General features: G+C 47.2%; 1 protein-coding gene across 1 annotated transcript; it reads left to right on the forward strand.

The window, feature by feature from the left end:
• The first annotated feature begins 15,232 nt into the window (after positions 1-15,232).
• Positions 15,233-57,764, forward strand: LOC147113785 (matrix metalloproteinase-21-like). The gene is made up of 7 exons (XM_085995112.1): positions 15,233-15,445; positions 19,040-19,730; positions 27,399-27,538; positions 31,609-31,750; positions 43,876-44,151; positions 51,324-51,496; positions 52,426-57,764. Exons 1-7 carry the CDS (start codon positions 15,287-15,289, stop codon positions 52,732-52,734), a joined length of 1,890 nt encoding a protein of 629 aa, XP_085851238.1. The 5' UTR covers positions 15,233-15,286; the 3' UTR covers positions 52,735-57,764.
• The last annotated feature ends 14,325 nt before the right edge of the window (positions 57,765-72,089 follow it).

The raw sequence follows: 72,089 nt of genomic DNA on the forward strand, positions 1-72,089 counted from the left end.
CTCCCACGGGGCAGCACTGCAGTATGCGGAGCAATCTGCTGAAGCACAGACTGCTGGCCTGCTGCGGCGCGGCGAGGGCCCCGGCGATTCGTGCCCGATCCAGTGAGGGTGGCAGCAGTCAGTGCTTGTGTGGCCTCAATCTGCGTCTGCATGAGACCAGCCACTAACTGCATTGCAGCACTAAGCACTTGCGTGGCAGCCGCCTGTGCTGCACCGACGTCCTTGACACTCCTTGCCAGTGACGCGCCGAAGTCCTAGACACTCCTTGCCAGTGACTCTATGGATTCGGGCATCCTTGCCACCGCAGCCATGAACTCAGTGTGCCTGTGCTCCGCCTGGGCGCTCATTTCAGCGAGGAGCCGCACCTCCTCTGCGCTCACTGTAGCAGGACTCGCGGCCAGACTCTCCCTCTGGGGAGAAGGCCGCCGAGCTTCCCTACCCCCCCGCGTTGCTGCAGCCCGCTGGGCCCCAGAGCTTCACCCTCCTCCAGGGAAGACGTGTCCCCATTATGGCCATGGGCTGCCTCGGCTGAGGGTGGCACTGATGGTCCGGCTTCCTCCTCCTCGTCGCCTTCAGAGTCACTCACAGTGGCAGCTTGAGGGCCTGCCTCCTCACCTGGCGAATCAGCATCTGAAAGCAGGGAGGTACAAGAGTGGCTTTAGCATGAGGACAGGGTGGCAGCGAGGGAGGCATGAGTGCTGAAATGTACTGTATTGGTTCAATCGTGGCAAAGGATGCTGGTGTGAGGCACAAGTGGAAGGAGAGAGGTCAAAAAGGTGATGACCTTACCATTGCTGTCCAGAACGGGGTCGGCATCTCCAGTGGCGACGGGGCCAATCATCCGGCCTGCCATAATCCGCTGGACTCATTGCTCCAGATCGGTGAGGGCTTGCAGGTGAGGCCGGCCTCCCCCGGTCTGTTGCTGCTGCCCTGCAAGAGAAAGGATGGGCTCTGAGTACAGTGTGAAGCCCTGATCTTGGCTGCACTGCCTCCCATGGTGGAATAGCCCTTACAGTGTGAAGCCCTGATCTTGGCTGCACTGCCTCCCATGGTTGATTAGCCCTTACAGTGTGTAAAGTGCTGAATGTGCGTGTGAGTTTCATGAAAGGCCCATAGGTGTTGGATGAGGGCTGGGCATTGGGGCTTTCAGGACCCTTTGGCCATAAAGTGAGGTGGACATGCAGGGATGAAGAGGTTTCTGAAAAGGGTACTCACCCTGACGACCTGAGTGAGGTCGCTGAACTTCTTCCTGCATTGCACAGGGGTCCTAGGCACCATGCTGCTGGAGGTCACTCTGTGAGCCACCTCCCTCCAAGCTTTGCGATAGTCGTTGGGCAGAGGCCTCCTGCCGCTGTCCGGGAACAGGATAGATCGCCTGCACTCCACCGCGCCAACCAGAACCTGCAAGGCCCCTTCGCTGAATCGCTGTGCTCGCTCCCTGGCCCTCTCCATGGTCCTAGGCGTAAGAATGTGGCAGCAGGTCTGTCCAGGCCAAGAATCAGGGCTTCGATGCGCTGGGTGTGGCTGCAATCCAAGATGGAACCTCCCCTTTAAGAGCTGACTGGCGCCAGCGTGTCTGCGTCCAATCGCTAACTGGCCGCACCTGCGCTGCGCCCGCCCTCGGTGGTAGTGCCTTGCTTCTCAGGCTTAGCGCCTTAAGACAGTCGTGCAGCGCCTGTTTTAGCGCTCCAAGCACCTCCTGGGGCGAAGCAGGTCAATTTAGCAGTAGGTGCCGATAATTTGCGCCGGGCGCAAAATTTCGCGCCCGCTCGATACTTACGCCCCAAACGGGGCGATACTGAATTTCTCCCCCTATATGTATTAAAAAGAGAAAGAAAACAAGCCATATCCTGCTGTTTTTTTGCTGACTTGGATTTAAAACAGCTGCCAATCTTCAGAGAAACAATGACCCTCTTGTTGATCTCAGGATGAACCCAATTACAGTAATTAGACCTTAAAGGACTAGGCCAAATCAAAACAGCTCCACCTTCACAGTAGAATAATACATTGCATTTTACAGTGTCCATGTCCTGATAAAACAATGTCAACCAACTGACTGGGAGCAAAGCCATAGGGGATCTGACATTGCTGGGGTTTTTTAAGTTTTCTTTATAAATAATGTTTAGAGAAAACATGAGCATGCTGTAAAATACCAATACAGTTCAGCTCATAGAAGGACAAGTATGGATAAAGGCTATTTAGTATCCATTGTATTCCAAGGTGTCAGCCTTGGTTCAGTGGTAGCATCTCACTTCTGAGTGAGAAAGTTGTGGGCTCAAGTCCCACTTCCAGAGAGAGACTTCAGAACATAAACTAAGTTGACACTCCAGTGCTGTACTGAGTCAGTGCTGCACTGTCGGAGGTGCTGTCTTTCGGATGAGACGTTAGCCCTCTCAGGTGCACGTAAAAGATCCCATGGCACTATTTGCAGAAGAGCAGTTGATTTCTCCGCGGTGGTCCTGACCAACATTTATCCCTCAACCGACATCAGTAAACAGATGATCGAGTCTGTTTGTGGGAGCTTGCTGTGCGCAAATTGGCGCTTTTGTTTCCTGCATTACAACAGTGACTACACTTCAAAAGTACTTCATTGGTTGCAAAGTGCTTTGGGACATCCTGAGGTCATGAAAGGTTGCTTTAGAAATGCAAGTTCTTTCTTTCATTAGAGTATCCTTACAGCACAGCACCATCTAGAGACTGTGTGCATTACTGATCTTAACTTTGTACTCTGGTGAATAAAAATATAAATGTAAAATTGATTTCTTTTTTTTTACATTGCGGGATTAGCATGTAAGTGGGACAGAGGGAGTCATATAGTAGAGGGAATTTATATTTCATAATCTTACCTCACACTGTTATCCAAGGACCTCGCAATATGGCTCCCTCCGTTGTCCCACATTGTAAACTGAAATAAAAAGCTGAGTAATAACTGCTTTGTTTTTAAATATTAATTAATTAAAAGGAACTAGATTACATTCACGAGGAGTCTTGAAAAATAAGAATTAGTTTTCATGTATTGATATTCTGATATATGGCGTGGAAGCATGCAGGTTATGCTTCCAATCTGGTTGAGTTAATGATCTTAGTCACACTGTGTGGACCTCACCGAAGCAGATGGCAGAATTTGTCGCGTCAGCACGGCCCCATCAGTCAGACTTTTGCTTGTGGGTTAAAAAGTCTAGACCTTGAACACTCCGATGTGGTGCTGAGAGAGCATTGCATGGTGGGATGCACCATCTTTTTGATGACATTTTAAAATAAGGCCCGTCTACCTCTGTCACCACATGGCCGAAGACAAAGGACAATGCTTTGTTTACAAAGCAATTGAATGCTATTAGCATTTGTTTGCATATCGAGTGGATACATCTAAACTGCAGAAGAGACTTTTGTACCTTGAATGGGAAACGTTTAACAATTGAATGGGTTTTAAATCACCCAGCACTGAACAATAGGGCTGTTGCATTCTTTTGTTTCAGCCCAGGGAGCTCCGGAAGACACATTAACCCAGTCTAACCACTTTGAGTTAGCCAATCACAGCTTTCTCTTGTGTATTGGACCCTTTGGGTGGGGAATTTTGCACACAGCCCTTGCAGGGCAGAACAGCAGGGGGGAGGGGGGGCTCACCATATATAAGAGCTGCTGAGAAGCTATCTCTCTCTTGACTTCCTGGGACCACAGGTGAGCTCTCTCTCTCTCTCTCTCTCACTTCGCTGGACCAAAGGTGAGCAGAGTTTCTGACTCCTCAGCAAAGCAACCTAGCAGGAGTTTGGGGGATGGTAATTTAAGGGGATATTGCTAAGATTGTTTAACCAACATTGTAGTCACTTACCCCTCATTTTTGCCGTCTGCCTTACCCCATTTTAAGCAATTTTACTGTGTTCGTGTGGGATAGTTTGATAATAGTTTCTTTTAGTTAATAAAACTTGATTTTTTCTCTCATCCAAACCACGTGTCTGTTTTAATATCAATAATTATAAGCCCTGCAGTCAGAACTAAAGGAGGGGTAGCGATTCGAAACCACTGTTTTAAAATTGGTTTTATTGGAATTGGTCTGAGTGCAGGCAAAGGCTGCAAGACCAGAAAAATTACTTTAAACCAGTTTAAAGAAGCCCCAGCCTTACAAAACTATTCAATCAAATTTATTATGTGATAGAAATATATACAGAAGCGATTTATATATATATATACACATAAGAAACATATACAGTGGCTGAAAGGAAACTTGGAGAGCTGGGGGGTCAGGCCATTGGCCTCAGGACCTTCTATCTGCTGCTGGACACTAGCAGCCAGAAGGCCTCCAAGCCCAAAGGGCTGTAGGGAGGCTGTGAGAAAGTGAGCCCTATCTTTTGCGGCCTCCCTTGCCTTGCTTCTCCCCTCCCCTCCCTCTCCTTTCCTGCCCCAACCACAAGGCCCTGCCGAAACCCTTTCCCAGCCACTTCTCTGGGTGCCAGGGACTGTTCCTTCGGCCAGCTGCCACTGTCCCTCGGGGTCGTCCTCAGCCCCGATACCTCTGTCTGTCACTCATGATGGTGTGATTGACAGACACGCCAGGACCAGTGTCAGTGCCTTGTTATTACTTCCTAAAAGCCACCAGCGCCTGCTTGATTTCCTGTTGAGAATTAGAGCTCCCCATGTGGCTGTGTGTCAAATCTCCGGTGTCAATTTTTGTCTGATTTGATCCCTGTGAAGCACCTTGGGATGTTTTAATATGTTAAAGGCACTGTACAAATACAAGTTGTTGTTGTTGCTGTTGTTTGAACTGAGAACTGCCATTAAGCAATACCGGGGGTGAAAATTCTCAGACTGTTATGATGTAAACACAGGAGAAAAACAGGGGGGAATTCCTGACTTCTGCAGTCTGGGATAAAATAGTATTTTCAAAATATTATGTCCGTGTGTAATTGAGACACGGACTGCAGGAGTTGGTTATAACAGGTCTTTACTGAGTGGAGACAAACTGGAACTAACTATGCAAAGTTACTACACAGGCTTATATACAGGGGTGGTCACTACTGGTACTGCAGTATACAGGGGCTGCAGAATATAGTTCCTTCTGCAAAGTACATACACTACAATTCCTCCCCTTTTTGCTAAACAGTACATAACATTCGATTAATAATTAAATAACATATTTACAATTACAGTTGTCATATACATTAGCTGAAGTTAAGCAATTATAAGTTCAGTCTTTGAGGAGGCTTCCTGATTCTGTCTGGATAACGCCTCTTTGGGGTATCAGGTTCTTCTGGCAGAGTTGATTCGGAATCAACGTCATTGTTGGGTTCGTCTGCTTCCAATATTCCCGATTCTGAGGTAGATGCAATTGGTACTTCGGTTTCATCACCAGGTGTATCGGATCGTGGTGTGTAATTGATGTTTTCCAGTGACTCTAGAATCTGGTCAGCATGGCGTCTTACAATGCTCTCTCCAACGTCCACGGTATACATTAGAGGTCCTTGCCGTGTACAGATCGTTCCTGGCTGCCATTTCTCTGTGCGGTAGTCCCGGGCCAAAACTGGTTGGCCTATATTAAAACTCCTGGTCGGCCTTTCATTCATATTCTGAAACTGCCTGTTCTCCACATCTCTTCTGATGTTTGGCTTAACCAAATCCAAGCGGCATCGTAGTCTTCGATTGAAGAACATCATGGCTGGAGTTTGGTTGGTAACCGCATGTGTCGCATTCCGGTAGGCAAACAAGAAGTTATCCACCTTGTGTTGTAGGGGTATGTCTTCATTACACATTGCCTTGATAGCCTTCTTGAATGTTTGAACGAACCTCTCAGCCAATCCATTGGTGGCTGGATGATATGGGGCGGATGTGTAATGCTTAACACCATTGTTCTTTAAGAATCTCCGGAACTCTTCAGACACAAACTGTGTCCATTGTCGGAGCAAATCTGTTCAGGCAGCCCATTTCTGGTGAATATGGTTCGTAAGACTGTGATAGTTTTTTCTGTGGTGGTTGAGGACATTTTTATTACCTCTGGCCACTTTGAATGTGCATCCACCGCAATTAAAAACATCGAGTCCATAAATGGACCAGCAAAATCAATGTGCACCCTTTGCCATGGAGATGAGGGCCACTTCCATGGATGTAGAGGGGCTTGTGGTGGGGCGTTTTGGACCTTCTGGCATCCTATACAGCTCTTGGTCATCTCTTCGATTTCTCTATCGATCCCTGGCCACCACACAAACGCTCTGGCTAAGTTCTTCATTTTTACCCCTCCCAGATGACCCTCATGAAGCTCATTGAGCACTCTATCCTTCAATTTGGGTGGAATTACTACTCTGGATCCACACATCAAGGTTCCTCTGCACACTGACAGCTGTTCTCTTCTCGGCAAAAATGCTGGCAACAGTGGTTCACCATGTGCTGGCCATCCCTTCACCGTTAAATCATAGACCCAGGAGAGTGTCGGGTCATTTCGTGTTTCCTTTTCTATGTTTGCATTCATCACAGGTAGACATTCGACTATGGTCGAGTGGAATATCTCCACTGGATCCACTGCAGGTGCTTCTTCCACCGTCGGCAATGGTAGGCACGACAATCCATCAGCATTCCCATGCTGTTTAGTTCCTTTTTGTACTCGATGTCATATTGGTGTGCCCCTAGGAAAAGGGACCACCTCTGTAGCTGTTGTGCTGTCATTATCGGGACGCCGTTCTGAGGGTTTAAAATGGAGACAAGAGGTTGATGATCAGTTAGTAGAGTAAATTTCTGACCGTGCAGGTAGTGATTGAACTTCTTCACCCCCCACACCAGGCTGAGGGCCTCTCTGTCAATCTGGGCGTAGTTACGCTCGGCTGAAGTTAACGAGCGTGACGCAAAAGCTATCGGCCTCTCTGAACCATCAAGGAATTTATGTGACAGTACCGCTCCAATGCCATAGGGAGACGCATCACACACCAGTCTTATCGGTAGTGATGGGTTGTAGTGAGCCAATACTTCTCTTGAAGTGATTAGGTCTTTACTCTTCTGAAAGGCCCGCTTACATTCATTGCTCCATTTCCATGCTACTCCAGTTTGTAGTAGGGCGTTCAGTGGGTGCAGAATTGTGGATAAATTCGGCAAAAACTTATGGTAGTAATTCACCAATCCGAGGAATGACCTCAGTTGCGACACATTTTCAGGCGCTGGAGCCTTAACTACCGCTTCAATTTTGTCAGGGGACTTATGTAACCCCTCTTCATCAATCACGTGGCCACAATACGATATCTGTTTCTTAAAAAACTCGCACTTGGGGCAGTTGGCTCGTAGCCCATGTTCTCTTAGTCTAGTGAGCACCTGCTCTAGGTTGGCAAGGTGTTCACTGTCATCTTCACCTGTCACTAGGATGTCGTCCAAGTAACACTGAGTCCCCGGAATCCCTTGCAGGACTTGTTCCATCGCTCTTTGCCATATCGCCAGAGCTGATGCTACTCCAAATACCAGTCGATTATACTGGTAATGACCTTTGTGAGTGTTTATCGTGAGATACTTCCTAGAGGATTCTTCAACCTCCATCTGCAAATATGCTTGTGCTAGGTCAATTTTTGTAAAACGCTTCCCTCCAGATAGTGAGGCGAAAATATCTTCTATCCTCAGGAGAGGATATTGTACTGTGTGAAGGACTGGGTTCACCATCACCTTGAAGTCCCCACAGATGCGAACCTTCCTTGGCTCCTCAGACTTATTGTTTAACGTTTTCTTCATGACAGGAACGATGGGTGTCGCCCACTCGCTCCAGTCTACCTTAGATAACACGCCTGCATTCTCCAGATTCTCCAGCTCTGCCTCGACGGCTGGGCGAATTGCATATGGTACCAGTCTTGCTTTGAAAAACTTGGGAATTGCATTCTCTTCTATTTTTATCGAGGCGGTTACGCCTTTAAGAGTTCCCAGTTCTTGTTGAAATACCTCTTTGGCGTTAGCTAAGATTTTCGACAATCGTCCAGGTGTGACGTCATCATCCCTTTTACCAGCCACCGTCAGTGCCTGAATGGAGTGCCAGTCTAAACTTATCTTTCTGATCCATTCACGTCCCAATAACGGTGGTCCACCATCCTGCAGTATGTGCAGATACAATTTCTGTATTTCCTTGCCGTTGTATTCGACAGGCACCCTTATTTTCCCTCTGGGTTATACTTTTTGCCCCGTATACATCTTCAAGACAATGGATGTCTCTTTCAAGGGTATGTGTGAGAATAGCCACTCGTAGTCTCGTCGATTCATGACGGTCAGGGCTGATCCTGTATCCAATTCCATTTTGACTTGGGACCCTGCTATCGTGAGGGTGACCCAAATGGTTTGGTGATCCTCTTTTGCGATTACGTTGTGAAGTTTGAGACAGCTTAGTCTCTTGTTCCCGGATTCACTATCGCTCATCTGGTCTTCGGAACTACTGTCCGTCATCTTTTGTACTTTCCTGTACTGTTCCTTAGTAGCCTTTTTGTTGTCGTTAGTCTTGTTCCCAGACCTGCAAACTCATGCGATGTGTCCCATCTTTCCGCATTGCCTGCATATTTTGTCCTTGGACCAGCAGTCCTTCTGGTCATGGGTTGTTCTGCCGCAGCGATAACATTTTTCAAATCCCCGTGTCATTTTGTGGGTGCCATATTCCTGTGGCTTTTGCTGTATTTCCGCAGCTCCCCTTGCTGCTGCTTCATACGATACTGCCACGCTGAAGCCTTATCTAGCGTCAGCTCTTTCTCTGAGAGTAACCTCTTCTGGGTTCCTTCACTCAGGAGTCCACAGACAAATTTGTCCCGTTGGGTATCTGCCAGTCCTGCTCCGAACTGGCAGTGCTTTGATAGCTTGCGTAGTTCCATAAGGTAATCAGCATTGCTCTCATCTTTATGCTGATTTCTCCTGTGGAATTTAAATCTTTCTGCTATCAGCAGCGGTGTAGGATTTAGGTGTTCCTGTAGGATATCAACAATTTCGTTAAAACTCTTCGCCATCGGTTTGGCTGGAGTAATCAGGTTCCGCAATAGTCTGTACGTTCTTGCGCCCATTAAGTTTAGTAGTACCGATGCCTTTTTCTCATCGGCTACTTCGTTTGCCTCGCAATATACTTCGACTCTTTCCACATACGTGGTCCAGTCTTCTATTGCATTATCGAAGGCAGTGATATTGCCAGTCTTCGGCATCTTGGAAATCTAAGATGGCGCCTCCCTCGCTTTGCCTTCTTCCCCGATTTAACAAAATGGCGCCTCCCGTGCTTTGCCTTCTTCCCCGATTTAACAAAATGGCTCCTCCCGCGCTTTCCGTCTTCTCCGCTGCTGCTAGCGCTGTTGCTGGCATTTTATGCCTTGATGGCGATGCCCTATAGGCTTCGCGCACTTCCCCCCGCGCTGCTGCTAACGCCGCTCTCCGCGGTTCCCGTGGCAAATGGCAGCTCCTCGCGGCTTTCTGCGCTTCTAATTTCTTTTATTTCCCCGTCGTCGGAGCAACCCTGCGGGACACTTTCCTCCCTCTTCTCGGGTCTGTACGCTGCCTGGCTTCGTAGCACCAGCCGCGCCCTGTGTGCTCCACCCTCTCTCTCTCTCCTCTTCCTGACAATGCTGTCGGCCCCGTTGAAAAGCCACCCAATCGAGCTCTAGCCCGCCGCAGCCCAGGAAGGATCAGTGTACTACCTGCCACCAGCCCGATTAGCTGGAACACCATCGACAGGATAACCAAGACCCGCTCTCGACAGCCTCTCCTGCAAATCTTTCACTCCGATGAATCAGAGGAGGTTGCCCACGGTCGACGCCCGTTTCTTCTGATCGTTTTTTTTTCTTTCTTTCTTCTGGCCTCGGCCTCTGACAACTTCGCTTCAGGGATGGATCCCCATGAGGTGGTGCAGACTGTAGGTAAGTTCGGATCTGCTCGTCGCCAGTATTATGTCCGTGTGTAATTGAGACACGGACTGCAGGAGTTGGTTATAACAGGTCTTTACTGAGTGGAGACAAACTGGAACTAACTATGCAAAGTTACTACACAGGCTTATATACAGGGGTGGTCACTACTGGTACTGCAGTATACAGGGGCTGTAGAATATAGTTCCTTCTGCAAAGTACATACACTACACAAAACACCATCCATGCTCCTTTGAGAGACTTTAATAGCTCCCTGTACATTTGATTATTTTCCCTAGTGGAATTAATGATTTGAGCAATGCAAAATTTCTGACTGGTTCAATAGAATTGTTTTCTGGTTACAAAGTAAGATTCAATGCAACATTATTTTTACATTTATGATATAAGTATCGCTACTATGTATAATTTCAAACTACATTATTAGTTTTCGTTCAATATTAAGAAAGAACTTGCATTTATGTAGCGCCTTTTACAATCTGAAGATGTCTTAAATGTGCTTCACAGCCAATGAAGTACTTTTGAAGCGTAGTCACAGTTGTAACACATAAAACACAGCAGCCCATTTGCACACAGCAAGGTCCCACAAACAGCAGATAATCTATTTTTCTTTTTGGCAGTGTTGGTTGTGAGGTAAATGGTGACCAGTTCACTAACGCAGTTTAGGTTAAGGGATAACTGTTGGCTAGGACACTAAGAGAACTCCCCTGCTCTTGTTTGAACAGTGCCATGAGATCTTTTACATCCTCCTGAATGGGCAGATGGGGCCTCAGTTTAACGTCTCATCCGAAAGTGCAGCACTCCTTCAGTACCACACTGGAGTGTCAACCTGGATTATATGCTCAAATCTCTGGAGTGGGGCTTGAACCCATGACCTTCGGACTCAGAGGTGAGAGAACTACCAACTGGGCCAAGGCTGACACCTTAAGAGCAAGATGTAGTAGAAGGTATATTATTAGTTAGATTTCCTGTTCAGTTACACCCGATAATGGAGCATGCAAAGGGGGGCAGAGAGCCATTAAGTTGGATTTTCATCCATTTAGCAACCCGTCGAATTTTCCCACAGGATTTTTGGAATGCTGTAAGAAACATCTGCCAGGTTGCCACGGGATGTATGCAAATGACCTCACTTGGAAAGTCTAACCCTAAATTTTAAACAAAAATAAATGCTGTCGGATGAGCCTCTATGTGAAAACTAATCAAATCGGCTGAGCAGCGAGCAGATGAAAAGCCATTTTACTCAAAATCATGTGAGGGTGTCATATTTTAATATTGTGAATCCAGTATGTGTACGGATAAATATCAGTAGATATACGTAGAGTGCAAAAAGCATAAGAGAAACTCAACAAATCTCGTCGACCTGGTATTCTACCGAGCCCAGCCTGGATTTCAATGCTCTGAATGTCTGCATTTCTACTTCCCCATACCGATAAAAAGTAAAAGAAAACTTCAAATGCAGGGAATCTGAAATAGAAACAGGGATGAGTGGAACTACACAGCATGTCGGTGGGATGCTGAATGATCTGCTGTTGTATCTCCAGCAGTGTTTGTCTTTAAGTCTCTGCTTCCCAGCTTGGCAGATTACTTCAAGCATCCGTCCCCCTTCTGTCTAAAGGAGTTCCGTCTGAAATCTGATCTACATTTATTTTACACCAATGGTTTCTGCGTGTGTTTGTGCCTCTGTGTCTCTCTGTTTGGGGGTTGACGCGATCCCGGGGCAACCTCCACAAATCAGGATATGCTTCCAGGGACTCTGCAGAAATTGGTCGGGAATTTTCTCGGGCCTTCTCTTGTTCCACCGCCATAACTTTGCCGAAAGTACAGCAGTTGATTTCACTTTCTATTAATAATCAATTGGGCAGAATTTGCTGAAAAAATAATGGCGTGTGACCGATGCTCGCCATTATTAATGTGCAAATTGGCAGCAACATGTGGCGAAGAAGAGATGCCCGTGAATTGCTAATCTCCACAAGGTGTTTGGACAATTTGCGCCGCTCCTGTTAGCGCCGCAAAAAATGGCATCTCGCATTTATCCTCCCCGTGAGATTCATGAAGTTGCTGTATTTGCACATTAATTGCCCATTAAACTCACCACAGAAAGTTAATTCTCGTAATTACAGTGAAAGTATCCTTTTAAAGATGTGTTAATTGTTAATGACTGCCAATCAACCTCCCCGGACTAGAAAATGAACAATTAAAAGTGTGGAGTCTCATTCCTTCATGTAGTGAATTATTGTTAGAGATTTTAAAAATGTAAAATGTTAAATTTGGGGGGAAAAATCCCTTTCTGGCTCTTTTTTTTTCTCTCTTAATCCAATCTTTTTTCCCCCTCACTTCATTTCTCTTCCTGTACTTGATTTAACATTGAATTCACCCACTTCAATTCAAACTCCTTCTCAGTCATTCCTCTCTTTATTTCTCAATCATTTCATCTCATTGAATAAGGAGATAGATTATTGGTCCCATTGTTCACTGAAGTCCCAGCTGCCCTGTTGCCCCCGTTATCAGCTCGCACTTCCAGCAAGTTACAGGGCAAAACAGGTTTGACCTGAAGGGTGCAGGAAACAGTCTAACTAACCGGGCGGGCCGCAAGATGTCCTGCTCCAACAAATTCTGGCCCATTGAGTATTAAATGACTTTGCTTTCAAAGAATGTCAATCTTTATTTGTGTAATTCTCTGATGTAACCTTGGAGTCACATTCCAAAGATTAAAACATAATCTGCACAAAATTTAACACTCCCGTTCCACGTAAACCTGCAACCGCAGTGTTAGACACAAATTGAGATTCATAGGGCTGGATTTTCATTGGGCCGTGGAGTCGGGATTGGAGGCGTGTGGGGGTTTAAAATCCCGAAATCGGGGGTCCCGACCCCATCCCGCCTCCATGCCAGTTTCAAAGGAGGCGGGTACCCACCCCGCACTGGGACCCACCTCCCCGAGGCGGGAAGGGGATTAGTGCCAATTAACTGCCTGTTAACAGGCAGTTTTTAGCCGAATTCCTATTTTTATTCTTGAAATGTGGGATTCCCGACGGCTCCAAACCACGCCAAGTTAGCGAGGCGGGCCGTCGGGCTGAAGGGCTTGGAGGGGTCGAGATGTCCAGTGTTCAGGTGAGTGATGGGTGCATGAGTGCAGAGGTAAGTGTGTCTGGTCTGCGTAAAGTGTTTAAAGAAGTTCTACTAACCTTTACTTACCTTTACAGCCTTCCTTCCTTCAGGTCTTGGGAGTTCCTCATCTCACCGGCACAGAAAGCAGAATGGCCGCCAGCTGTCAAAATCTGCAGCATTCAGCGTTCTGTTCCGGAGTGATCTCTAAATCATCCTGAGAGGAAGGAATTAACTTGAGTACAGATTGTCAATGTTTGACAGCTTCAAACAGCTGTCGAACGTATCTTCCCCTCCCCTCCCCTTTCAGCATTCCGTAGGGACCGCTCCCTCCGAAACACCCTAGTCCACTCCTCTATCACCCCTAACAGCCCTTCCCCTTTGCCTGGCACCTTCCCGTGCAAGCGGAGGAGATGTAACACCTGCCCCTATACCTCCCCCTTCCCACTGTCCAGGGCCCCAAACACCCCTTCCAGGTGAAACAGCGATTTACTTGTACTTCTCGCAATCTAGTATACTGTATTCGCTGCTCACGATGCGGTCTCCTCTACATTGGGGAGACCAAACGCAGATTGGGTGACCGCTTTGTGGAACACCTCCGTTCAGTCCGTAAGGGGGACCCCGAGCTTCCGGTCGCCTGTCATTTTAATTCACCGTTCCATTCCCACTTGGACCTCACCGTCCTTGGCCTCTTGTATTATTCCACGGAAGCTCAACGTAAACTCGAGGAACAGCACCTCATCTTCCGATTAGGTACTTTACAGCCTTCCGGACTCAGTATCGAGTTCAACAATTTCAGATCATAACCTCGGCCCCTATTACATTTTTTCTTGTAATTTTTCCACTCCTTTTCACCCCCCCCTTTCCTTTTGTTTCTCTCTCACACCTGGCAGCTATCTCTTGACCTGCCAGTACACTTCGCACCTAATCTCAGCCTATTACCATCTCGTCTAGCTTCGAATACCTTTTATTGTCTCTTTTACTTCTTTTGTTTCTTTTAATTCTTTTGTCCGATCGCAGCCCTGCCTTCGATCTATTTTCTTTTCTTTCCAGTTTTGAAGAAGGGTTCGACCCGAAACGTCAACTCAAATTTCTCTCCATGGATGTTGCCTGACCTGCTGAGTTTTTCCAGCATTTTCTGTTGTTATTTTGTCAAAAGCTCTTGACAGATGAAATTTCAATCTGTGACATCACCTGTTGCCAGGTGGTCCTTAATTGGCCTGCTGAGCCCGCTAGGCGGGCTCAACAAGGTCAATCAAGTCAAAATCGCGTGGGTTGGCCACAACTCGATGGAGGCGGGACTGCAACCCCAAAAGTTGTAGTCCCGCCTCCTACCCGACTCCTCAATGAAAATCCAGCCCATAGTGTTGCTTAGAACTAAACATCGTTATTTAATTTTTAAAACTGTCACTATTTTAAAGGCGGGAAGGGGTTGACTCCAATTCATGCAGAATACCAACACTGCTACCCAATACCGCAGCAAGTCCCAGTCACCGGTCAGGCTTGTCATTCCCGGTCTCGCCAACTCCTCGCCAGTCAACGCATTGATTCGAAATCCTTCTCATCTTCAAATCCCTGCACATCCTCACTGCTCCTTACTTTTGCAACCTCTCCTCCAGTCCTATGTCTCAGCTTATTCTCTTCTGGACATCTGTGCATTCCCCCTCCTCCAACTCTCGCACCTCTTCTGCCCCACCAATGATGGGCGCGATCTTCAGCAACCCCAACCCACGTCCTCCCCACCTCCTCACACTCTGGTGGTCTCTTCCTAAACCCCTCTACTTTACTACATCTAACTTAAAACCTACTTTCTTCTTTTGATTGTTCCTTCAGCAACCTGCTTTAACTCCTCTCCCTACTCCTGTTCAGCTCCAGCCCCTCCCCCACCTCTGAAGCCCCCTCCCAGCCATTCACTAGTTTAAAGGTTCTATACAAGTGCAGTTATTGTGGTTGTTGCTGGGTATTTAGTTACGCCATCTTGTGGCGTTAGCCAACGAGTGTTTGTAACTTATATATCATTTAAAAAATATCCAATGGCAATTTGCTGGATTTTATCAGAAAGAATTAAACCAAAAAACAGCCCCTGGCAATAAATGGGTATTGTGTTTCTTCTCTGAAGAAAGGAATAGGAAGGGTTCCCTTTAATGGATTTTTTTCAGCCTATAAGTTTTAATCATCCCTGATTCTGTCAGTCCAGGGCTGTGGGCGTTCTCTGACTGAACGTCACTGGGAGGGAGTGAAGGAGGGAGGGTGAAATCATTCTTGAAAAGTCAGCCTGCAGACCAGCTGCCAGCAGAAAGTCTCTACCAGTCGCAGGCACGGAGACTGCCAGAGCCAGAAGGATGCAGCTGCCCATTTTCTTGACGTTCGCGGCCGCCTTGTTTAGCTCCACTGCGCTGATCCCTGGCAGAGGGGAGCCGGTCTTCAAGAAAAGGGATCACTCCGACTCGCAGCATAACAGCCACCATGCTCCCCGCATCCTCACCACCCAAACAGCAGAGGTGAGAGAGCAGAGACCACTCCTCCCAACCCTGATTTATAAGGGAAGTGACTAGGACAGGAGGAATCTGGGCTCTGATCGTCCGTTGTATTGTCAGCTTTGCAGCTGAGGCTGCAAGGCTAGGAGTTTGTCCGTTTAAATTTTATTTTGCTGTCGTTACTTGCTGCCATCCTGTTTTGACTGAGTTAGCAAGGTGTTGGTCGGGAAATGCATCAACCCATTTCCAGCGTTGCCATATGTAGATTTTTTAAAATTTAGTTACAGGACGCTGGGGTTGTAAGCAACTGGTACCGGGGCTGAAGTTATACTGCACTTGATGCAAAGTCAAAACAGTGAGCCCTGTGAGGCATCTGGTTGCAATCTGTTCATAACGATTGCCGCATTGCAGGAGATGCTCCTGCCATGTTTACGGTGTTGTTGACCCTTTGTGACTCTTACGCCGCAGTTTATTTTTGATCTTGTACACTCTCGGGGTGAAATGTATTTGTTTCAGGAGTAACAATCACTTTCATTTAAAAGGACGTTAAACTTTACTGCAAGTTCCGCGCCCCCCTGCCACCACCCCGCCCCCCCACCCCGCCCCCTCCCCATTCGTCAGTCAGTTTTCTTCTCCAAGGACATTGAGTCCTGCCTGGGTGCGGTTCCATAGACACCGGCATCCCTCAAGTCCCTTGCCAAATTGGCCATTGGAAAAACCCAATTCTGTCTTCACCCAACGTCCGTGGGTGCATAATTTCGGCTCGGAATCACCAGCTAGCAACCAGGAGCATGGACCCCAGCTGATCTTTCCCTCCCTCCCGTCCAATGGTGGCTCGTCTATGCCTTCCGGCTGAGAGCGGCTAATTAAGAGTAAACTGGCAATCAATCCTTCCAAGGATGGATCAGCTATGCGCTTGCTTACCAGCTGAGCCAATGAGGGAGCTTAGCCGCTGTGTGCCCATTCTGTATCTAACGTTTATTTGTTCTGACTCAACCAACTCATGTCCCCACATCAGGGCAAGTAGTTTCTCTGTATCTACCCTACTGAATCCTTTTAACATTTTAAACACCTCGATTACATTACCTCTCAATCTTCTATACTCAGGGGAATACAAGTCAACTTTATGCAACCTGTCCTCATAATTTAACCCTCTAAGTCCCGGTATCATTCTGATGAATCTGTGCTCTACCTCCTGCAAGGTCGATATACCCTTCCTGAGGTACAGTGCCCAGAACTGAACAAAGTACTCCAGGCGGGGTCTCATTAAGGCTCTATCAGGCAACAGATCAGGTAAACTGGGATCTTCCTGAGTTGTATGGCTCGGTACCACCCCAGGTGAGGCAGTTATCCCAATAAATCAATGATGGAACCCAAGGATTGCTCTTTGAAGCTATGAAATAGCTTCAGTGGCATTGACATGTCATAGAACTATTCAAAGATGAAAACAGGAGTTAACAGTATTACATAGTTACTAGATGTTATGCTGCTTTTTGAGTAAAGTTTTATACTTGTCAAGTTGAAGGATATTAGTGATGGGGAATTGAATATCTCCACCACCACCACCACAACAGTGACAGAATTAAGCTCATAAATGTTAGGTATAAAGTTAGCTGTAGAGTAAAGCCTCCTCTGTTCTGCTGTATTGCCTCTGATCAATTGTTGCTCATTCACTTTCAGATAAAGTTTTGGTTTGGAATGGGACTGGAGGTTAAAGGGCTATGGAAGGGCTGTGATGTCCATGGAACACAATGGCTCCTGTGCAGCTGGGATTGGGGGTCGGGATGGTAGAGGGAGAGATGTCCTATGAGGGGGGTAGAAATCTGGAATTCTATCCTCCAAAAGGCTGTGAATGCTGGGACAATTGAAGCTTTTAAGGTTGAGATTGATAGACTTTTATTGGGTAAAGGGTATCAGGGGATATGGAGCTAAGGCGGGTAAATGGAGTTGAGGTATGGATCAGCCACAATCTAATTGAATGGCGGAGCAGGTTTGAGTGACTGAATGGTCAACTCCTGCTTCTATGAGGGCACCAGGCATGTTGGACATGTTGAGGATAGATAAATGTTTTAGAATTTTACTTGATAACCTTTGAGAATCAGGGAGTTTATTGCAGCAGTTTGCGCAGGAGATTAAATGGACTATGTAGAGGCCATGAAAGGCAGGTTGTACATGATCTATGAAAGGTTTGGGCTTGATAGGCACTCTATGGCAGTGAGGTCTGGGGACCACTAACACAACAAGATTTTGCAAAATGGGACAAACACCCAATTGAGATCCTACATGCGGAATTCTGTAAAAGTATCCTCCGGACTCAAAGGAAAACAGTAAACAACGCATGCAGGGCGGAACTAGGCCAATACCCATTAATAATCACTATCCAAAAAAGAGCCACCAAATTTTGGAATCACCTACAAATGAGCAACCCCCAATGCTATCACTACGACGCCCTGAAATGCCAAGAGCTGACCATAAAGAAGAATACCCTCAGTCAACTAGTCCTGGGACTCAATAAAGTAACTAATAACAATACTAACAATAACCAGCCCCAGGACAGTGACAGGGTAACACAAAGAATTCGACCCAACACAATCGTCGCTAAGCAAAAGGAAAAATATCTGTCATATTGGGCAGAAACAACAAAAACCCAAAGCAAACTCAATTGCTACTTGGCCCTAAACAGACAATACAACATAGCTGATTACCTGACCATGGTAAAGGATAACAAACTGAGAAGAACCTTGACAAGGTACAGACTTAGCGAACATAGCCTAGCGATCGAAAAAGGCAGACACAGGCAGACCAGGCTGCCAAGAGAAGACAGGATATGCTCTCACTGCAGTCAGGGAGTAGTTGAGACAGAGATGCACTTCCTCACAGCCTGTGGAAAATATCAGGGCATCAGAGAGAATTTCTATCAAAAATTCTCACAAATATGCCCTGAATTCAGAAATCTGACTGACAACCAAAAACTCCCATTCCTACTGGGGGAGGAGAGAAGCTGTGTAGCACTGGCGGCACACTATGTTACAGCTTGCCATGAACAGAGGGACAACCAGTAAACTAAGACAAGAGTATATATAAACAAGGCGAAAATATATTTATAAACTCAGGGATATACCTGTTTATACACTGTATGAATGGAACCGCGTTTATGTGTTCAACCATAAATGTATTTTGATGCTTTGGCAACATAAGATGTACCTTATCATGCCAATAAAGCGATTTGTATTGTATTGTATTGATAGGAAGCTTGGCCCTTTCTTACGTACTCAACATGTAACCTCTTCCATTTGCCACAGTAAAAGAAAGCAAAGAGCTTGCAATTAAATAGAGCCTTGTCACATATCTCAGAAACGTCCCAGTAGTGATTCATGGGGATTTAGCGCCCTGGCACTGAGCTTCACATGACTGGAGCACATGCCGTGAATTCGAGTGCGAAGGTCAACGTGCCCACGCAACGCGGGATAGGATGCCGGCAGCAGAATTCTGGTTGAGTTTATTTTAGAAATGCGTTCATCGTCATTTCCATTAGTCTTTAAGGAAATTTATTTTAAAATAGCAAACTACCATCTAAAGCGAGCCAAGGATCATTTATTGTTAAAATATTCCCCACAGGAATATTTGAAAAAATTTGGATGGGGCGAGCCCATCGATTGGGAACATCAAGTGTCTGGGAAGGACTCAGCTCCGCAAGAGGAAAACCCAGCTCCGAGAGAGGTGCCTCAGATCATGGCTGAAGAACTTTCCGAAGACTCAGTCACAAAGGATAATCCGAAGGAACCCATGAACAACCCTTCTTATCTTCAGAACCTCAAGGAGTTCCAGAAAGCCAACGGGTTGAGTCCCACTGGAGTCCTTGACAACGCCACCCTCAGCATAATGAACCGGCCTCGTTGCGGCGTGCCCGATAAGACGCTGCTTGGTAATGGCTCCCTCTCCAACGTGACATCACGCAACGAGTCAGACAGCACGGCCACCGATGGTGGCTTGAACTCCACCCAGTCTACCACAGAGCCAAAATCCGTCAGGAAGAAGCGCTTCCTTGCCAGTCTGGTGGAGCACGCCAGAAAGAAGCGAAACAGCTTGGATGCCCTAGGAGGAGCCGTCAGCAGCCTGGGCTTCTCGAAGAGCAAGCTGAAGTGGCGCCTGATGGATGAAGGCTTCACCATCCAAATGAGTGTCGAGCAGCAGAAGAATATCCTGAGGCTGGCCTTCCGGATGTGGTGTGAGGTGACCCCGCTGGAGTTCGAGGAGGACTTGGTTTCTCTTCCTGCTGACATTGACATCAAGCTGGGCTTTGGAACAGGTAAAACTAAACGTGCACACACTGGCATGCATGCGCTTGTAAATTATAAAGTGTGTCCCGGATTGAACCTCTCATCGGAGTTCGCTGCTCGATGCCAGAGCAGTTACATTGGAGCTGCAAGTGATGTCAGCATCCTTGGGCTATTGCAAGAGAGGGGGGTGAAATCAGCCAGGATCTTCCCTCCTCCACACTACACCTCAACCCTTGCTGAAGAGTGAGTGTGTGCGGGCATTCATTGTGTAAAGGAAAGGGTTGGGCCGTGAGGATTGTACATCCTGCCCACTGGCCCTCACCGCCTGGGCTCCTGTGTGAGCAATGCCCACTTGGGCACGGTACTGGAGGGCCGTGGGCACTCATGGTATTTGCATCCTAGTCTGAATTACTATCAGGAGAGGATAGTGAGATGGTGCAAGAACAAGAGAATACCCCTCACTGTACAACTTAACCCAATCGTAATGTCCCATAAATGAAGCCACTGATCTACAGTGACTGAATAAGTCACATTTATTATGTCTCCATTAGACAGAATTCCAGGATTTTTTCCAGTGTTTTATGGACTGCATTCTTCAATGCTGTCCATTTTTCCATGGCAACCGAAATCAAATGGATTTTCCCATAAATAGTGCCCGTGTCTTATATGCAAGAAGAACAAAGAGAGCTAAAGGCTCCTGCCTGCAGGAACTCTTGCCAGCTTATCATAAAAGTATTCCTTCAAGGAGGTAAGTGACAATTACATAGAATGTACAGCACAGAAACAGGCCATTCGGCCCAACTGGTCTATGCCAGTGTTTATGCTTCACATGAGCCTCCACCCTCTTCATCTAACCCTATCAGCATAACCTTCTATTACTTTTTCCCTCATGTGCTTATCTAGCTTCCCCTTAAATGCTTCTATGCTATTCACCTCAACTACTCCTTGTGGTAGCAAGTTCCACATTCTCACCACTCTCTGGGTGAAGAAGTTTCCCCTGAATTCCCTATTGGATTTATTAGTGGCTATCTTATATTTATGGCCCCTAGCTTTAGTCTCCCCCACAAGTGGAAACATCTTCTCTACGTTTACCCTATCAAACCCTTTCATAATCTTAAAGACCTTGGCTGTGAAGACCCAGCATAGAAAAGTCACTATTAAACAGAGGCACATTATTAATAAATGATAAGCTTTGAGTTTCCTATTGAGCCCCTGGTGCCACCACTTTACTGTACTAACAGGGCTGTGTTTTTCGCACTTGTTAGTGGTGAGGATGTCAGTCGTGGGGAATGGGACATTTCCTATTAACGTGCATGGAGTTAGAAGCAAGGTAAAGCTCCATTTAATCTGCCGCAACAACAGAAGAGCACTACCACCGACTGGGGCTTCAACATTTCCCGCATCAGCCATCCTGTAGCCTCCCTGAGAAGCATCAAATTAGTGCTAAATGTGGGGCATTTTCTGTGCTGTCAGCTCATGCCCTCTAGGAACTGTTTGAAGCTGCCGTTAACTCACTAGACGTAGGACCCTTACTGGTAGAGGAGACTGTCATCCCATCAATTTGGGCTAGATTCCAACTCAAGTTCTAGAGGTGTAAAGCTGGTCTCTAATCCATTGCCCCACCCAGTGCTTGTAATTTGGCACATGATGAGTACTTGTTCCCTGGCACGCTCCCAAAATATAATGGCGGTGTAAAAGTGCAATGGTTTTAGTCAAATAAAGATATAAATAGCCATTGAAACAACCTTTCTATGCTGCATAATAATAATTGTGCTTTGTTAATGGTCTTGCGTCTAACGTTTGCCCATCAGACACCAGATATCACACTTTGTTGCAATTGTTATAAAAAAGACCAGGGCATTTCATCTTGGACCCGCAGCTGAAATTTACAAGCAAATCACTGACCTGTAATTGATCTCAGGGATTTACAACCAGCTACAATTAGTTGAATCCCCATAGGAAGCATTCGAACAGTGCTCTTAAAGGGAGAGCCTAGATTAACAGTTAAACATTACAAGCATGCCCCATGTCCGACATCAGAGGTAATTAACTTTCACATTAAGTTGTGCCTTTTATGTTGGAAAGGCTTAAGATGCCTCAAGCAATGAATTACTCCTGACTACTGTTGTGAAGGTGAATTTCTAATACCAGAATGAACATTATTAGCTGGAATAGCAATATATTGTCCCTCAGTGCATGTCATGAATAACCTCCCATTAAAGGGTGCCTCTCTAAAAAGGAGCCATTGGAAAATATCATCTTATCATCTTATAGATCACCAAGTCATAAAGAAACTTGCACATGAGTCTGAGTGTCCTGGTCAAGATTTATCCCTCAAACATGCCTTGATACTCACCAAATGGTTCACAATAAGTGGTGTGATACTGAACCACGTAAAAGAAAGAAAGGACTTGTATTTATATCGGGTCTTTCACTACCTTGGGACCAAAGCGTTTTACAGCCAATGACGTGCTTTTGAAGTGTAGTCACTGTTGTAATGTAGGAAGCGCAGCAGCCAATTTGCGCACAGCAAGGTCCCGCAAACAGCAATAAGATAAATAACAAGATAATCTGTTTTTAACGCTGTTGATGGAGGGATAAATATTGGCCAGGACACCCTGGCAAACTCCCCTGCTCTTCTTTGAATAGTGCCATGGGATCTTTTACATTCACCTGAGAGCAGATGGGGCCTCGGTTTAATGTCTCATCCGAAAGACGGCACCTCCGAGAGTGCAGGGCTCCCTCAGTCCTGCAGTGGAGTGTTGGCCTGGATTTAGGGAAAGTCACAGGCTGCAGGTGTACAGACTGCTGACACTGCATGCAAGCTGCCACCTTTCATCTGTGCCAGTGAGCCTCATTAAAAGCTTGTTTTACAGTTTGAACGGCTGGAGGTGACGTGAAAGGATAAAAGGGAAAAACAAAGAAAGAAAGAAGGAAATATGAGAGATAATTACCTAGCACCACTTTTAGAATGTGTTGACTCCACCTTGCTGTCCTTTTGAGGCATAGAGTTCTCAAAGTACTTTATATTACATGACTGATAGTCCCTGACAATTCTTGTAAGCCTATATTATTGAAGTATATAGGCCAGGTTAACTCCTTCACTGCCACAGCCTTATACGGGTTGCCTCCTGTATGGTGCTAACCTTTTTTACCAATACCCGCATATCTTCTGAACATAATTAAAAAGGGCACTGGCATCCACTCCAGATTTAAAGTGGTCAAAGGTAAACTTCCCTGAAAGGCTGCATATCGGCAAAGGGTTCGATGAATAGACTGTGGGAATGCGCTGTTTTCCATGTCAGCCATGGAGGAAAGGCTTGTTCTTAAAGGAGACTGTTAATCTGGCCGGCTTCCTTTGGGCTGAGATGGGACAGGCATCCTCCTCTGCCAGGTACACTCTGACTCCGACGCAACAAGAGGATTAGATGGTTCAGTACTGGATCCCAGCCAGACTGGGAAGGATGCCAGCCCCCTGTCAACTCCGGTGGCTGCTGGCCAGAGATGGACCTGACAAACATGCCATCGGAGCAGGTTTTATCCATCTGGAAGAGATGACACGATTGGTCCCCACGAGGCTGCCAGATCTGAGAATACTCCGCCCAGATAAGAAATATGTTAGCTGCATCTACAGTAGGCTTTCAGTTCAGGCCCACATCTGTGAGTCAGCTCCTGGTGTTTATGCTGTTAAAAGTCTGTTCCCTAACCGAGAGCAGAGACTCTGGGAGCTTGGCCCACTGATGCAAGGCATCCTGAAATCTGAACTTAAAAAGTGTAAAAAAAGCTTTTAAATGATTTAGTTTTCCTACCAAGTCTTTCTTCACAGTGAAGGTACTTACCTTCTCTCCACAATTTAACACCCCTCTCGAATGATCCCTAAATGGTTTCAGGCTAAATAGTTGATGTGGGAGCGCAACAGTGGAGTGAACAATCAAAAAAAAGAGCAGGACTTTTATGGCAAAGCTTGCTTTTTCTAGAACTGAACTTGCTCCACACCTCCCCTTTATCACAAGCCAAATTTGACCTGTAATGCGCTGCTCATGATCCTAAAACCGAGTTTCTTTCACTTCAACATCGCATAACTGATGAGGTACAATGGAGAGACGTAGAACAAAAAAGGTTGGCATTCAAAGAGAAAGAAGGGCACATTCAAGGCACACAGGCTTGTTTGTCACACCTGCAGCGAACAGGCGTGTGGTAATCAATCTACCCTGCACAGGTGTCGACCCCTAAAATTCCATTAGCACCTCAAAGAGATTAGAATTATGTACTGAGTTTCTTCTTAAATCACAATCAAGAGTTTACGACTGAATTGGAATCTTACTGTGTTGAATAGCAAAAACAAATTTCATTTATATTAAGTCTTCAATGTAAACATATAACAGGGCTGCCTGTTATACGCAACGCCCGATATTCAGTTCCATTGATGGAACTGAACACTAGGTGCTACGTATAACGGGCAGCCGATCCGATATCGCCCGTTTTTCACCATCACTCCAGACGAATTTCTAGGCCAAAATATTTTGCTAAATCTCCAGTTCTTAAGGCTGGCTTATAGTTTACCCACCCAATAAGTGTCAGTCATAGCTCACTGCTAGCACTCTCGCCTCTGGCTCACAATGGTTTTGGGTTCACATCCCACTCCAGAGATTTAACAGATAATCCAGGCTGATGGTCCAGTACAGTGCTGTCGGAGGTGCTGTCTTTCAGAAGAGACGTTAAACCAAGGCCTCGTGGATGGAAAAGATCCCATGGTACTATTTTGAGGAACTGCAGGGGAGTTCTCCCTGGTGTCCTGGCCAATATTTATATTGAAATATTTACTGTAGAAACTAGTATGAAGATTCTTTCTCTTGTTTTAAACTTTGGACATTTTAAAGTGTGACAGATGCTGTCAAAACTTCTATGTAACAATAGCACCGCTCACAGTAAGTCAGAGAGTGGGATGTTTTATAAAGACAGGAACATGATATATTATTCTTTTGCTAAAGTATATGTGAGTGGCCTTCTAAGGATAAATTGCTGTTAAGTAAACTCTAAATTCGTCCGCAATGCATCCGTTATTCGGCCGCTAACTGGTCTACTGAGCCCCCAAAATGGCAGGCAGGAAGCGCCCACACGTTTGCGGCCAGAAGTGCGACACCCACCATATTGTGAAAGAAAAAATAGGCGTCCTTTACAGATATATGAAACTGCCATTAAGCTCTTTGCATATACAAATAAGGGACCTAACACCTGCTTGAGATCCTCTCTCCACGATTGGTTTGCCCTGAGGAAGCCAGCGCCATTGCAGGCTTCACTCAGGGGAAACCAGCCTTTGGGATCGCCTGACAACCAAGAAAGTGAGTAACTTACCGGACTCTAGAGCCGGGAGAGCAGGAGTGCTCCTCCCAACCTCGCCTTCAAGTACCCGATCGCCACCGCTCACGACCCCGACCCTGACTGCACTCCCAATCGCCCCTGCTCATGGTCCGGGCCCATGACTCACAATCTCCACTGCTCCTGACCACTGACTCTCCCCCACGGCCTCCTCTGTCGATCCCTGATCCCATCCCCCAGCCTCCTCACCCGCCCTCCGCAATCACCTGCCCTCCGCAATCCCCGGACTCCCGATCCTGGTCTCGCCTGATCCCAGAACTGACCCCCGGACCTAATTACCCGAGGGTGGCCCGATATTACACAACTCTTCGCCGACGGGTTCCATTACAATGAGGCCCAAGGCTCAATATCTGGGACACCTCGGGCCTCACCATTCAGGCAGAGAACGGACCCTACACGCCCGATTTCTGGGCCTAGGTTTGTACAACGATTATCAAGATGCTGCTGATATTCTGTCTCAATTATTTTATATTCTCGGAGAATTCCTTGGTTTCAATATTTTTTTTTCTTGAAGTGTGATGGACAACTGAAGTGTGACAGATAGTACGTATGAGAATGGCTTTCCAGGCGGTTCCGGTGGACTTCTGCCGTAGCTCCAGCTGGCGACCAGCCTAAACTTTGTCTGGTCTTGGCAGGAGTTCCCAAGGAGCTTGGCAAAGACAGAACCTCCGTCTGCCCCTTAACTGGGCACTCGCGCTATTGGGGCAGGGACCGACTGAATACTCCCAATGCTAGAAGTTTCTGCATCCTCGGCCTACAGGGAATATCTCACAACATCGGGGGCTAGTATGCTCAAGGGGAAGAAGCCTTCATCCCAATGCAAGTGAGCATGAGAGTACTGCACTGTCGGAGGTGCCGTCTTTCAGATGAGGCTCCCTCTGCTCTCTCAGCTGGACGTAAAAGGTCCCATGACACTATTTGGAATTCTCTTCCCCAGAGAGCTGTGGAGGCTGGGTCATTGAATATATTTAAGGTGGAGATAGACAGATATTTGAGCTACAAGGGAGTCAAGGGTTATGGGGAGCTGGCAGGGAAGTGGAGTTGAGGCCAAGATCAGATCAGCCATGATCTTATCGAATGGCGGACCAGGCTCGAGGGGCCAAATGACCTACTCCTGCTCCTACGTCTTATGTTCTTAAGAGAAGGCGAGTTCTCCCCAGTGTCCTGGCCAATATTTATCCCTCCACCAATATCACTAAAACAGATTATTTGGTCATTATCTCATTGCTGTTTCTGGGATCTTGCTCTGGCCAAATTGGCTGGCACATTTTCTACATTACAATTATTCTTCAAAAGTCACTGTTGCTGAATTGTCAAAATTATTAGTGGGATATGATTTCCACAGGCAAACCCTGTGAAGTCCCACAAAGTTGTAGCCCTCCATACCCCTGGTGGCCTGGCCAACATTTATCCCTCAACCAATACCTCAGATAGACTATCTGGTCATTTAACTCATTGCTCCTTGTGGGAGCTTGCTGTGTGCAAATTGGCTGCCGCGTTTCCTACATTACAACAATGACTACACTTTAAAAAGTACTTCATTGGCTGTAAAACGCTTTGGAACGTCCTAGGGTCCTGAATGGTGCTATATAAATGCAAGTCTTTCAGAAGAAGAAAGCAGGGAATGAGAGAAGGTCATTTGGTCAAATTAGATGGTAATTTCTCTACATCCCATATTGTTTATTCTCAGTATGAGATTCCCAAGGACCCTGCAGTTCAGGATACATAAACCTTCCAGACAACAATCTCTCCAATAATCTCTCTGTACTTAACCTTACAATCCTCAGTCACTTTCCAAACTAGATTTTCAATTATCTCTTTTCTTTCTGACCATCACATTAACATCTTCAGTTGGTAATCCTTTCCCATTTGCACTAATGCTGAGTGGTGAGCAGGGTGTCCCAGGGAACAGTGTGGAGACCATTACTCTTTCTTAATTGATCTCAATAACTTAGATTCAGAAGCTCTATGCAGTTTGGTTACATTCGCAGATGATACAAAACCAGGAGGGGGTAGCTGATTCTGTTGAGGCAGCTCAGAAAATACAAATGAGTTGGACAATGTTGGATAGATCTTTCTGCCCCACTTGGCATTGCACTGGGGTTTCCTGTCCTGGGCTGTTAATGTGGCAAGCCCCATTTCTGTTGCTGTGCACTAATTAAAGAAAACAAAATTCTGCAATGTTCTTACTGTTTTCCTTTGACTTTCAGAACTTAGAACTGGAGTATATGAATATTTTTCAGGAGCAGTAGGAGTTCCGTACATGGAAAAGTTTGGAAACCATGTTCTAATCAGATAGGTTTGTGCTTGTGTTCTAGGACAACACCTTGGCTGTTCTCAGGACTTTGATGGGACGGGACAGGTCTTCGCCCATGCCTGGTACTTGGCCGATATCCATTTTGACGATGCTGAACATTTTGTTGTTGCCAACAACGGTCAGGGCATTAGTCTCCTTACGGTATTTCATGTCTTTTTTTTACACTGCGATTCTGTCTCTCTCTCTTTCTCTACATATCAAAGCAGCAATATCATAGGGGGTTATTTTGGCCAAAGGGTGAAAACAGGCACCAAATAGTTGCTGTGCTAATAAGACACACCTGTTTGAAAGTCTGGATTTAGCACACAATTTTAGTCCTAGTTGTTGATTACCATAATTTGAACTTGCCTGAAGGAGCTAAACCAGACACCTGCAGGTTTAGCAGTCAAGTGCTGATTAGATGCAATTTTCGTGGAACAGTATACGTGGGCTCCTCACATCCACTCCCACTGAAGGTTTGGAGTGTGCTGGCTGGCACACTGCTGCAAGTTGCTGGATAGCTCAGGGACCGAGGGAGAGGGCGCACAGAATCTCGGACAAGGCACTGGAGGTCCTGGTGGAGGAGGTCCAGAGGAGGAGGGATGTCCTGTACATGCAAGGGGGTGGGGGAAGGAGTCCACCTCGCCCTCCTGTCCTTCTCTCCTGCAGCAGCTGGTGCTGCTCTGCCTGGCCTCAAGTCCTCCTCCCATTCCACATCCAGACCAAGGGGGACCCCTAGCAAGATGCCCTTGGCCAAGCACACCCGTTCTCCTGGTGATTCCTATAAGGTGTCCAATAAGGTAAAGTAGCACAGCACTTACTCTTTTTAGGCGAAGTCCTCAGAGAATTTGTGGAATAAATGTTCGAGTGTTGGTGAAGTCTTGACAAAGTGTCCCAGAAAGTCTCCCGATGTGTTTCAGAGATCCTTTTCACAGCTCTGGCAGCAAGTGAACATGATATGGTGAGTATCCCTTTAAGTAGCGCGTGAAATGCACATCAACGCCTTGTTTACTCCCAAACAGCTGGTCTGTTAGGAGAGGTCATTAGGACAAACACTAGCCACCAAAATTCCATGCAGCCTCCTTAATGAATGCTAGCAGGCATTTTAAGTGGCAATCTGCCCCTTTACGAGCCTCCAGGTGGCTGTTCCTAGCGCAGGCTTTCACTCCTTGGCCTGCTCAGGGGTCTTGAGCCTTGAGCGTTAAACTGGCATTTCAGCTACAGTCCCCAGCTTGGCCACATCGGAGGCTCTTTGGCGCCTGAACGCACGGCCGAAAATCGCCCCTCTAGAATCTTACAGCACAGAAGGAGGCCACTCAGCTCATCGTGCCTGTGCTGGCTCTTTAAAAGAGTTATCCAATTAGTCCCACTCCCCTGCTCTTTCCCCATAGGCATCAAAATCTTTCCTTTTCAATTATATATCCAATTCCCCTTTGAAAGTTACTATTGTGGTGGGGTATTGTTGCCTTAATACAAAATTGGTGATGGAGTCATCAATTGCAAATTCTATTTTTGATCATGGTGGGTGGGGCTTACAGCCCTCACACGACATCCATTATACGCCGGGAATTTCCTTGGAGCTGCTCCCGCACTGCTGCCGTAACTTCGGTGGATGTTCCAGCTAACTCCACCGCACCTCCGGCTAACTCCACCGCACCTCCGGGTAATTATTCCACACCTCTGGCTAAGTCCGCCGCACATCCGGCTAACTCCGCCGCACCTCCGGCTAACTTCGCCTCACCTCCGGCTAACTCCGCCGCACCTCCGGCTAACTTCGCCTCACCTCCGGCTAACTTCGCCTCACCTCCAGCTAATTCCACCGCACCTCCGGCTAACTCCGCCGCACCTCCGACTAATTCCGCCGCACCTCCGGCCAACTCCGCCGCACCTCCGGCCAACTCCGCCGCACCTCCGGCCAACTCCGCCGCACCTCCAGCTAACTCCATGGCACCTCTGGCTAAGTTATAGCGGCACAGTGGGAGCAGCAATGAGGAGATTGCCAACCGTAAACTTTCCATAAGAAGTCATTGCAAAGCAGCCAGGAGTTGAATCCTTGGATGAATTACTTTCATCCCTCTCTATCCCAGGGCTGTTAGTGGCAGTTATAGCATCTTTACTGCTAAATGTGGCCTCGTCTCACACCCACAGACGCTCACCATGAAGGAATTCCCTGATAAGCAATCGGGTATGGGAACCCTTGCTAACTTCCCCCCCCCCCTTCCTAGTTAAAGCATACCAAGGATATTTATAGTCCCTCACCAATTCTCCCCTCCGCCCCCATTGTCTCCCCAGCTGAGAGACGTTCAGTTGGCACAAGCAAGGAACTGAATGTGGGACCTTCCTGGTTTATATGGCATTGTTCTGTATTGGTGAACAAAGTTATCATTTGAGCCGTCGGGAGAGAAGGGTTTCAATATAGCTTCCCATATCTAAAACTACGTATTGGAATTAACATACAGTGGCCTCCATGCTCAGTACAGACATGCCGAGGGTGTCCCGCTTTCTGACTCTCTTAAGAAGACCTGCAGGTGACAGGTGCAATGAACTCTCTGTCACGAATAATCCAAACGCCCCTAACACTGCAAAGAAATTAATGTGCACCCATCGATTACCTTGTGGTGGGTAGAAGCACCAATGTCCTGACCCCGAATTTCCACAGGGTTTTCCCAATCTCCTGCTGTTAACTTTGGTTGGAGATCAGCGAAACTGGAGTTGCCATCTCTGGCTGGGCATATTCCTGGAGATTTTATCACATGACTGCCTGCCTCCAACTGCCCCGCCCCCTTCCCATGTCAATTAGAAAGTAAACAGACACGACAGGATGATTCTTGACTGTCAGTCAAACTGGCTATTCCCCACCTGCAATACTGCTACAACTAATAACCAAAATTAATTAATGAAATTACAATTTTCATTCATGTCCCGACGGTTTTTCTCCCCGGGTGTTGCTCGCAGCGGTGCCCTGGAGATTAATCTTCCATTCCTGGAGACTCCAGGGCAATCCTGGAGGGTTGGCAACCCTTGGCGGAACACACGGAGCTGTGGCCCCCTTTTCAGCCATTTATGCCAATTCGCGGGGGAGGAGCAGTTGTTAGGTTCTGTCAATCTCCTGCCGGAGGAATTTCTTACGGAGATTACAGGCGCCACGTTCATTTATTTCTCACTTTGTACAGCACGAACCCATCCCAGGCAGGACAGTGGGTCGGCAGCCGACAGTTATCTCTCTGGAACAACAACAGAAAAGGCTGGAAACACACAGCAGGTCAGGCAGCATCTGTGGAGAGGGAAACAAAGTCAACGTTTCAGATCGATGACCCTTCGTCAGAACTGGAAAAAGTTGGAGAAGTGACAGATTTTTAAGCAAGTGTAGGGGCAGGGAAAGGGGGGAGGGGAGGAAAGAACAAAAGGGAAGGTCTGTGATAGGCTGGAAGGCAGGAGAGATTAAAAGACAAAAGGGATGATGGTGCGAGGCAAAAGGAGATGGTAATGGGACAAGTTAAGAAACAAAAGATGACTCCAGATGAGGTGAAGTTATCTCTCTGGGTTAGGGAGAGAGAGAGAGAGAGAGAGATAAAGAGTATCAGCCAGCGCTCCTGATCGCTGTCCACTAAGCCCCCGCTGGAATGTGCATGTGTAGATATCAGGCGAGAGGAGGATTTGACTCGGCCCCACTGCCCTCTATGGTTGAATAGCCTACTGATTAGACTCAGCACCTTCAGTTTAGGGGAAGAGGGAGAAAATTGCCAAACCATTAAAATAAAGCGGTACAACAGAGACAAAACAGTCTTTGAAGCTGTAATGTAATATTTGGAGTCAGGTGACAGCTCAAAAATGCTTGAGCTTCGCTCTCATGGTATCCCCTGGACCCCTTGATCATCTGTAATTGTTCACATGAATGCAGTAATCTCTGTTTGCTCAAAATCAGCAAAGAGAAATCCTGATGTTCTAGGAAATTTCTTTGGTACGAATTAAGAACAGATTAGTTTAATAAAAAAGTTACAATCAAACAGCCAGGATTAGATAAATGCAGCAGTTCATGAAAGGGATAATGTGCCTTCACTTTGTTAAACATCTCAATGAACCTCCACAAAAGCTGGAGGAAAAGGGATACTGCACCTTTAAGTAAACCTCATTGTGCTACCTTACTCCTTTTAAGTAACCTAACCCAAGAAAATGATCTCCTTGCTGTGCCTTGGGTTTACAGACTACTTCCTTGCATTCTTCTCTTTCAGGTTGCTGTCCATGAAATTGGCCATGCCCTTGGTTTGTCCCATCTCTACCGAACAGGCTCTGTCATGCACCCAAATTACAACACACAAGGTGAAAACTTGGAACTGAACTGGTTGGACAGAAAGGCTATACAGGGCTTATATGGTAAGTACAGGCACTGGAAGCATGGGTCCTGTTGAGATGTAAGGGGACTATTCCATTTAACAAAGAGGAAAAATGGAAGGGTTGCACTTCTTACTGAAGTTGCCTACATCCTTCCTTTTCATTTAAATAGAAAAAAAAAATCTCTTCCCAGGTTTATTTACATTTTTTTTGTCTCCGGAAGACTTTGGAATGGGATCTTCCTCAGTCCTAGGCCGCTCCAGTGATATCACGTACAGGGAACGCCCCATACCTCTCAGAGCAGCTCCATCACAAGCAATGGGAGCCTGCAGCTTTGGGAGAGCCAGATCTAGCCGGCCTCTGGGAAATCTGCAGCCCCAAGCCATTCTGAAGTCATGCCCACCCTGCCCACGCAATTTAAAATGGGCCCCCCTCCCCCACCCTGTAATCGACAACTCTGGAGCAGCCTAGAAAAGAGGGTCTTTAAGGTAGTGATAGCTTTTTGCTCCAGGTTCTTCAGCATGGTTGTCCCCACACTCACAGCCTAGTTATGGCTGCGGCACTCTATGCTGGTGAGATGCCCTTCCACTTTGGAGAGGGCATTTCACCGTGCCCTTACCCAGTCTAATATTCAGTCAGCATCTGAAAATCTGAGTTAGTGCCTTTTCCACTTTCAATAAGAAGAACATCAACTTGCATTTATATAGCGCCTTTAATGTAGGAAGCATCCCATGGTGCTTCGCAGGAGCGTAATAGACGATCATTGACACCAAGCCAAAGAAGGAACTGTTAGGGGATGTGACTAAAATCTTGGTCAGAGGTAGGTTTTAAGGAGGGCTTAAGGGAGGAGAGAGAGGCAGAGATGTTTAGGGAGGGAATTCCAGAGGTTAGGGCCTAGACAGCTGAAGGTCGCCAATGGTGGGGTGAAGGGAGTGCAGGATGCATAAGAGGTCAGAGTTGGCGGAGGATTGGAGGAGATTACAGAGATAGGGAGGGACGAGACCATGGAAGCATTTGAACACAAGGATGAGCAATTTAAATTCAAGGTGGACCGGGAGTCAATGTAGGCCAGCAAGCACAGGGGTGAAGGGTGAGCAGGACTCGGTGCGCATTAGGATACGGATAGCAGAGTCTTGAATGAACTGAAGCTTATGGAGGGTGAAAGATAGGAGACTGGCCAGAAGAACTTTGGAATAGTCGAGCCTAGAGGTAACAAAGGTATGGATGAGGGTTAGCAGATGGGCTGAGGCCGGGGCGGAGGCATGCAATGTTATAGAGGTGGAAGTAAGCGGTCTTGGTGATGGAGAGGATATGGAATCAGAAGCTCATCTCAGGATCACATAGGATGCGGTTGTGAACAGTCTGGTTCAGTCTCAGACAGTGGCCAGGGAAGGGGATGGAACGGAGTTTGTGGCAGGGCTGAAGATAATTTTTTTAAAAGACGTACATTTATACAGCAATTTTCGTGACCTTAGGATGTCCCAAACTGCTTTACAGCTATTGAGGTTGTTTTGAAGTGTTGTCACTATTGTAATGTAGGAAACCTGGCAGCCAATTTTGCACACAGCAAGCTCCCACAAACAGCAATGTGATAATGACCAGATAGTCTTTTTTTGGGATGTTGATTGAGGGATAAATATTGGTCAGGACACCGGGGATAACTCCCCCTGCTCTTCTTCGAAATAGTGCCATGGGATCTTTTACGTCCACCTGAGAGAGCAGATGGTGCCTCGGTTTAACGTCTCATCCGAAAGATGGCACCTCCGACAGTACAGTGCTCCCTCAGTGGAGCACTGGAGTGTTAGCCTAGATTTTTGTGCTCAAGTCTCTGGAGTGGGGCACCCACAACTATCTGACTCAGAGGAGAGAGTGCTACCAACTGAGCTATGGCTGACACACAATGAGGAATTTCTTCACTCAGAGGGTTGTGAATCTTTGGAATTCTCTGCTCCAAAGGGCTGTGGATGCTGAGTCTTTGAGCATATTCAAGGCTGAGATAGATAGATTTTTGGACTCTAGGGGAATCAAGGGATATGGGGATCGGGTGGGAAAGTGGAGTTGAGGTCGATGATCAGCTATGATCTAATTGAATGGCGGAGCAGGCTCAAGGGGCCGTATGGCCTACTCTTGCTCCTACTTCTTATGTTTTTACAATGGTTTTGGTCTTCCCAATAATTAAGTAGAGGAAATTGCGGCTCATCCAGGACTGGATGTCAGACAAGTAGTCTGATAACACAGGCAGTAGAGGGGTCGAGTTGGTGGTGGTGAGGTAGAGCTGGGTGTCGTCAGTGTACATGTGGAACCTGATGTTGTGTTTTTGAATGATGTCAACGAGGGGCAACGTGTAGATGAGCAATAGGAGGGGGCCAAGGATAGATCCTTGGGGGACTCCAGAGGTAATGGTGCGGGAGCAGAAAGAGTAATCGCTGCAGGAGATTCACTGGCGACAACTGAATAGGTAAGAGTAGGAGGTAATCCTCCATTTTGGCAAAAAATTGCACACACTACCACTAGATTGGCCCACTGTGCATTACTTATACGATTTAGGTACTTAGCAATTAAGCAACGAGTTAGATCCAGGCTGGAAAGTGAGTCAGTCTGCAAGAAGTGGTGAAAGTGGAGACAATCAATGTTTTCAAGGGGAGACTGGATAGGCACTTGAGGGAAATAAACTTGCTGGGCTAAAGGGATAGAGCAGAGGTGTGGGACTGACTGGATTGCTCTACAGAGAGCCGGCGCGGACTCGATGGGCCGAATGGCCTCATTCTGTGCCGTTATTGTTGGATCCGTGGTTCAGCGGATATGCTATTATTAAATAATCACACGGATGCTGTACATTAACAAATAACAGGTCTTTACTGGAGGAGGGTAGTCTCTAGACTGGGGGTACAGAGGCATGCGCAAAGCTTATATACCGGTGTGGTCACTGCCGGTACTACAGTATACAGGAGCTATAAAAGTAGTTCTGACTTAAAGGCACATACACTACAATTCCTCCCCTTTTAGATTAGTAATACCCCTAATATTCAAATAACAATTAACATTTCAACATGTACATTAAACAACAAAAGTCCATTTATAGATTCAGTCTTTGGAGCGGCTTCCTGACCCTTTCGGGATAGCGCCTTTCCGGAGGTTCTTGTTCTTGGTGCAGAGGCGATTCTGACCCCTTTTCATCAGGTAGTTCATCGGGTTCCACTGCTACTGGGTCTGAAGTAGATGCTACTGGTATGTCGGGTTCATCCCCAGGTACTCGAGACATGGGGTTGACGCGTTCCTGTGACACTAAGATCTGATCGACGTGGCGTCTCACAATGTTCTCCCCGACATCCACTGTGTACATTAATGGCCCCTGCCTTGTACATATCGTTCCGTGTTGCCATTTCTCTGTTCGATAGTCACGGGCCAAGACTGGCTGCCCTACATTGAAGCTCCTTGTCAGTTTCTCATTGATGTGCTGGAATTGTTTGTCCTCAACATTTCTTCGCACATTTGGTCTGAGCAAGTCCAGACGAGATCTCAACCTTTGGTTAAAGAACATCATGGCCGGGGTCTGGTTGGTAACTGCATGTGTCGCGTTTCGGTAGGCTAATAAGAAATTGTCCATCTTATGCTGTAGTGGAATTTCATCGTCGCACATGGCCTTTATCGCCTTCTTAAAGGTTTGTACGAACCTCTCAGCCAATCCATTTGTGGCTGGATGATACGGGGCGGATGTGTACTGCCTTACCCCATTCCTTTTCATGAATTTTTGGAACTCGTCGGACACAAACTGTGGTCCATTATCAGAGCAAATCTGCTCTGGCAAACCGTTTCTGGCAAATATGGTCCGTAGGACTGCAATCGTTTTCTCTGTAGTGGTTGAAGACATTTTTATCACCTCAGGCCACTTTGAATGAGCATCCACTGCTATTAAGAACACTGAGTCCATGAATGGACCAGCGAAATCAATATGCACCTGTTGCCATGGAGAGGAGGGCCACTCCCATGGGTGTAGAGGGGCATGTGGTGGTGCATTTTGGACCTTCTGGCATCCTAAGCAGCTCTTAGTTAGGTCTTCGATTTGTTGATCGATTCCCGGCCACCACACATAAGCCCTAGCAAGGCTTTTCATTTTCACTCCCCCCAGATGACCTTCATGTAGCTCATTTAGCACTCTCTCCCTTAACTTGGGTGGAATCACCACTCTGGATCCACACATCACTGTCCCCTGGCATACTGACAGCTGTTCTCTTCTGGATGAGAATGCTGGCAACAGTGAGTCGCCATGTGTTGGCCATCCCCTCACTGTCAATTCATATACCCGTGACAGCGTCGGATCATTGCGGGTCTCCTTCTCTATATCCGCGTTTGTTACTGGCAATCGTTCAATTATTGACGAATAAAATATCTCGATAGGGTCCATTGCTGGTGCTTCCTCCACAGTAGGCCGTGGCAGGCGGGATAGCCCATCAGCATTCCCATGCTGTTTCGTGCCTTTATATTCTATTTCATATTGATTCGCCCCTAGAAACAGGGACCATCTTTGTAACCGCTGAGCAGTCATCACTGGAACGCCCTTCTTACGATTAAAGATGGAGACAAGTGGTTGGTGGTCAGTCAGCAAGGTGAACTTCTGCCCATGCAGATAGTAGTTGAATTTTTTTACTCCCCATACTAGGCTGAGGGCGTCCCTGTCAATCTGGGCGTAGTTGCGCTCGGCTGAGGTTAGTGACCGAGACGCAAAGGCTACTGGCCTCTCCAACCCGTCTGGGAATTTGTGCGACAGCACCGCTCCAATACCGTAGGGTGATGTATCACATGCCAAACGAATTGGTAGTGCTGGGTTGAAATGGGCCAACACCTCTTTTGATGTGATCAATTCTTTACACTTCTGGAAAGCTCGTCTACGTTCGTCATCCCACTTCCATGGTACCCCTGTTTGCAGTAGGGTGTTCAGCGGGTGTAATACCGTAGACAAATTTGGTAAGAACTTGTGGTAGTAGTTTACCAGCCCGAGGAACGACCTCAGTTGTGAAACATTTTCCGGTGCTGGAGCCTTGACTACTGCCTCAATCTTGTCAGGGGACTTATGTAACCCCTCTTCATCGATGACGTGGCCACAATACGAGATCTGTTTCTGGAAAAACTCGCACTTGTGGCGATTAGCTCATAGCCCATACTCCTTTAATCTGGTGAGCACCTTCTCCAAGTTGGCGAGGTGATCACCGTCATTTTCGCCCGTGACCAAGATGTCGTCCAAATAACACTGGGTCCCTGGAATCCCTTGCAGGACCTGATCCATCGCCCTTTGCCAGATAGCCGGAGCTGAGGCTACTCCAAACACCAGCCAGTTGTATTGATAGAGACCTATGAGTGTTGATCGTAAGGTAATGTTTCGAAGCTTCTTCTACCTCCATTTGCAAGTACGTCTGGGCTAGATCAATTTTGGTGAAGCGTTTACCTCCAGATAGCGAGGCGAAAATATCCTCAATTCATGGAAGCGGACATTGCACCGTGTGAAGGACTGGGTTCACTGTCACCTTAAAATCCCCACAGATGCGGACCTTCTTTGGTTCCCCAGGCGTATTACTCAATGACCTTTTCATTACAGGAACGATGGGTGTAGCCCACTCGCTCCAGTCCACTTTGGACAGTACTCCTGAACGTTCCAACCCTTCCAGCTCTGCTTCAACAGCTGGTCTGATCGCATAAGGCACTGGTCTGGCCTTCAGAAACTTTGGGCTTGCATTTTCCTCTATTTTAATCGTTGCTGTTATTCCTTTTAGTGTTCCTAGTCCCTCCTGGAACACTTCTTTTGCGTCAGTTAGCATTTTTGACAGTCGTCCAGGTGTGACGTCGTCATCCTTTTTGGCCTCAACCTTCAGTGCCTGTATGGAATGCCAATCTAATTGTATCTTCCGGATCCATTCACGTCCTAGCAGTGGTGGTCCTCCATTTGGCAATACATATATATCCATTTTAGGTATTTCCTGGCCTTTATATGTCACTTTCACCCTTATTTTTCCTTTGGGGTAGACTTTTTGCCCCGTATACGTCTTCAAGACAATCTCTGTAGCTTTCAAGGGTATGTGTCAAAATAGCCGCTTGTAGTCTCTTTGATTTATGACTGTTAGAGCTGACCCTGTGTCCAATTCCATTTCCACTTGGACTCCGTCTATCTTGAGTGTAACCCAGATAGTCTGGTGATCCTCCATTTCGGTTACCTTATGTAGTTTCAGACAACCCAGCTCCTTGCTTCCGGAGTCTGTGTCACTTTTCTGTTCGTCTGAACCACTGTCCATCACCTGGTGTACCTTTTTGTACTTCTCCTGTGGAGATTTCTTACTGTTGGTTTTCTTCCCAGACCTGCAGACTCTTGCTATGTGTCCTGCTTTCCCACACTGTCTGCACATTTGGTCCTTGAACCAACAGTCTTTCTGGTCATGTGTTGTTCTGCCGCAGCGATAGCACTTCCCTGTTCCATAGGACATTTCATTGGTGCCATATTCTTGCGGTCTCCGTTGTATCTCTGCAGCGCCCCTTGCGGCTGCTTCGTGTGATACTGCCATACTGAAAGCTTTGTCCAGCGTAAGATCCTTTTCTGATAGAAGCCGTTTCTGGGTTCCTTCACTTTGTAGCCCACACACAAACTTGTCCCTTAACGTATCTGCTAGTCCCGCTCCAAACTGGCAGTGTTTCGATAGCTTGCGCAGTTCCGTTAGGTACTCAGCATTGCTTTCGTCTTTGTGTTGGTTCCTTTTATGGAACTTAAATCGTTATGCTATCAGCAGCGGTGTGGGGTTTAAGTGGTCCTGTAGGATTTCTACTATGCTTTCAAAATTCTTGTTTACCGGCGTCTCTGGGGTTATTAGATTTCGCAGTAACCCATAAGTTTTTGCACCCATGGAATTTAACAGAACCAGTGCTTTATTAGCATCTGGCACTTCATTCGCCCTGCAGTACACCTCAATACGTTCCACATATGTCGCCCAATCTTCGACTTCATTGTCGAACGTAGAGATACTGCCACTCTTCGGCATCCTTGGGTGTGAGCTAACTATCACAAATGGCACCTCCCGCGCTTCCCCTTCTTCTCCACTGGCACAAAATGGCGTCTCCCGCGCTTTCCTTCCTTCCCGCGCTCGCCCTTCTTCTCCGCTGCGGCTTCTAAAAATGGCGCCTCCCGCGCTCTTCCTTCTCCACGGCTCAATGGCGTCTCCCCTTTCTTCGCCCCGCGGACCCTGTTCAGCCCGTGAGCCCTGGCTGTGCTCTGCGCGTTCTTCTTTTTATATTTTTCGATGCCGCTCAGTCTAGAACCCGGCTGTTTCTTACCCTCTCTCCGGTTTGTTTTCTTTTTCTCGACGCCGCTCGGTGTTCAACCCCCGGCTGCGCCCTGCGCTCTTCACCCTCTGTCTTACCCCGTCGACGCTGCTCGGCTTTCTCTCTGCCGTCGGTCGGCTCCAGCCGCCGCTGCTCGGGAAGGGTCTGCGCTGGACCTGTCGTCGGTCTCTTACTGCTCGTTGTGGCTGGGGAACCAAGCCCGGCTCTCCACAGCCTCCCCTGCGAAGTTGGATCTCTGCCTGACTGCTGGGCGGTTGTTCTTGGTCGACGCCCGTGTTCCTGGCCTCGACTATTTTTTTTTATGTTGCAGGTAGATTCGAATCGACACTCGTCGCCACTGTTGGATCCGTGGTTCAGCAGACATGCTATTATTAAATAACCACACGGATGCTGTACATTAACAAATAACAGGTCTTTACTGGAGGAGGGTAGTCTCTAGACTGGGGGTACAGAGGCATGCGCAAAGCTTATATACCGGTGTGGTCACTGCCGGTACTACAGTATACAGAAGCTGTAAAAGTAGTTCTGACTTAAAGGCACATACACTACAGTTATGACTCTGACTCTATAAGATGGGGTTTGTAACATAGCAGGGAGACGTTGAATGCGCTTGTATGTAAAATTGTTTTGCAATGCCGCAAACCGAGTTATTTTTCTGTTATTATTGGATGCTAGATTGTTGGGAGCCCTAACAACAGCATAACATAAGAGGAGCACGTGATATCAGAAGTGCTGAATGACTAAAGTGGACAAGTGAAAAGGAAGTAAATAACTGAAAGAAAAGATGTGCTAAAAATAAAAGATATTAAAATAGTTATAGATTAGTTGTACTCTCCACTTAGCCCTTTGGTGACTGGAAGTTCTGCAGAAATTTTGCAAAATTTTAAGCAGTAACTGGAGTTCCAAAAAACAGAATGGAAAAATTAAGATTTGCCCGCATCTTATCGGAGCAGTAGTAGATATTTACAATAGTGCTTTCAACTTTGAGGAAGGGGAGAATTTGGCACTGAATGCAGCAGTTTGAGAAATAACACATAATGGGGCCATTAACAGGCACAATCTTTTCACGTGTACAGAATCCAGTGGTCAGTGTGTAACTGAATTAAAATTAAGACCTGTGAATTTTGTGAACTGACAGAATGACTAACAAGCGGCAAAATAATTTGTGGAAAGCCCAATAATTCTCTGAGGGAAAGACTGTCGATGGAGTAAGGCACCATCTTAAGATACATATGGCAGCAGGAACAATAAATGACCAGGCCAGAGAGCAGCACGGTGAGGACAATGGTGCTGATCAGGCCGCAGTTCAGAATTGGGCTTGAGGGACAATCAAATCTGTTGAAGCTAAAGGAGACGGAGGAAAGAGAAAATTGTGCAGATGATTATAGAAAGCAGAATAGAGCCAAAAGCTTTTGGAACCGGTTCTGGGGGAGGTGGGACCAGTACAAACTGGACGGTTTACACCTGGGCGGGACCGGGGCCGATGTCCTAGGGGGAATGTTTGCTAGTGCTGTTGGGGAGAGTTTAAACTAAAATGGCAGGGGGTTGGGAACCTGTGCAGGGAGACAGAGGAAAAGAAAGCAAGGATAGAAACAAAAGACAGGAAGGAGAAAAGCAAAAGTGGAAAGCAGAGAAATCAAGTGTGTAAATCAAACATGGCCACAGAAAACAATAATTCTAAAAGGTCGAAGAGTGTTAAAAAAACAAGTCTGAAGGCTTTGTGTCTTAATGCAAGGAGCATTCATAATAAGGTGGATGAATTAGCTGCGCAAATAGATGTAAACAGTATGATATAATTGGGATTACGGAGACATGGCTCCAGGGTGACCAAGGCTGGGAATTCAACATCCAGGGGTATTCAATATTCAGGAAGGACAGGCAAAAAGGAAAAGGAGGTGGGGTAGCATTGCTGGTTAAAGAGGAGATTAACACAATAGTAAGGAAGGATATTAGCGCTGATGATGTGGAATCTGTATGGGTAGAGCTGAGAAATACCAAGGGCAGAAAACATTAGTGAGAGTTGTATACAGACCCCCAAACAGTAATGCTGAGGTTGGGGATGGTATTAAATGGGAAATTAGAGATGCGTGCAATAAGGGCACAGCAGTTATCATGGGTGACTTTAATCTACATATAGATTGGGCTAACCAAATTAGTAACAATACTGTGGAGGAGGAATTCCTAGAGTGTATACGGGATGGTTTCCTGGACCAATATGTCGAGGAACCAACTAGAGATCAGGCCATCTTAGACTGGGTATTATGTAATAAGAAAGGATTACTTAGCAATGTTGTTGTGCGAGGTCCCTTGTGTTGGAGCGATCATAACATAATAGAATTCTTCATTAAAATGGAGAGTGAAGTCGTTGACTCAGAGACTAGGGTCCTGAATTTAAATAAGGGAAACTACAATGGCATGATGCGCGAGTTGGCTAGGATGGATTGGGGAACGTTACTTAAAGGGTTGACGGTGGATAGGCACAGGCAAACATTTAAAGATCACATGGATGGACTACAGAATTTGTTCATCCCTGTTTGGCATAAAAATAAAACAAAAAAGGTGACTCAACCGTGGCTTACAAGGGAAATTAGGGATAGCATAAGATCCAAGGAGAGGACATATAAATTGGCCAGAAAAAGCAGCAAACCTGAGGATTGGGAGCAGTTTAGGATTCAGCAAAGGAGGACAAAGGGATTAATTAAGAGGGGAAAAATAGAATATGAGAGTAAGCTTGCAGGGAACATAAAAACTGACTGTAAAAGCTTCTTTAGATATGTGAAAAGAAAAAGATTGGTGAAGTCAAGCATAGGTCCCTTGCAGTCAGAATCAGGGGAATTTATAATGGGGAACAAAGAAATGGTACACCAATTAAATACATACTTTGGTTCTGTCTTAACAAAGGAGGACACAAATAACCTTCCAGAGATGTCAGGGAACATAGGGTCTAATGAGGGGGAGGAATTGAATGAAATCAGTATTTGTAGGGAAATGGTGTTAGGGAAATTGCCGACATTGAAGGCCGATAAATCCCCAGGGCCTGATAATCTACATCCTAATCTACATTAAGGAAGTGGCCCTAGAAATAGTAGATGCATTGCTGGTCATCTTCCAAAATTCTATAGACTCAAGAATAGTTCCCATGGATTGGAGGGTAGCTAATGTAACCCCACTATTTAAAAAAGGTGGTAGAGAGAAAATGGGGAATTATAGACCGGTAAGCCTGACATTGGTAGTGGGGAAAATGCTAGAGTCCATTATAACAGATGCAATAGCAGAGCACTTGGAAAACAGTGACAGGATCGGACAAAGTCAACATGGATTTACAAAAGGTAAATCGTGCTTGACTAATCTACTGGAATTTTTTGAGGATGTAACTGGTAGAATAGATTGGCACTCCATCCACCACCTTCAACATTCACTCCCTCCACCACCGGCGCACTGTGGCTGCAGTGTGTACCATCTACAAGATGCACTGCAGCAACTCGCCAAAGCTCCTTCAACAGCACCTTCCAAACCCGCGACCTCTACCACTTAGAAGGACAAGGGCAGCAGACACATGGGAACATCACCACCTACAAGTTCCCCTCCAAGCCACACACCATCCTGACTTGGACCTGTATCGCCGTTCCTTCACTGTCGCTGGGCCAAAATCCTGGAACTCCCTTCCTAACAGCATTGTGGGTGTACCTACACCATATGGACTGCAGCGGTTCAAGAAGGCGGCTCACCACCATCTTCTCAAGGGCAATTAGGGATGGGCACTAAATGCAGGCCTAGCCAGTGATGCCCACATCCCATCAATGAATAAAAAAAAACAAGGATGACTTGCTTCCACATTAAAAATGAGTTCTCAGGTGACTGATGAGTCCAATGCGGGACCTGCAGTCTCTGTCACAGGTGGGGCAGACGGTGGTTGAAGGGGCGGGTGGGTGGGGTGCTTGGGTTGAGGTGCGCTCCTTGCGCTGCCTGCGCTTGGCTTCCGCTTGCTCCCGGCGAAGAGACTTGAGGTGTTCGGCGCCTTCCCAGATGCTTCTCCTCCACTTTGTGCAGTCTTGGGCCACGAATTCCCAGGTGTCGATGAGGATGTTACATTTTTTCAAGGAGGCTTTGAGGGTGTCCTTGAAGCGTTTCCTCTGCCCACCTGGGGCTCTCTTGCCATGTTGGAGTTCCGAGTAGAGCGCTTGTTTAGCTTAGAGAATTGCTCTCATCAGTCTGTGTAGCATTCGGTACAATAGTGTAGTGGTTATGTTACTGTCCTAATAATCCAGCAACATGATTTTAAATCCTACCACAGCAGTTTGAAAATTTAAATTCAGTTAAAAATACAAAGCTGGTATCGGAAAAAAAGTGACCATGAAGCTGTTGGATTGTTGTAATAACAAAACTGGTTTACGAATGACTTTTAGGGAAGGAAACCTGCTGACCTTTACCCGGTCTGGCCTATATGTGACTCCAGTCCCACACCAGCATGGTTGACTCTTAACACACCTGCAGCGGTTCAGGAAGAAGGCCCACCATCACCTTCCCAGAGTAACTAGGGATGCCAGCCTTGCCTGCGATACTCACTTCCTGAGAATGAATAATAAAAAATAAATTGCCATTGACAATCTCATTAAAGTACTGACCAGGAAAAAATTCTTCAGCAACATATATGTGTTCTTGCTTATACCAAGCAGCTCTTCTGGGATTCCACTCAACCTGCACTATGCACGCAGTTAGCACTGAGCTTACGTGGGACCTCTTCTTCAAAAAGTCGTGGCATGTTCTGCTTTCCGTGGTGAGGGATCCACTTTGGTTATATGCAGTCAGCATTGATAACATGCTGTTCCTCCCTTAATTCACAGGTGTTTGTGACGGTGCTTTCAGCATGATTTTTGACTGGGTCTATCAGCGTGAGAATTCCGATGGCACTGTAACTTACCACTTCAATACATACTTCTTCAGGAAGGGCTGGTACTGGATGTATGAGAACAGGAGCAACAGGACACGCTACGGAGATCCAATTCCTATCTCCACAGGATGGCGAAATCTCCCTGATTCAGATATAGATGCGTTTGTTCATATCTGGACATGGAGTAGCAATCTTGAGGAGAAGAGAGATGCACAGTACTTCTTCAAAGGTAAAATACATCTTGGTCACTGTTTATAGGAAGGTTTGGTTAAAGGGGACGATTACAATTCCGCCCCCCCAACCCCCAGTTGCCTTAATGATAAATGCATTGCCAGATGTGAAATTGAATGATTCGGGCTAGAAAGATCCCAAGTTCCATTCTCTAGGCTGTGCTGAGTTAGCTAAATTCAACAAGTTGCTACGATTGACCTCAGCTCCAGCTCCCAATCACTATCCAAGCAAGAACTTGCATTTGTACAGCACCTTTCACGATCGCAGGATGTCCCAAAGTGCTTTACAGCCAATGAAGTACCTCTTTACACTGCAATCAGTGTTGTAATGTAGGAAAAGAATCAACCAATTTATACACAGCAAGGTCCCACAAACACCAATGAGGTAATGACCAGAAAATCTGTTTTAGGTGTTGGTTGAGAGATAAAAGTTGTCCAAGAGGACTTCCCTGCTCCTCTTCAATATAGTACCCTGGGATCTTTTACGTCCACCTGACGGGGCAGACAGAGTCTCAGGTTAACGTCTCATCCAAAAGACGTCACCTCTGACAGTGCAGCACTCCCTCAATACTGAGCTGAAGTGGCAGCCTGAATTATGTGCTGAAGTCTCTGGGGTGGGATTTGAACCCAAATCCTTCTAACTCAAAGGTGAGAGTGTTCGCACTGAGCCATATCTTGCACTCAAAGTAAATGAAGTGGCTCTTGCTGGGAAGTGTATGTCTGTGGAGGACAAGGTCGAGCACATTTGTGATATCCTCTACAGTCAAACAAGCCACCAACTCTGATTGTCTACACTTACATATGAAGAATGGTGACTTCAGCGAAGTCCCAGGTGAGGTGCCCACCTCCGCACCTTTAGGGTAGAAGAGAGGACCTTCGTACGATAGTAAATGGAACGTGGGAGTGTGTCCCTTTGGGCTAGATATAAATACGATGGATTCTTGAAATGAATGCTGCGGTCAGTTAGCGATCTGAAGCCTGGCTTTGTTTGACTGACAGGTCAATTAGGAGTTTGTCGACAGGTGTGTAGAGAAATGTGCAGCAAATTAATATTGCTTTGCACCTGCAAGAGAGTCAGGTACAGGAGGTGAAAGATGAAAATTAAGTCTAATTGTCAGAATCATTGGTTTAAAAAAGGCAAAACTTTCTCACATTTACACCCAGCTTGGAACCGTTCAATTGTTTTTAACTTACATTTCCATTGTCTACTTAAGCTGGCAAGAGCAAGGAACTCAATCATGTGGAAAGAATGCTCCAGTTAGGTGTAGATTAATTAAATACGCCCAATAAATTTGACCAGGTTAGAATACATTTGGCAATGATTGTGACTGAGAAATTTTACTGAGAAATGTTTGGAAAGGAAGGGTTACACAAAAAATTTGCAGGATGTTATAAATAATTTAGCTTTATAAATAGAAGCATAGGGTACAAAAGCAAGGAAGTTATGCTAAACCATTATAAAACACTGGTTAGGCCTCAGTTGGAGTGTTGTGTCCAATTCTGGGCACCACGCTTTAGGAAGGATGTCAAGGCCTCAGAGAGGGGGCAGAGGAGATTTACTGAAAGGGAATTGCATATATACTTGAAACTGAAAAATTTGCAGGGCTGTGGGGAAAGAGCGAGGGAGTGGGACTAATTGGCACAATGGGTCGAATGGCTTCCTTTTGTGCTGTAAGATTCTCTGATTGTATTCTATGATTCTAAGTGTGTGGCAGTGCACGCTACAGGCAAGACTTTTAATATATGACTAACAGATCTCCCCTGCTGTTGCTCATTGTGAGTTTGAGGATATGCTGTTTTATAACATAAAGAACTAGGAGCAGGAATAGGCCACTTGGCCCCTCGAGCCTGTTCCGCCATTCAATAAGATAATGGCTGACCTTGGGCTCAAAGCCACTTCCCTGCCCGCTCCCCATAACCCTTCACTCCCTTATCTTGTAAAAATCTGTCTATCTCCACCTTAAATGTATTTAATGACCCAGCCTCCACAGCTCTCTGGGGCAGAGAATTCCACAGATTAACGACCCTCTGAGAGAAGAAATTCCTCCTCATCTCAGTTTTAAAAGGGCGACCCTTTATTCTAAAACTGTGCCACCGAGTTCTAGATTTCCCCACGAGGGGAAACATCCTCTCTGCATCTACCTTGTCGAGCCCCCTAAGTATCTTATGTTTCAATAAGATCACCTCTCATTCTTCAAAATTCCAATGAGTATAGGCCCAACCTGCTCAACCTTTCTTCATAAGTCAACCTCCCCATCTCAGGAATCAACCGTGTGAATCGTCTCTGAACTGCCTCCAATGCAAGTACAGGAAGCTTTGTGTTATCCGGAGGCTAAATGTCCGGCAAGCTCGAGCCACCGGCAAAAATCAGGAGCCGTTTTGTTAGGTTTTTTTTCTTCTCGTGGCTTTTTTTTCAACAGTCAGGCTCTGCAAAGTCTCTGTAGCTTAGCAACAGCTTCAGAGAGACGCTTCCAAAGTACGGGCTGACTGTTTAGAAGCTGTTGCTAAGCAACAGTGTTTGTTGTCAGATACGGAGATGAAAAGCTCCGTATGCTTCAACATTAACGCTGGTGTGTCCGGCAGTTTTGAGGGAACGGCAACAGCTCAGTCCCGTCGGTGCCGGATAGCACAAAGTTTCCTGTATATCCTTCCTTAAATAAGGAGACCAAAACTGTACACAGTACTCAAGGTGTGGTCTCACCAATACCCTGTACAGTTGTAGCAGGACTTCCCTGCTTTTATACTCCAGCCCTCTTGCAATAAAGGCCAACATTCCATTTGCCTTTTTGATTACTTAATAATAGGGGTTTATCAACAAACTGTGATAGGAAAAGTGTTACAGGAAATGAGTGTGACATTAACAGGATGTGCATGCTACATGCAAGGCTCTTAATATATTATAAACTAGCAGATCACCCCGGCATTGCTCGTGGTGAATCCTGTGATTCCTGATCTCTTTCTCCTACCTGATATGTCTGTTTTCTGTGATGTCTGTTTCTTTCTTTCATAATCTATTCTCCGTCTCCCTCTATCTCCTTCTGTCGGATAAGATGTTAAACCGAGACCCAGTCTGCCCTCTCAGGTGGACGTAAAAGATGCCATAGCACAATTTTGAAGAAGAACAGGGGAGTCCTGGCCAACTTTATACTCGACCAACATCACTAAAAGATTATCTGATCAATATCACATTGCTATTTGTGGGACCTTGCTGTGCACAAATTGGCTGCCGCATTTCCTACATTACAACAGTGACTACACTTTAAAAAGTACGTCATTGGCTGCAAGGTGCTTGGGGACGACCTGAGGTCATGAAAGGCGCTATAGAGATGCCAAGTCTTTTTTTTCTTCTTTTTTAAAATGATTACTTATCTTGCAGTGCAGGCCTCCCACCAGTAGGTGACACTGTTGCCCCCTTTATCTCCCAGCCAACCCAGCCCCCATCCTGGCCCATATCATTATTTGTGGGTGCGCAGCTCATCCTCAGCTTGTGGACCAATTCTCGACTGTGCCTAACCTTTTGCTTGCCCTCTCATTCTCCCTGGCATGGCCTGCCACCCCCCTCAGCCTTTCTCAGGCCTTCTCCACCACTTTTTCTGGTTGTGCTGGCCAGTCCTGCTCTCAGCTGCAAGCCTGAATCAACACTGACTCTTGTACTTCTCAAGTCAGCCTTCCTGCTCCAAGCTCGATGTCCACCTGAACCGTCACCTTTCTTCCTGGCCTCATCACGCAAGCTCTAACCCCCACCCCGCAACCACCACTGTAGTCCGCTACAGATATTCCACACAAACATAAGGAGGACCCACAGCCAGTGAGACTTAGAAAGGAGAAGAGCGAGCAACAGAAAAAGGATCTGATTGGCATTCTGCTGGAGAGTGTATCGTTATACTGTAAACAGAGATTATCTCACTGGTATCACTTTGTGCAAAACTTTTCTTTGTCCTTAAAAGACTGTTTGAAAGACAGGTATAAAAAGCAATTAAAAAGGCTAATGGATTGTTGGTCTTTATCTCAAGGAGGCTGGAATACAAATTGAGGGAAGTTATGCTTCAGCTGTACAGAGCCTTGATCAGACCCCATCTGGAGTACTGCATTCAGTCTGAGCACTGCACCTCAGGAAAGATGTATTGGCCTTGGAGGGGGTGCAGCACAGATTGATACCGGGGCGTAGAGGGTTAAATTATGAGGACAGGTCGCACCAACTTGGCTTTATTCTCTTGAGTAGTGGAAATCTGAACTCTCTTCCCCAAAAGGCTGTGGATGCTGGGGGTCAATTGGAGCCTTCAAGACTGAGATCGATAGATTTTTGTTAGATAAGGGTAACAAGGGATATGGAGCTAAGGCAGGTAAATGGCGTTGAGGTGCAGATCACATAATAAAGGATCAATCACACTAATAGGCATAGTCTACAGACCACCTAATAGTGGAAGGGAGGTGGAGGAAGAAATATGCAGACAAATTAGGGAAATGAATAAAAAACATAGAATAATAATCATGGGGGATTTCAACTACCCCGACACTAATTGGACAGAAGAGGTAGGTAATGGGGATAAGGGAATAGAGTTCCTACAATGTCTACAGGACTCCTTTCTAACCCAATATGTAAAAAACTCAACAAGGGAGGATTCGCTATTAGATCCAGTAATGAGGAATGAACCAGAGCAGATAAGAGAAATAAAAGTAGGGGAACATATAGGCAGTAGTGACCATAATATAATGCGCTTTAAGATGATAATTGAGAAGGACATATATATGACGAAAACCAAGTTAATAGATTGGAGAAAAGCTGATTTTGAGGGGCTGAGAATAGAACTTGGGAAAAGAAAATGGGCAGCACTGTTGGCAAACAACAATGTAGAACATCAATGGGAAACATTTAAAACAGTGTTTAAGAGAGTGCAGGAAAAATATATTCCGCTAAAAGGAAAGAACATTCTAAACAATAATGAGACTCCATGGATGAATAAAGCCATAAGGGGACAATTGAGGGTAAGGAAAGAGGCATACATTAAGTACACAGACAGCTGGGGAATGCATGATAAGAGAGAATACGAAAAGATTAGGAGAAAAGTCAAAAAAACAAGTAGGGAGGCAAAGAGGAACTATGAAATCAAATTATCAAGGAACATAAAACAAAATAGTAAAATATTTTATAGGCACATCAATAAAAAAAGGAAGGTTGGGATGGGAATAGGGCCATTAAGGGATAGACAGAATAATACCACCGGTAATGATAGAGAGATAGCAGAAATATTAAATAATTATTTTGCTTCAGTATTTACCAGGGAGATAGAACAGGTGGACATGACATTGGATGATAAGATTAGTAATGAAATGCACTTAAAAGGGGATATATTAAAAAAACTAATCAAACTCAAAGAGGATAAAACCCCTGGTCTGGATGGATTGCATCCATGCATTTTAAAAGAATTTAGGGAAGAGACAGCAGAGCCATTACTACATATTTAATAATTCGTTAGAAAAAGGTGTAGTGCCAGAGGACTGGCAGATAGCTAATGTAATACCGATATTCAAGAAGGGGGATAGAACATGTCCAGGAAATTATAGACCAGTCAGCTTAACATCGGTGGTAGGAAAAATAATGGAATCCCTACAAAAGGAGAAAAAAGAAGAACATCTAGAAACCAAAATAATAATGAATAGTCAGCATGGATTTCAAAAGGGAAAGTCTTGCTTGACCAACCTTATTGAATTTTTTGAAGAGGTAACAGAGAGAGTAGGCAATGGTAATGCAGGAGATGTAACTTATCTGGATTTTTAAAAGGCCTTCGATAAGGTACCCCATAATAGACTGATGAACAAAGTCAGAGAATGCGGAGTCAGGGGACAAATAGCAGAATGGATTGCTGGCTGGCTTCAGGACAGAAAGCAGAGAGTAGGAGTAAAAGGTAGCTATTCACAGTGGCAGAAGGTGGGAGTGGTGTTCCACAAGGATCAGTGCTGGGACCACTGCTGTTCACAATTTACATTAACGATTTAGACTTTGGAATTAAAAACACAATTTCCAACTTTGTAGATGACACCAAATTAGGGAGGATAGTCAATACTGAGGAGGACTGCAACAACTTACAGGACGACATTAATAAACTTGCAGAATGGGCATATAATTGGCAAATGAAGTTCAACACAGATAAATGTGAGGTATTACATTTTGGTAGGAAGAATAGGGAGGCCACTTATCACTTGGAGCATACGAGTCTAGGTGGGGTAGAGGAACAAAGGGATCACAGAGTACAAATAAACAAATCACTAAAAGTTGCGATGCAGGTTAGCAAGGCCATTTAAAAAAAAAAGCAAACCAAGCACTAGGGTTTATTTCTAGAGGTATAGAATTGAAAAGTAGGGAAGTTATGCTAAACCTGTATCGAACCTTGGTTAGACCACACTTAGAGTACTGCGTAGAGTTCTGGTCGCCATATTATAAAAAGGATATAGAGGCACTGGTGAGGGTGCAGAGAAGATTTACAAGGATGATACCAGAAATGCGAGGGTACACACATCAGGAAAGGATGAACAGGCTGGGTCTCTTTTCTCTTGAAAAAAGAAGGCTGAGGGGTGACCTAATAGAGGTCTTTAAAATTATGAAAAATTTTGATAGAGTGGATACAGAGAGAATGTTTCCACTTGTGGGGAAGAGCATAACTAGAGGCCATCAATATAAGATAGTCACCAAGAAATCCAATAGGGAATTCAGAAGAAACTTCTTTACCCAAAGAGTAGTGAGAATGTGGAACTCGCTACCACAGGGAGTGGTTGAAGCGAATAGTATAAGATGCATTTAAGGGGAGGCTAGACAAGCATATGAGGGAGAAGGGAATAGAGGGTTATGCTGATAGATTTAGATGAGGAAAGATTGGAGGAGGCTCATGTGGAGCATAAATGCCAGCATGGACTGGTTGTGCCGTATATCCTATGTAATGATCTGATTGAATGGCTGAACAGGCTCGAGGGGCTGAATAGCCTACTCCTGGTCCTAATGTTCCTATGGTAACGAGGCATCAGCCTCCTGACTGAAATGGATGAAGCTGCTGTGGGACATATGGCCTCTCCATTTAGGCAACATCAGCAGTGCATCTGAGGAGAGGAGGAGCCTGGGGCGTGGGCAAGGACTTTGAGCATTGGCCATCTTTAATTATGCCCATCTCATTTGCAGGGACGCAGTATTGGCACTATGACCCCATTAATGATATGGCTTTTACTCAAGATGCACATGGCAACAGCTATCCCAAGCTCATTAGTGAAGGGTTTCCCGGTGCTCCCAGCCCGATAGACACGGCTTATTTTGACAGAAGAGACCAGAATATTTATTTCTTCAGGGGCGATGAGGTAAGCTTGGCTATCATGTTTATACACTGTGTTCACTTCACCCATAAACTGCAATTCATACATGTCAAAGTTCAGAAGTTGAAGCTATAATTCACTTATAAACCCACGTATAAAACCAAGAATGTAGGTCCTGGAGGTTTAAAGTGCGAGCGGGCCACATTCCACAGGAGACATTGCAATTGATGGTACTGGAGCTCAATCCAGAGAGGACTCTAGCCTGCTCCTGCTCTAGACTCCCAGGTGTTGCACATCTTTCTGAGGTTTCAGAGCTCCCTCTCCCCTTTCTCAAACTCCTGGTCTCCTGCCCTACCTTTCAGGATTGTGGTCTCTCACTCACTTAGACTCAAGGTCTGTCTCTCCCCTCTCTCAAACTCTCAGTTTATCTAGGTCTTCTCTCAGTCTATCACACCCCTCTCTCAGACTCTCAATTCCCTCTCTCAGTCTATCTGTCCCCGCTCTCAGTCTATCCATCCCCTCTCTCAGTTTATCTGTCCCCTCTCTTGCAATAGTATCGTGGGATCTTTTACATCCACCTGAGAGGGCAGAACAGGGACTCGGTTTAGCATCTCATCCGAAAAATGGCACCTCTGACAGTGCAGTACTCCCTCAGTACTGCACTGGAGTGTCGGCCTAGATTATGTGCTCAAGTCCCTGGAGTGGGTCTTGAACTCACAACCTTCTGACCCAGAAATGAGAGTGTTACCGACTGAGCCACAGCTGACACCTATCCACCAATAATAAATCATCTCCTTCAGAAAACAAGAAAAATAGGAAGGGAGGGGGGGAGGGGGACAGGGAAGTGGGCCGGAAAATACTGTGGGTGCCTCAACTTCAAAGCGACAGGGTGTGAACCCAACGTCCGTGTAATAAAACTAGCCTGTTTTTTCCGATCCATCGCACATGTTAACCCTTTTGTTGCATTTCTACAGGTGACCGCCTTCACCATCGATCTTAACCAGAAGGTTAATGGGTTTCCCAAAAAGATCGTGGACTTCTTCCCGCCAGTAGTGGCCGGCGACCATCCCGTGGGGAACCTGGACGCCGCCTTTTACTCCTACATGCACCGCGCACTCTTCTTCATGAAGGAGCAGTATTCCTGGAAGGTGGTGAGCGAAGTGGAGCGCCAAGTCAATCCCGCACTGCCGGCCAGGGGCTTGCACGGCCGCAGTAGGGTGTCCGAGCGATGGTTCGACATCTGCGACGTCCACTCGTCGATGCTCAGCGTGTCGTCCAGTTAAGGATTACACGTGTTGTGCATTCAGGATATAACATCGTTGTTGTAGGCGACCGTACTGTACTTACACTGAAGGCAGAAGTGTGGGGGTGAGCGCCGTGGGAGCTAACTGAATGGATTGTACGTGTATTTTGTAAATAGGTTCTGGACATCAAAGTTTTTGTCAAATACAGTTTTAGTTAAATGGGAGGTGGGGATATTTTGTTGGTTTTTAATGTAGCCCTGTTTCCTGGTCTCTTCAAATTTAGCAATGGGATTGAGCTGTTTGAGATTGTCGCTGCTACCAAACTGTGGTAGTTCTCAGTGTCACCATCAGGTCCTCTCAGGCCAGCTGCCTCTATTCTGCCCCAACAACATGCTCAGTCCCAGTCTCAGAAATGCACCCCTATCGCAAAAAAAAAAATGGCCCCTCTCACACTAATAATTTACCAAGATTGCCCCAGTCTGGGCTAGGTCTACGAGAATGGTGATCAGTTCGTAGGCAGCGTTTGGCGTGATGTAACGGAGCACTGGTGAGGACAAAAGTACGGCTTTGGTGAGGTGGCACATCATTGCTGCCCACAACCGTGCTGCAACACTTCCTAACAGGTATCAGTCCACAGTGAGAACGAACCTAAAAAGGGCAATAAACTAGCTGGAAAAGACAAAGTTAAACAACTGCTTTAAAAAAAATTACCATTCATTTTTGTATATGTAAGTACAATATGTATTGCGGACCCGTGTTTAAAGAAAATACCCCCCTTCGTTGCTGCTGATCTCACTCACTATGCCAGTGCTCCTGTTTGCTGGCCCATGTCAAATCTTGTCTGATAATGCTCCCGTGAAGCGCCTTGGGAAGTTTTACTATGTTAAAGGCGCTGTATAAATACAAGTTGTTGTTGTGAAATTTGATGAGTCACTCTGTGTACTCGGAGCATTCTGATTGTTTTAGATGTTTGCCAAGTTTTTCTTTTCCTTTTTTCATCAGTCGTGGATATAGCCTGGGGCCCCCCTGCGACCTCCAGCCCTGTCACATAGGAACATTAGGAACAGGAGTAGGCTATTCAGCCCCCTTGGGTCTGCTCTGTTATTCAGTTAGATCATGGCTGATCTGCCCCTCAACTCCATTTATCTGACATTGCTGCAGATCCTGTGATACCCTTACCCAATAAAAATCTATCGATCTCAGTCTGGAACGCTCCAAGTGTCCCAGCATCCACAATCTTTTGGGTGGGGGAGGAGGAGGGAGCTGCAGATGTCCACTACCCTGTATGTGACCCTTGAGGGTCACTTCTGGCCCTCTGTAGTCCTGTCTATGTTCATGACCCTCTTTGTTGTGTCATGTTACCAGAGCTGGGATTCAGTAGTGTCTCATCATCTTTTGATGAGTGCTAATAGGGGAAATACCATTAGGAAGTTGAGCAATCCCCACCATCTGTAGAACATGTGAAAGATTGCTGTTCAAACTTTCATTTCTTGTCGGTTTCCAGTGAGGCTTCCCAGCGAGATACAGTTGAAAGCAGGAGTTCACTGCGGTGGCGTGGAATCACGGACGCAGAGCCACAGGACCGTTTTTGGGAGCCGGGCTTGAGATTGTCGCTGCTACCAAACTGTGGTAGTTCTCAGTGTCACCATCAGGTTCTCTCAGGCCAGCTGCCTCTATTCTGCCTCAACAACATGGTCAGTCCTAGCCTCAGAAATGCACCACTATTGCAAAAAAAAATGTCCCCCTCTCACACTAATAATTTACTGAGATTGCCCCAGTCTGGGCTGGGTCTAATCCAAGATCCCATGGTGAAAAGAGAGTGTTGGCAGCCACTGTGCAACCCAGTTCTCAGGATCCATCCTTTTGTGTCCTTCCTATTTTATCAATGGGGCCATGACCAGTGCCTCTCGAAACTCTCCTCTCGTGTTCCTCCAAATATGTCAACCTGCGCACTCTTCCTCCTGCCTCACTACATTGTAGGGTTGATAACTCTGGTTGGACATATTGCTGGAGGTTTCATCACATGATCTCGCGCCTCCAACCGCCCCGTCCAGTCAAACATCTCCAATATTTTTTATAACTAACAAACAAAAGTGTTTCAAAGAAAATGGAAAAAACACAGAATTTTTTTTAATGCCCCATCAATGGATTTTCCCAAATCCCTCCCCCCTTATCTTCCCTTCCCTAAACACACAGGAACCTCACACAGATTGAAATCCATACTCACGGCCTGGGAGACGCGGAGAAACAAGGAACAAGTTGCTGCTTGTGGTGGAGGCCGTCTGTCAGAACACTGTGCTGCCAGATTGACCTGCATTTGACCCTGGCCGCGAGAGGCTGCTCCGCTTCACCAGCTTTTCCTGCTTTTATTTTGACCCCCTTCACTGATTGTGGAGCGCTTTGGGACTTCCTGAGGTCGTGAAAGGCACGATGGAAAATATAAGTCCTTCTTCTTCTACTGCTTCTTCGTGTGTGTTTCTCTCCCCCTTTCCTTCATTCTGCTCCTTGTTGAATGCTGTTCATCTCCAATCTCTTCCAGTTTGATGAAGGATGCACACCCAAAACATTAATTCCTCTGGTCTCTGCTGAGTGTTTCCAGCTCTTTCACTTTACTTTCAGATTGCCAATGTTGGCAGTTTATGTTGCTTTTCATTACTAACTGTCTCCCTTTAGGTGTTGTTCATATAGTTAGGACTCATTAACAGATTTTGCTAGTCAGTTAATCAATTACAGAAGGTAACTCATCTACCTGCCTCAGCTGGCTTTCAATGTGATATGTTGGCCATACATGAGGCCCCAGGTTTGGGCTCTTCTCCCACCAGCGCACCCACAACAACCGAGACTCATCTGTCGATTGGACAGGAGGACCCATCAATCATTGCGCATCCAATCAGGACAGTTTGCACCGAACCGAATTACACTAGTCCATCTGGAAGTTATCTTCATTTGGTAAAACCAGGATGTTAGCTGCCAGAACCAGCAACAACCAAAATGAGAGCTTACGTCACCAAAACCACAATTCACGTCTGAACTAGTTTACACTTTGGATTCCACCGATGAGCTGCCTAGTTTTGGCATCTCCCCATCCAACAAGGGGACTCACCCATAGACCGAACACCCAATGTCAGTGTCAGTTGTGGCTCAGTTGGTAGCACTCTCACCACTGAGTTAGCAGGTCATGGGTTCATGTCCCACTCCAGGGACTTGAGCATGTAAATCCAGGCTGATACTCCAGTACAGTACTGGGGGAGTGCTGCACTGTCAGAGCGTGCCGTCTTTCAGATGAGATGTTAAACTGAGATCCTGTCTACCCTCTTAGGCGGACATAAAAGATCCCATAACACTATTTTGAAGATGAGCAGCAGAGTTATCTTCTGTCCTGGCCAATATTTATCCCTCAACCAACAACACTAAAATAGATGATCTGGTTATTATCTCATTGTTGTTTGTGGGAGTTTGCTGTGTGCAAAATGGCCGCTGCGTTTCCAACATTACAACAGTGACTATACTTCAAAAGTACTTCATTGGCTGTAAAGTGCTTTGGGATGTCCTGAGGTTGTGAAAGGTACGTTTTAAATGCAAGTCTTTCTCTCTAATGCCATGTTGGTGGATTCAACTGGTCGTTTTAATGATTGATGATAGGGGGAAAAAATCACCTCCTAGTGGATCAGTGCAGGAGAAAGATTGGCAGCAGCCAGGGAAGTATCTACAGATCCGAGAACTCCCGCCTCCCCATTCAGGGCGCATTCAAGCTACAATAGTGCCGTCAATCCGTGTTGATGCTACAGTGATATTGTAGCTGCAGCCAGGACCTGACCTGGAGTGAAGAGGAGTGAAACTTCCTTGGAGAGGTTAACTTCGCCCCAGCTCAATCCAGAAACCAGTTCAGGACGATTTACATGCCTCGAGCTTAAAGTCCGCACAAAGCCAAAACTCATTTTGCACAGGCGCTACACATATGCGCCGTATGGTGATGTGTGTGGCATCTCTGAGGGAAGCACGGCTCAGATACAAGAAGGGGGGAAGGAGGGAGAATGAAACTGGTGGATGTTGAGAACATAAAATATCCAATAATTCCTCTTTTGTTTCTTTCAAGAAGAATGGGAGGGTTCAGTTGAACATAGTTTGGTTGATTGACCAATGGCAGTTCCAATGATTCTTGTCGATCTTTGACTGTGCCACTAGATTCTTGGCTCCCTTCAAGGACATTTGTTAAATGTGAAGTTATGTACAATTGCTGAGAATTGAAGATATTTATTTTTGAATCGGTGATGTATTTATACCTTGTGCAGTTTTTTTTTGCTTTTTACTTTTTCATCCAAATTCTATACTTTATAGGCTTGGGGACACATGATGTATCAGAAAATAATTTTATTTTAATATTACTCTGACCTGCTGGTTAATCACTCCAGTTAAAATTGAATGCATTTATGTATCAGACAAATTCATAGCTCCCCATAAAACTCAGCTGGTTAAGGCAATGAGTAACTGAGCTGTACAGTGCAGGAAAAACCCAATGTTCAAACCTTGGCCTGTGCTGTGTTGGCTGTTCTCAGCTAGGATGACAGTAGGGGGGACTGCAATTGGCCTTAGTTTCCCCACGATAGGGAGGGGAAAGGCGATCAACCTTCTCGCTCCTAATCGCTATTCAGTGACCCGTGTGCTGGAAAAGCCCACCTGTGTGGGGCGGGGGGTGGGAGAGGGGCATTGGGTAAGGACAGCATCAGACCTGACTGCAATGGCGCCCCTCACAGTTAAATAGCCTGCTGACACACGCTGTCTAGGCTCACACATGAAGAACGGTCTCCCGGGTAAGGTAGAGGCTGGCAACCGGTACCCATAGAACAATACGCTAGCAAGGGACTCCTGCTCTCAGACGAATAGGAGAGAAGATTGACGGGAAACCAAACCAGCTTCAAATCTGCAAACAGACTGTTTGAGTTCAGGAACTGGGTATAATAGATGGTCGATGTACTTTTAATCTCTGACAAGTGGCACATCTGTCATGCACTGTGTATCTTTATTGTATGGCTGACGTAGAATCCTATAAACGTTTTCTCTGGAAACCATTATGTGGCGTGCATTGTGCTTCTTGTCTTAACTCAGAACTGGTCAGGCTTCAGCTGGAGTACGGTGTCCAATTCTGAGCACCTCACTTTAGGAAGGATGTCAAGGCCTTGGAGAGGGTGCAGAAGAGATTGACTAGAATGGTACCAGGGATGAGAGACTTCAGTTACATGGAAAGACTGGAGAAGCTGGGGTTGTTCTCCTTACAGCAGAGAAAACTAAGGGGAGATTTATTAGAAGTGTTCAAAATTATGAAGGGTTTTGATAGAGTAAATAAGCACTGGCAGGAGGGTCGGTAACCAGAGGACACAGATTTAAGATAATTGGCAAAAGATCAGGGGGGAGATGAGGCTTTTTTTACGCAGCGAGTTGTTATGATCTGGAATGCGCTGCTGAAAGCCTGGTGGAAGCAGATTCAATAGTAACTTTCAAAAGGGAACTGGATAAATACTTGAAAAGGAAAGATTTTCCTGGCTATGGGGAGTGGGACTAATTGGAAAGCTCCTTCAAAGAGTAGGCAGAGGCACGATGGACTGGATGACCTAATTCTGAGCTGTTTGATTCTAATTGCAAGACGCATTTATACGGAACGAGGGTGGTAAATCTTACAACATGACACACCCACCGCCGCTCGATGACAAGCTTTGCACAACAAAAACATACATCGGCTGTGGAGATTAACAGGCCCAAGTCGCAGCTTATGCAACATTGTCCATCCAGGCTAAAATTCATTGAGAGGAGGGGGTGTGGGGGAGGGAATGGGGCAAAGACCTCCAGGCCCCAAATCCCAATTTGCTACGCAGAGCTCCGTGTCGGCTATGCTAGACCATAAAATTTGGCCCCCTAGGTTCATTACCGTTGCACAACTCCCAGGCGTACGGTTGCCATGTGAACATATAAAAATGACCAGCTGGTCCAACAAGCCTGCCACACATCATGATGGCCAGAGCATCGTGACTAAAAACTTCTTCCCACCCCCCACCCAGCTCTCTCCTCTCCCAACTCCCCCCATCACCTCCTCCCCCACACCCTGCAGCCATGTAATCTCCTGGGAGAAGCAAAAATTTTTTTAAAAAACAGGGCCAAAAGGGAAAAATGTACTCTGGGAAATTCCTCTCCGACATCCTCAGGCAATGGAAACCAGTCCAGGAGACCACACGGACCAAGTGTTGTCTATAAAGAGACTTAACTTCTATAAGATGCGTTCTCCGTCACAGTCAAGAACCGGTCCAGCTCTCTTGAAAGCGTGCAGAGAGTCAGCACCCACCAGCCAGCAATACATTCCAAAGGTTTGTTGCTCTCTGGGAAAAGAAGAACCACCTAATATCCATCTATTCCTACTCTGACATAGTTTAAATTCATGTCCCCTGTTCCTCCCCAATCTGTTAAACTGGTACTGTATAATCTATTTGCAGTCACGAGCCGTTTACCTCAGGTCACGCCAAAAACAACCGTGAACACAACTGAAGCAGCGAGCTGCCTCCATCCCAGGATCAACCATCAGGCAAAACACATATTCTCCCCTCCTTCTTATTCATTTCCACCCTTCACTTCTCAGGTGTCAGCCATGGCTCAGTAGCAGCACTCTCACCTCTCACTCGAGACTTAAGCACAAAATCTAGGCTGACACTCCCAGTGCCAGTACTAAGGGAGTGCTGTCGGAGGTGCCATCTTTTGGATGAGATGTCAAACCGGGGCTCCGTCTGCCTTAGGTGGATGTAAAAGATCCCATGGCAATATTTAGAAGTAGAGCAGGAGATTATTCATTGCCACCATCCCCCCTACACTTTTTTCTCTCACTTTCTTCACAGCCCGCCTGGCTGTGAGATTTGTGAGTGTTTTCTCTGGCTGGAGAAAACAAGAGAGATAGCTATGGAGGAAGGGCGGTCCCAGCATTCATTCCAAAAGTTAAAGTCTACCACTGGTCCTTTTACAGTAAAGTCTAGAAATTGCTGTTGGCAAAACAGTTTAAACATTCACTCCCTCCACCACCGTCACACCATGGCTGCAGTGTGTACCATCTACAGGATTCACTGCAGCAACTTGCCAAGGCTTCTTTGGCAGCACCCCCCAAACCCACGACCTCCATCACCTAGAAGGACAAGGGCAGCAGGCGCACGGGAACACCATCACCTGCAAGTTTCTCTCCAAGTCACACACCACCCTGACTTTGAAATATATCGCTGTTCCTTCATTGTCGCTGGGTTAAAATCCTGAAACTCCCTACCTAACAACATTGTGAGAACATCTTCACCACACAGACTGCAGTGGTTCAAGAAGGCCCACCACCACCTTCTCAAGGGCAAGTTGGGATGGGCAATAAATGCCAGCCTTGTTGGAGATGCCCATATCCTGAGAATGAATAAAAAACGAACATTAGCAGAAGAGACTTAGCGCAGAAATGCTTCATCCCTCTATCTGCTATTTTAGTGTTTGCTTCTTTTAAATAGGCGAATGTCTCTACAAAGATAGCAGGAAGAGGAATACCATACAGCCATTTCTAGAGTTTACATGAATGGAGCTGGCGAAAGGATGACTGAGCCCAGAAACTCTGTTTCCGCAGCTGTATCCACCTGCCTGTCTGCCCCAGCGGTGATCCCGTCCCTAATCTGGGGAAGTGGGCTAGGTGTCAGTTGTGGCTCAGTTGGTAGCTCTTCGCCACTGAGCACATAAACCAGGCTGACTCTCCAGCTCAGTGCTGAGGGAGTGCTGCACTCTCAGAGGTGCCGTCTTTCAGATGAGACTTTAAACCGAAGCCCAATCTGCCCTCGCATGTGGACGTAAAAGATCCCACAGCATTATTCAAAGAAGAGCAGGGGAGTTCTCCCCGATGTCCTGGCAAATATCCCTCAACCAACATTACTAAAACAGATTATCTGGTCATTATCTCATTGCTGTGTCTGGGAGCTTGCTCTGGGCAAATTGGCTGTCGCATTTCCTACATTACAACAGTGACTACACTTCAAAAGTATTTCATTGGCTGTAAAGCGCTTTGCGATGTCCTGAGGCTGTGAAAGGCGCTGTATAAAAGCAAGTCTTTTCCTTTCCTATTTGCATAAAAGGTGCAGGCTCATGAGTCATTTACACCGCCCTGTAGGAACAATGGAGTTTCCATAGGGGATGGTGGAAGTAGTCAAAGAGAAAAAGACACTGATTCGCCTTTTTCCTAACAGCATTACGGCTCCACTTACGGCCAGTGTACAGCATCATGCCAGCATACTTTCTGTTGGCTGTACACAGGATGGAGCTGGTGAGATCTCTGGGGGAGACCAGCATCCTATCAGTACTGTAGTGTATGTACCTTTACGGGGAGAACTACTTTTTACAGCTCCTGTATACTGTAGTACCGGCAGTGACCACACCTGTATATAAACCCTGAGTAGGGATCTGTACTGTTAGTTTTTAGAGTAACCCTAATCCAGTAAACACCTGTTGATTGTTCCTCTGCAGTCTCTGTCTATTTATTGAAGGACACCATACATCAAGATTCACGGATTTAACATTGGCGATGAGTGGATTCAAACCTACCTGCAACGCTGCATCACATCCCAGGGATTCGCTCCTGGAGAACAATGAAAGAATAATGTCGAGTCCAGAAATACGGGCGTCGGCCATCCAGAGAAGACTTGAGCATCGCAGAGGAGGCTGTGGAGAGCTGGGCTTGGTTCTCCAGTCACGACGATCCAGGGCAATGGGCTGGCAACAGGTACGGAGCAGACCCTTCACTGACAGCGGCGGCTGGAGCCAACCGACGGCAGAGAAAAAGGCCGAGCAGCGTCGACAGGGTAAGAGAGAGGGTAAAGCGCACAGGGCGCAGCCGGGGTTGAAGACCGAGCGGCGTTGACGGAAAAAAAAAAGAGAGAGGGTAAAGCGCACAGGGCGCAGCCGGGGTTCAGGACCGAGCGGCATCAATGAGAGAGGCGCGCAGGAAAACGCGCAGAGCGCGGCCGGTGTTCAAGGGCTGAGCAGTGTCCGCGGGGGAAGAAGGGAGAGCGCGGGAGACGCCACTTTTGAGCCGCAGCGGAGAAGAAGGGAGAGCGCGGGAGATGCCATTTTGAGCCAGCGGAGAAGGGAGAGGGCGGGAGACGCCATTTTTAGCCACTTTAACCACACCCAGGGATGCTGAAGAGTGGCAGTGTCACAGCATTCGACAATGAAGTCGAAGATTGGGCGACATATGTAGAACGCATAGAAGTGTACTGCAAGGCGAATGAAGTGCCAGATGCCAGGAAAGCACTGGTATTGTTGAATTCCATGGGTGCAAAAACGTATGGCTTACTGCAAAACCTAGTAACCCCAGAGAAGCCAGTGGAAAAGGATTTTGAAAGCATAGTGGCAATCTTACAGGACCACTTAAACCCCACACCGCTGCTGATAGCAGAAAGATTTAAGTTTCACAAAAGGAACCAGCATAAAGACGAAAGTAATGCTGAGTATTTAACGGAACTGCACAAGCTATCGAAACACTGCCAGTTTGGAACGGGACTAGCAGATACTTTAAGGGACAAGTTCGTGTGTGGGCTTCAAAGTGAAGGAGCCCAGAAACAGCTTCCATCAGAAAAGGATCTTACGCTGGACAAGGCTTTCAGCATGGCAGTATCACACGAAGCAGCAGCACGGGGCGCGGCTGAGATATAACGGAGACCGCAAGAATATGGCACAAATGAAATGGCATACAGAACAGTGAAGTGCTATCGCTGCGGCAGAACAACACACGACCATAAGGATTGCTGGTTCAAGGACCAAGTGTGCAGACAGTGTGGAAAAGTAGGACACATAGCAAGAGTCTGCAGGTCGGAAAAGAAAACCAGCAGCAAGAAATCTCCACAGGAGAAGTACATGAAGGTACATAAGGTGACGGAGAGTAGTTCAGACGAACAGAAAAGGGATACAGACTCCGGAAGCAAGGAGCTGGGTTGTCTGAAACTACATAATGTGATCAAAACGGAGGATTACCAAACTATCTGGGTCACGCTCAAGATAGCCGGAGCCCAAGTGAAAATGGAATTGGACACAGGATCAGCCCTAACAGTCATAAACCGAAGGGACTACAAGTGGCTATTCTCACATATACCCTTGAGAGATACAGAGATCATCTTGAAGACGTACACGGGGCAAAAATTCTACCCCAAAGGAAAAATAAGGGTGAACGTTATATATAACGGCAAGGAAACACCAAAAATGGACCTATATGTATTGCCAGAGGGAGGACCACCACTACTAGGACGTGAATGGATCCGAAAGATACAGCTAGATTGGCATTCCATACAAGCACTGACTGTAGATGCCAAAAAGGATGATGACGTCACACCTGGACGACTGTCAAAAATGCTAACTGATGCACAAGAAGTGTTCCAGGATGAACTCGGAACACTAAAAGGCATAACAGCGACGATCAATATAGAGGAAAATGCAAGCCCAAAGTTTTTTAAGGCCAGACCAGTGCCTTATGCGATCCGACCAGCCGTCGAAGCAGAGCTGGAAGGTTTGGAACGTTCAGGAGTACTGTCCAAAGTGGACTGGAGCGAGTGGGCTACACCCATCGTTCCTGTAATGAAGAGGTCATTGAGTAATACGCCTGGGGAACCAAAAAAGGTTCGCATCTGTGGGGACTTTAAGGTGACAGTGAACCCAGTCCTTCACACGGTACAATATCCGCTTCCGCAGATTGAAGATATTTTCGCCTCGCTATCTGGAGGGAAACGCTTCACTAAGATTGATCTGGCCCAGGCATACCTGCAAATGTAGGTAGAAGAAGCCTCGAAACAGTACCTCACGATCAACACTCATAAAGGTCTCTACCAATATAACCAGCTGGTGTTCGGGGTAGCATCAGCTCCGGCTATTTGGCAAAGGGCAATGGATCAAGTCCTGCAAGGGATTCCAGGGACCCAGTGTTATTTGGATGACATCCTGGTCACGGGCGAAAATGACACTGATCGCCTCGCCAACCTGGAGCAGGTGCTCACTAGATTGAAGGAATATGGGCTCCGAGCTAATCGCCACAAATGCGAGTTTTTCCAGAAGCAGATCTCGTATTGTGGCCACGTTATTGATGAAGAGGGGTTACATAAGTCCCCTGAAAAGATTGAGGCAGTAGTCAAGGCTCCAGCACCGGAAAATGTGTCACAACTGAGGTCGTTCCTCGGGCTGGTGAACTACTACCATAAGTTCTTGCCAAATTTGTCTACCGTACTACACCCACTGAACACCCTACTGCAAATGGGGGTACCATGGAAGTGGAATGACGAATGTAAACGAGCTTTCCAGAAGAGCAAAGAATTGATCACATCAAAAGAGGTGTTGGCTCATTTCAACCCAGCACTACCAATTCGGTTGGCGTGTGATGCATCACCCTATGGCATTGGAGCGGTGCTGTCGCACAAATTCCCGGACGGCTCGGAGAGGCCAGTAGCCTTTGCGCCTCGGTCACTAACCTCAGCCGAGCATAACTACGCCCAGATTGACAGGGAGGCCCTCAGCCTAGTGTGGGGAGTGAAAAAGTTCAACCACTATCTGCACGGGCAGAAGTTCACCTTGCTGACTGACCACCAACCACTTGTCTCCATCTTTAATCCAAAGAAGGGCGTTCCGGTGATGACTGCGCAACGGCTACAAAAATGGTCCCTTTTTCTAGGGGCGAACCAATATGAAATAGAGTATAAGGGCACGAAACAGCATGGAAACGTTGATGGGCTATCACGCCTGCCACTGCCTACTGCGGAGGAAGCACCAGCAGTGGACCCTGTCGAAATATTTTATTCGACTATAATTGAACGCTTGCCAGTAACTAACGCGGATATAGAGAAGGAGACCCGAAATGACCCGACACTGTCTCGAGTATATGATTTGACGGTGAAGGGATGGCCAACACATGGCGACTCACTGTTGCCAGCATTCTCATCCAGAAGAGAACAGCTGTCAGTATGCCAGGGGACCTTGATGTGTGGATCCCCAGTGGTAATTCCACCCAAGTTAAGGGATAGAGTGCTCAATGAGCTTCACGAAGGCCATCTGGGAGGGGTGAAAATGAAAAGTCTTGCTAGGGCTTATGTGTGGTGGCCGGGGATCGATCAGCAAATCAAGGACCTGACAAAGAGCTGCTCAGGATGCCAGAAGGTCCAAAATGCACCACCACATGCCCCTCTACACCCATGGGAGTGGCCCTCCTCTCCATGGCAACGGGTGCATATTGATTTTGCTGGTCCATTCATGGACTCAATGTTCTTAATAGCTGTGGATGCGCACTCGAAATGGCCTGAGGTGATCAAAATGTCCTCCACCACCACGGAGAAAACAATTGCAGTCCTACGGACCATATTTGCCAGGAACGGCTTGCCAGAGCAGATTTGCTCTGATAACGGACCACAGTTTGTGTACGAAGGGTTTCGGAAATTTATAAGAAGGAATGGGGTAAGGCATTACACATCCACCCCGTATCATCCAGCCACAAATGGATTGGCTGAGAGGTTCGTACAAACCTTTAAAAAGGCAGTAAGGGCCATGTGCGCTGATGACATTCCACTGCAGCATAAGGTGGACAATTTCCTGTTAGCCTACAGAAATGCGACACATGCAGTTACCAACCAGACCCCGGCCATGATGTTCTTTAACCGAAGGTTGAGATCTCGTCTGGATTTGCTCAGACCAAATGTACGAAGAAATGTTGAGAATAAGCAATTCCAGCACATCAATGAGAAGCCGACAAGGAGCTTCAATGTAGGGCAACCAGTCTTGGCCCGCGACTACCGAACAGAGAATTGGCAACCAGGAACGATATGCACACGGCAGGGGCCACTAATGTACACAGTGGATGTTGGGGAGAACATTGTGAGACACCATGTCGACCAGATCCTAGCGTCACAGGAACGAGTCAACCCCATGTCTCGCGTACCTGGTGATGAACCCGACATACAGGTAGCATCTCCCCCAGAAACAGTAGCATCGGAAGCTGATGAAGCAACCGACGACAGGGGGCCAGAATCGCCTCCGCACCAAGAGCAAGACACTCAGGAAAGGCGCTATCCAGAAAGGATCAGGAAGCCACCCCAAAGACTGAATTTATAAATTTTCAGTTAATGTTGCATGTTAAAAGTGTTAACTGTTAAATGAATGTTACGGTACTGTTAATCTAAAAGGGGAGGAATTGCAGTGTATGTACCTTTAAGGGGAGAACTGCTTTTTACAGCTCCTGTATACTGTAGTACCAGCAGTGACCACACCTGTATATAAACCCTGAGTAGGGATCTGTACTGTTAGTTTTTAGAGTAACCCTCATCCAGTAAACACCTGTTGATTGTTCCTCTGCAGTCTCTGTCTATTTATTGAAGGACACCATACATCAAGATTCACGGATTTAACAAGTACCACCTCCAAATGTGGCATCACAAGGGAAAGGAGAATGGGGGGGTCCGCTTCCCTCTGTCAGAACTGCCCAAAGTGGCCAGACAGGGACCGGCACCAAAGTGGAAAAGGGTGTTGCCCCGTATTCCTCACCCTGTCCGTGTTGTCAGAGTTCTGACGAAGGGTCATCGACCTGAAACGTTAACTCTGTTTCTCTCTCCACAGGTGCTGCCTGACCTACTGAATATTTCCAGCATTTTCTGTTTTTATTTCAAAGGTCCATGTAGTTTGCCTTCTGCCATCCTGGTAGTCGTATGATACGACGATAATGATGTTGTTGAGCAACAGTAGAGGAGCAAAAATTGCCCTTGGGCCAGGGAGAAGAAATCAGCCAGGATTGCCACACCCATTCACTACGCAGTGAATGCTGCACATGTGTGTGGATTTGGGGATTGTTTGTGGTGCCATCTCCACCACCCACCATGGTCAAAATATCACTGCCACTTGGGTAAGGTAGTAATGGATGGTGGGCACCCTTAGCACTGCAGCTGAGTCACTTTATATTGTATCTCCTCTGCCAACTCTCCTCACTGTCATTAAAACAATGCAGTTTTAACTGGTGCTTAACACACCTTTAATGAGCCAAAGTTGGCTGTGTGTGATAATGGCCTAGAAATTCACTGTAGCCACTTTTGGGGCGGTAAAGTCGGGCGGCCGCTAAAGTTTGCGCCCGGCGCAAAATCGAGGCCACTTCTCCAATATTCATTAGCTTCGCCCTAAGAGTTTGCTCGAGCGCTAAAACTGGCGCTGCACGCCTCTCTTTAGGCGCTAAGCCGGAGGTGCTGAGCGAGAGCGCCGAGGCCGGGCGCAGCGCAGGTGCGGCCATCTCGTGATTGACAGCAGACACCCTGGCGCCGGCCAGCTCTTAAGGGGGAAGGGTCGACTTGGTCTGCTGCCACGCCCTGGATAGTGGAGCCCTCCTGAACACTGCTGCTGGACCCAAATAGCGCCTGAAGCCATGCAGAAGGCCCGTGAATGAGCGCAGCGCTTCTCAGAGCTTGATCTGAGTGTGCTGGTTGGTGCTGTGGAGAAGAGGCGCCATATTTTGTACCCGGACAATGGCAGGAAGGCGCCGGGCCGCGTCTACCGGAGAGCCTGGAGGCATGCCGCCAGCAAGGTGTCAGCCAACAGCGAGGTCCCCAGGAGCGGTGTCCAATGCCGCAAAAAGTTTAATGACCTCACTCAGATTGTCAGGGTGAGTACCCTTTCCAGTGTCCTCCTCATCCTTGCATGTGCACCTCACATTATGGGCAAAGGGACCTGAAAGCCCTAATGGCCAGCCCTCATCCAGCAGCTATGGGACAGGCATGAACATCAATTGCACATTCTGCACTTAACACACTGGCCAAACTATTCCACCATGGGAGGCAGTGCACACAAGATCAGGGCTACTCACTGGCCAGGCTATTCCACCATGGGAGGCAGTGCACACAAGATCAGGGCGACACACTGGCCAGGCTATTCCACCATGGGAGGCAGTGCACACAAGATCAGGGCTACACACTGGCCAGGCTATTCCACCATGGGAGGCAGTGCACACAAGATCAGGGCGACACACTGGCCAGGCTATTCCACCATGGGAGGCAGTGCACACAAGATCAGGGCTACACACTGTACTTAGAGGCCGTCCTTTCTCTTGCAGGCCAAGCTGGCCAATAATAAGAAGAGCCGGACTGCGACCGGGGGAGGCCGACCCCAGATCCAGCCGCTCACCGAGCTGCAACATCGCGTGGAGCGCATCATGGGTGGCCGGGTGATTGGCCCCGTTGCATGTGGAGATGCCGACCCTGTTCTGGGCACCAATGGTAAGGACATCACCTTTTGGACCTCTCTCGTCCCACTTGCGCATCAGATCTACATCCTTTGCCACTGTCCGACCAATGCGCTGAATGCCACCACTCATGCATCCCTCGCTGACGCCCTCTCCTCACTCTAAAGCTACTCTTGTGCCTTCCTGCTTTCAGATGGTGAGGAGGAGGTCCCTGAACTTGCCAGTGACAGCACCTCAGAAGAGGAGGAGGAGGAGGAGCAAGAGGAAGGCGGCCCATCAGGGGAACCCTCAGCCGCGGCAACCCATGTGAATGTAGGGGACACGTCTTCCCTGGAGGGTAGCGTGGCGGAAGTGTCGGAGGGGAGGGGAGCTCATGGGACCTGCGGCCTGCAGAAACGCGGGAGGGGGGTGGAAGCTCAGCGGCCTTCTCCCCAGAGGGGGGAAGGGTCGGAGGGGAGTCCAATTGCTGGGCCCAGCGGCGTCCAGCAACGCAGGAAGGGTCAGCCAGCTCGGCGGCCTTCTCCCCAGAGGGGGGAAGGGTCGGAGGGGAGTCCAATTGCTGGGCCCAGCGGCGTCCAGCAATGCAGGAAGGGTCGGCCAGCTCGGCGGCCTTCTCCCCAGAGGGAGAGTCCGGCCTCCAGTCCGGAGATGGTCTTCGCCGAGGAGATGGAACGCCTCGAGGACTTGTCCGCGGACTCGGAGCGCCGGCACACGGAGCTCATGGAGGTAGTGGCACGGTTGCCTGAGGCCATCGAGTCCCTCTCTCGGGGTGTGACCGACGTCGGGGCCTCACAGGCCATCAGTTTGGCGGAATTCGGGGCAGAGCAGGCAGCGAGCCGGGCGGCATTCGGGGCAGATCAGGCAGTGAGTCGGGCGGCATTCGGGGCAGCTCAGGCAGCGAGTGGGCAGCTGATCAGTGGTGCCGTGCAGTCACTGGGTGCTCTGATGAGGTCACTGAACAGGTCAACACGGGCACTCACTGCTGCCACACTCGCTGTGTCAGCCAGGCATCGCGAGGGCACCCGGCGCACTGCAGCAGCACAGCGGTCTGTCCCTCGGCAGATTGGTGCGCATGCTACAGTGCTGGCCCGGGCGAGTGCCAGTGTCTCAGGCGACCAGCGAGCGCCTGCCATCCGCCAGCTTGCCCCCATTCCTCCAGCCGCCACTGCCACTCCCCCAGTGGAGCTGCCAGGAGCTGCTGCAGTGACTGATGCTGGCCAGCCACAGCTGCAGCATTCAACAGCCGCCCGCTCAACGCCAGACCTCGACTAGGCCGACCCCCAAGGGCATCTGCCGTCACGACATGTGCCCCTCTGGAGCCTGCCCCCAGCCTTGCAGCAGCCAATGGCCTTACTTTGAGGAGGAGCAGCAGGGCGGGCAGGGGCCACACAAAGGTGGCCAAGGCATCGCCCTAGCGGGCCAAAAAGTCGAATGTGTGGCCAGTTGTGTTTGTTTTTTGAGGCCGAGAATTGGATGTTTGTTTTTTGAGGCCGAGAATTGGATGTTTGTTTTTTGAAGGCCGAGAATTGGATGTTTGTTTTTTGAAGGCCGAGAATTGGATGTTTGTTTTTTGAAGGCCGAGGATGTGATGTTTGTTTTTTACGAAGGCCGAGGATGACAGCCATTTTAGTTGCACTGTTTTGTTAATCCTCTCCAGGTTGTGGGAGCGAGTAATGTGTTTGAGTGTTTTTTGGGGGTTTCGTCTGTTTTTGGTTTTCATGTGGGAAGGGCCCTGAGTTTGTACAATAAAGCATTTTATTTATTAACATTGTCCATGTTTGATCTTTGAAGTGTTTGTTGCCTTAACCGGCTGAGGGCTTGCGGAGCGGCTGCAATCATGTTCTTTCATTGGCACAAGCCATTCCCTGACGGGGGCCTAGAAGTGACGTTCAATAAGCTGCCGACGGGCGGCCCTTGGACCTTCTGCCTCCCTCCTGGGCTGGTACTCCTCGTCCTCCTCCTCCTCATGCTCCTCCTGCTCCTCCTCCTGAGGTGGTGGTCTAACGTGAGGTGGCAGTGCCTGAGTCCTGCGGATAGCCAGGTTGTGCAGCATGCAGCAAACGACGACGAATTGGGAGACTCGCTCCTGCGAATACTGGAGGGCTCCCCCGGAGCGATCGAGACAGTGGAACCGTTGCTTGAGGACGCCGATTGTTTGTCCTATGATGTTCCTAGTCGCTTGATGGCTCTCGTTGTATGCCTCTTCAGCAGGGGTCGTGGGCGCGCGGAGCGGGGTCATGAGCCAGGTACACAAAGGATAGCCTTTGTCTCCGATAAGCCATCCTCTTGGGTGAGGCTGTGCCTGGAACATGTCAGCCACAGTTGTCTGTCGCAGGATAAAGGCATCGTGGCTGCTGCCTGGAAAGCGGGCATTGACAGCTAGGATGCGCTGCCTGTGGTCACACACCAGCTGTACATTGAGGGAATGGTAGCCCTTCCAGTTGCGGTAATCCTCGGCATGCTCCAGAGGTGCCCGCAAAGCCACATGCGTGCAGTCAATGACGCCCTGCACCATGGGGAAGCCCGCTATTCTTGCAAATCCCACTGCACGCTGCTGCTGCTTGTCCAGGGTCATGGGGAAGGAGATGAATTGATGTCTCCTTCTGAAAAGGGCATCGGTCACCTGGCGGATGCAGCAATGCACGGCGAACTGGGAGATGTTAGCGATGTCCCCAGCAGCGGATTGGAAGGAGCCGGTGGCATAGAAGTTGAGAGCCACCGTCACCTTCACTGCCACCGACAGAGACGTCCTGCGCATCAGCTGTGGCTGCAGATCTCTGTGAAGCAGCTGGCAGATGTCTGCAACCACCTCCCTTCTGAATCGCAGCCTCCTAACACACATCGCGGCAGACATGGTCAGATAGGAGGACTGCTGGCGGTATACCCTGGGTGGGTAAGGCCTCAGTTGGCGATGCCTGTTGCCCCCTCTGCGGCTAGCCAGGGCTGCCACTCTCTCACGGCGTCTGTAAGCCCTTCTGGCATAAGGCTGAAAGTCAGCGTTGGCACCCAATGCAGCCCCCATTATATGCTGGCAAACACTGAGCTCTCAATGAAGGCAAAGATAATTGCTAAGCTCTGGTCTGAGCCAAAAATACCTGTCCTAGCGTTGGTCCAAACCAGTAAGCTCTCCTCCTTGGTCTCTCTCCAAAAAACCGTTGCACAAGAGTGAATGCTGCAAAATGGCTGGCCTTTATAGTGCAGGGTAAGTGCCCTTTAATTAGTGCTCCCCGCGGCCCGCCTTGGCTGTGTACTGTTCCACTTCACAGTCGTTAGGGCCGCCCGGTGCACAATGGGCCGGCGCGAGTGAAGTTCCGGTTCGGGGCGCACAAAGGGCGTTGCACGACGAAATGACGTCATGATCTGCGTGCGCAGCAGGGTGCGCGCTAAGACTTTGCGCCGGCGCTAAATGTGTACTGAAGTTGGGGCGAGGTGCAGATCGCGCTGCGCCCGGGCGCTAAGTGCCTAGCGCTCGAGATCTACTCCTCCTAAGGCGCTAACGGCTGGCGCGCCCAACTGAATTTCTAGGCCAATGTGTGTAAATCTGGTTTGCCTCTGGAATCCACTTTGAGAGCATGTACTAATGTATCGAGTTAATTTATGTTAATGCACACTGAACGTGACACACAGAGTAATCTCACCCTGCTGTACATAAAACTGCTTCTAGGATAACAGGGATTTTTTTTTTTAATTGTTTTTTCTTTTAAATCAGTTTCCCTTCCGCTTCACCTACCGAACATTAACTGGGCTATGGTTCCACAGATGCCAGCCAGTTGTATTAATCATAGAATCATAGAATAGTACAACACAGTAGGAGGCCTTCGCTTGCAAAGAGCATTCCAGTTAGTCCCGCTCCCTCACTCTTTCCCCATATCTCTGCAATATTTTATCCTTCAAGTATTTATCCAATTCCTTTTTGAAAGCTGCTATAGAATCTGTATCCACCACCGTATCAGACAGTGCATTCCAAATCCTAACCACTCGTTGCGTATAAGGTTTTCCTCATCTCGCCTCTGGCTCTTTTGCTAATCACCTTAAATCTGTGTCGTCTGGTTACCAACCCTCCTGCCTGTGGAAACAGTTTCTCCTTATTTACTGTATCAAAATCCTTCTAAATTTTGAACACCTCTATTAAACCTCCTCTTAACATTCTCTG

This window comes from Somniosus microcephalus, chromosome 8 (genome assembly GCF_052327205.1).
Source record: "Somniosus microcephalus isolate GS21.2 chromosome 8, FLI_Smic_1.0, whole genome shotgun sequence".
Classification (NCBI taxonomy): Eukaryota; Metazoa; Chordata; class Chondrichthyes; order Squaliformes; family Somniosidae; genus Somniosus; species Somniosus microcephalus.

Bases quoted from the DNA above. Each gene is read 5' to 3' on its own strand.
- LOC147113785 (XM_085995112.1), top strand. From the start codon at position 15,287: ATGCAGCTGCCCATTTTCTTGACGTTCGCGGCCGCCTTGTTTAGCTCC. The intron at 27,539-31,608 runs GTATTTCATGTC...CTTCTCTTTCAG, and splicing joins AGGGCATTAGTCTCCTTACG to GTTGCTGTCCATGAAATTGG. The intron at 31,751-43,875 runs GTAAGTACAGGC...CTTAATTCACAG, and splicing joins GGCTATACAGGGCTTATATG to GTGTTTGTGACGGTGCTTTC.